Genomic DNA, 72,089 nt, shown 5'->3' on the forward strand with positions numbered 1-72,089 from the left:
TTACAGAAAAACCTTCAGTCTGATAGGCCGAACTGAAACGCTACACTCAGTGAATGTGGTATTTAACCCCTTCAGCACCTACATGGACTTCAGTGCAAACTATTCTTATGTTATACAAGTGTGTAATAAAACTTTAAAGGGGTTAAAGAAAAGAAGCAAAACCACATGAAATGGTTGGCTAGCATGTAGTTTGGAAAGCTGTGCTACCTAGCACAATGGCTGAAATAAGCATTTGCAAGAGATTAATATGAGCTTTGCTGTAATGCTAATGCTGTAAAACAAAACAATAAAATAAAATAAAAAGCCTGGAGTTAAAACAAGGTATATGGGGTCAATGCAACTTAAAATAATTGCAATGGATTATGGTACAATAATGTTCCCTAATTAAAGGTTCTGAAGACAATACCTTGAGGGTACCATTTAGTGACAAAAGGGGTACGACCCCTGCCAAATAATATGCATAAAATGACCATGAAGACAACTGAATTGTTAAAGTGTAGTTGTGATGGTTCAAGGTGCCTCTCAAGCAGGTGGGGAATGGCGATTAGGCTTGGCTTGCAGTTATTCATCATAAAGCTGTCTGTTCAGGGTTGAGGCCAGGGCCCCAGGCAGGCCAGCTCTTCAGTAAGACCATTTATATGGAGATTGCATGACTGACTGTTGATCAGTATAAATAACCAAACTCGCTGATTAGAAAGCATGTCCGCATTCTTTTGGCCATGTAGTGTACTTCATGTTTATGCAGATCATATAATTGCTTTGCTGATTTTTCATATATAAGACACCTACTGAATAACAGTGGACCTCCACTGTACACTTTAATATTTCAATATTGAATATAAATATTGATTTATGAACTTTGTCAGTGAGTGTTTACATACAGTTCATTCAAGTCTTTTTTTAAAACCAGGGCCAATATGTTATTGTTTTCATTGCATGTTGGTATAATTTTTTTCTCTCTCTTTGCCTCTTACTTTCTGGATTCACCAAAAACGTACTTGTTTTCTATTTTATTCTCCCTCTTGATTCAGCACAAAGTGTACTTCTTTTCATTGTATTAAATCTCTGTGGATGTGGTCTGGTTTCGCTGTGGGTTTGAAGACGTTCTGATTGTGTGTGTACCATGTCTAAAGGCTAAAAACAGTCAATCCCGCTTCGTCACATCTCTCTGCTTCTTTGATTCACTACAAACAAATGACTTGTTTGAAATCGACTTCCTCTATCGAGAGCTGGGCTGATTTGAGCTGTGGCTTTTGTTTTTTCACACAGAAGAATTGCAGTGCAGCAGTCAAAGCTACTTTGTACCTGATTGAATAAAAGAGGCAACAGGTCAAGCAAGCCTCCTGTCTACATGGGTAAGGCCAGAAAGATCACTGCAGAGACAGAACTGGTCATTAATATACCGTTTACACCGGATGTGTCATTAGAGTCTCTAATGTCAATCATTCATTCATGTCCACTGCTCTCATGGTCATGTGCTATGATGGTAGCAGGTTTGACTGAATGATCTTCTGCTATTTCAACCCCACAGTCTCACTAAATCACACAACTCAATTCTCTCCCCAATAAGCACCGTTAGAGAAAGTGTGCTACAATCTTAGTAACAGAATACTTCCCCCATTCACAAAGATCTAGCATGTTCCCCAGTCACACTGCTCTAGAACATGTTCCCCCATTCACACTTTTTAGTGTGTTCACCCCAGTCACACCGCTCTACAATGTCCCCCACTCACACTGCTCTACAATATGTCCCCCAGTCACACTGCTCTACAATGTCCCCCAGTCACACTGCTCTACAATGTCCCCCACTCACACTGCTCTACAATATGTCCCCCAGTCACACTGCTCTACAATGTCCCCCAGTCACACTGCTCTACAATGTCCCCCACTCACACTGCTCTACAATATGTCCCCCAGTCACACTGCTCTACAATGTCCCCCACTCACACTGCTCTACAATGTCCCCCACTCACACTGCTCTACAATATGTCCCCCAGTCACACTGCTCTACAATGTCCCCCAGTCACACTGCTCTACAATATGTCCCCCAGCCACACCACTCTACAATATGTCCCCCAGTCACACCACTCTACAATATGTCCCCCAGTCACACCGCTCTACAATATGTCCCCCAGTCACACCACTCTAGAATATGTCCCCCATTCACACTTTTTAGTGTGTTCACCCCAATCACACCGCTATACAATATGTCCCCCAGTCACACCGCTCTACAATATGTCCCCCAGTCACACAGCTCTACAATATGTCCCCCAGTCACACAGCTCTACAATATGTCCCCCCAGTCACACCGCTCTACAATGTCCCCCACTCACACTGCTCTACAATATGTCCCCCAGTCACACTGCTCTACAATGTCCCCCAGTCACACTGCTCTACAATATGTCCCCCAGCCACACCACTCTACAATATGTCCCCCAGTCACACCACTCTACAATATGTCCCCCAGTCACACCGCTCTACAATATGTCCCCCAGTCACACCACTCTAGAATATGTCCCCCATTCACACTTTTTAGTGTGTTCACCCCAATCACACCGCTCTACAATATGTCCCCCAGTCACACCGCTCTACAATATGTCCCCCAGTCACACAGCTCTACAATATGTCCCCCAGTCACACAGCTCTACAATATGTCCCCCCAGTCACACCGCTCTACAATGTCCCCCAGTCACACAGCTCTACAATATGTCCCCCAGTCACACAGCTCTACAATATGTCCCCCAGTCATACCGCTCTACAATATGTCCCCCAGTCACACAGCTCTACAATATGTCCCCCCAGTCACATCGCTCTACAATGTCCCCCAGTCACACAGCTCTACAATATGTCCCCCAGTCACACAGCTCTACAATATGTCCCCCAGTCATACCGCTCTACAATATGTCCCCCAGTCACACAGCTCTACAATATGTCCCCCCAGTCACACCGCTCTACAATGTCCCCCAGTCACACAGCTCTAGAATATGTCCCCCAGTCACATCGCTCTACAATATGTCCCCCCAGTCACACCGCTCTACAATGTCCCCCAGTCACACCGCTCTACAACATGTCCCCCAGTCACACCACTCTACAATATGTCCCCCAGTCCCACCGCTCTACAATATGTCCCCAGTCACACCGCTCTACAATATGTCCCCCAGTCACACCGCTCTACAATGTCCCCCGGTCACACTGCTCTACAATATGTCCCCCAGTCACACCACTCTACAATATGTCCCCCAGTCACACCGCTCTACAATGTCCTCAGTCACACCAATCTACAATATGTCCCCCAGTCACACCGCTCTACAATATGTCCCGTCACACCGCTCTACAATATGTCCCCCAGTCACACCGCTCTGCAATATGTCCCCCAGTCACACCGCTCTACAATATGTCCCCCAGTCACACCGCTCTACAATATGTCCCCCAGCCACACCGCTCTACAATATGTCCCCCAGTCACACCGCTCTACAATGTCCCCCAGTCACACCACTCTAGAATGTCCCCCCAGTCACACCGCTCTACAATATGTCCCCCAGTCACACCGATCTACAATATGTCCCCCAGTCACACCGCTCTACAATATGTCCCCAGTCACACCGCTCTACAATATGTCCCCCAGTCACACCGCTCTACAATATGTCCCCCAGTCACACTGCTCTACAATATGTCCCCCAGCCACACCGCTCTACAATATGTCCCCCACTCACACCGCTCTACAATATGTCCCCCAGTCACACCGCTCTACAATGTCCCCCAGTCACACCGCTCTAGAATGTCCCCCCAGTCACACCACTCTAAAATATGTCCCCCAGTCACACAGCTCTACAATGTGCCCCAGTCACACCGCTCTACAATATGTCCCCCAGTCACACCGCTCTACAATGTGCCCCAGTCACACCGCTCTACAATATGTCCCCCCAGTCACTGCTCTACAATATGTCCCCCAGTCACACCGCTCTAGAATATGTCTCCCCAGTCACACTGCTCTAGAATATGTTCCCCCAGTCACACAGTTCTATAATGTCCCCCCTTCATGCATTTTAGTGTGTTCTCCCCAGTCACACTGTTCTAGAACATGTTCTCCCAGTCACACTGCTCTAGAATATGTTCCCTCAGTCACACTGCTCTAGAATATGTTCCCCCAGTCACACTGTTCTAAAATACATTTCCACCAGTCACACTGTTCTAACATATGTTCCCCAGTCACCCAGTCAGATTGTTCTAAAATGTTTCCACCAGTCACACTGTTCTAGAATATGTTCTCCAGTCACACTGTTATAAAATACATTTCCAGCAGTCACACTGCTCTAGAATATGTCCTTCCAGTCACACGGATCTAGAATATGTCCCCCCAGTCACACTGTTCTAAAATACATTTCCACCACTCACACTGTTCTAGAATATGTTCCCCAGTCACCCAGTCACACTGTTCTAAAATACATTTCCACCACTCCCAATGCTCTAGAATATGTTCCCCAGTCACACTGTTCTAAAATGTTCCCCAGTCACTCTGTTCTAAAATACATTTCCACCAGTGACTCTGCTCTACAATATGTTCCCCAGTCACACTGTTCTAAAATATATTTCGACCAGTCACACTGCTCTAGAATATATTCCCCTATTCACACTGTTCTAGTATCTTCCCCACAGTCACATGGTTCTAGAATGTGTTCCTCATTCACACTGTTCTGTTATCTTCCCCACAGTCACATGGTTCTAGAATGTGTTCATCATTCACACTGTTCTGTTATCTTCCCCACAGTCACATGGTTCTAGAATGTGTTCCCCATTCACACTATTCTAAAATGTTTTCTCCAGTCTTGTTGTTCTAAAATGTTCTTTCCCCCATCATGCTCTTCTACAGTGTTCTGCCCAGTCACATCATTCTAGAATGTTCTTTCCCATCTTCTGTTATAGAATATTTTCCTTTAGAATGTTCTTCTCTTCATACTGTTCTAGAATGTTCCCTCCTCAGTCACATTATTCTAGAATGTTCTCAGCCATTGTTTTGTTCTAGAATATTTTCCTCTAGAATGTTCTTTCTATGCTGCTCTTCAGAATCTAATCACATTATTCTAAAACATTCTTTACAAGCATACAGTTCTAGGTTGTTCTCTCCTGTCAGACCTTTCTAGAATGTGCTACCATGTTCAAACTGTTCTAGAATGTTCCCCCAGTCACAATGTTCTAAAATTAGAAGTTCACACTAGTTCATTCGATTTTTTATAAACAACAACAACAACAACAACAATAATAATAATAAAGCAGTATTAATATGGTGTTTGTTGGGTGGGTGCACTCTCGCCTGAAGCCCTGTAAAACTTTCTTGTTTCTCAAGGCTACAGTATCTGCTTATTTCAAGCACATCTGAACCACATATTTGTATTTTGTGGGATAGAATTCACAGTAATGGTTTCATTACATTGTTTTATTCATACAACAGCGAGTCCGTCTTGATATTGCATGAATAAAACATCGCTCATGTCGCATGAATAAACAATGAAAGGAAATGATTATTTTGAATACGATCCCACTTGTCCCAAAAAAATGTAATTCATCTATGGGTAATGCACCTGCACATCAAAAGTGCAGCAACATGGTTATTTGGATCACAAATTCAATGGCTTTGCAGAACATATAGTATTGTCTACTAAATATTTTGATCTGAGGTTAAAAAAAAGGGAAATAAATAGCGATTCAAAACCAAAAGTACAACAGGGGCCTCTTAAATAGAATTTATTCAGTTCAAAACTATGGGATGAGGGAGGGGTGCTACACAGAGATGGTGGATGTGAATGCATGCACACATGGTGACATGTGTGTTTGTGGGCGTGAACATAGTTTGAAGTAACCGGCTAAAGCAGCAGAGAAACATTAATCCCAGCTAGAGTCTGGTGTTCTGTGAAATGGACACTTAGGGGTGTAACGATGCACAAATTCCCCTTTTGCACCTGGTTGTTTCATGCATCTTGAGCACCAGGATTCTACTTTTTGTGCTACACCAGTGCGGATGCCTAAAAAATCAAGCCTACAGCTCATATATACTAAATGTTGGCCGAGTCTGTTTTATTACACACTCATGGATACTTGAATATCAAAGTTTGCACACCTCTAATTTGCATGTTACTGTGCTATACTATACAGCAACCAGCTTTCATTCTGACTAACCTGAACTGCATCTGACCATCACTTGCATGTGGTTAAACTCTTATCAGGTCACAATCCAGATGCAAGTCACATGAAACGATCAAGTGTAAAGCGGGTCAAATTTCAATGTGATATATATTGTGGTTTATGCACTGCAATACAATATATTTCCAAAACAAAAGTGAAACTGAACTTTCATTATGCTTTTGTTGTTTATATGTCCAGTTGCTAAGACTGCTGAAACTGGTGAAAGGATAATTAAGACAAGTCAAATAAATAAATTCGCAGCACAGTGGAGTTTTTATGGCTCTCTGAAATTTCAGTTATTTTAGAATTATGCAGTGTTTTGTCAGAATAATAGAAAAGGGGAAGTGAGGACTGGCCTGAATGGTCTGAATACTTGAGTATTTATTTGCTTAGTGGTATTCATTACTGTATTTAGTTTGTAGAGGATTTGTCTTTTTTTAACCACAGAAATTGTAGCTTTAACTACAAGCTGTGTTGCCTTCCATGTAGGCCCTGAAGCTAAAAGTACATTACATTATCAGACGTCAAGAAAAATTATCAACACAAAATATGAGATAATAGGTTGGCAAACCACACAGATGCAACAAGTTTGGTGAATCACTTGCAATATTTAAGTGTAACAGAAGCAACTTGCTTGTGCCCCCTCCTGGAGAAACCCCAGACTGCCACAATTGCTCATGTAAGTAAGTTTCCAAAGCAATGATCGCATGCTTTACATATTAAAGACATTCTGTTCTTATAGTGAAATTGCGCTGGAATTCAACTATATGATTGTGGACAGCCATGAAGTATTCATCGGAACTATCAGGACATTAAAGCTCAGATGGTATGTCACAGTCTGGGAAACCTCCTAGCATTTTTTTATTGCTTTATGATTTATCCTTCATTAAATATTTCTCTTAATATTACTGGATTAACATGTAAGCTGGTTAGCATCTCCTATAGTGGATGTTAAACAAAGCCATGCTCTTATGTCGACTATGTTTACTATGGTTTTAGGCCTTTTACTTCATATTCATAAAATTTGCGACCATTTTCTGACCTCTGCCATGTGCATATTAGTGAGATCCTGCATTTTCTGTCCTGCTCCAATCCAGGCTGTGCCAAAGTCTCCTACTTTATAAAGTCTGTGAGTGTTTAGTAGGGTAAATGCAGAACCTATATATAGACAGCATTTATAAATTAATTCAAAGTCTTTCCCAAAAAAAAATATTTCTCAGTATCAATTATGTTTCCCACACTTGGTGTTAACACACTGTTGCTGCCTACTAGATACTGTTAGTTGCTGTAACAAACATACATAACCACGTGAACCTGACAGGCAACAATACCAGATACTGAAGGAAAAGCTACTCATTTCAATTTGCTGCCAGAGGAGTTCAGTCGCATCAGTAAGTTCAGAATGCAGAATCAGAGCTTTCTGTGTGCTACAGTGCTACTTGTCTTTTTTTATACAGTAAGAGCATAAAATGTACATGAGGTTTCCTTTATTGTTAGACGTACCATCGAGCATGTGAGCTCATTCAGAACAGAATTCAGACTGACTGATGTGTGACTTATATTCCTTTTCATGTGTTTTCGTGTTCAAAATGGTAACTTGTGAAAAAATAAAAATCTGAATTTTTGGTTCATGTTCTTTACATATCAGATAAAAGCTACATCAACACTGAGAAATAACTAGAGAAGATTATAGAAGACAGCAGAAATCAGTATAGAAGAAATCAGAAATTTTGCATCTAGGGTTAAAAATCTGGTGAATTATAAGACGTAAATATTTTTTTTTAAGCGTGGTTTTGCAAACGAGTATTCAGGTACTCATTCAGAAATACCAACAAGTAACTAGAGCCAGCCCCTCTGGAAACGATGACTAATTCTGTCATTATGTCTGATAATGCAAATAAAATTGAATTGTATTTGATTCACAGTGCAATCCTTGTATCAGGGGGAAAAAATGATATGTGAATCGTGACACCCCTAACGACCACATATTCAAACTAAATAACCCTCTCCCATCATGCATGGATCAGTCTTTGCTCTTCTCAGCTTCCCTGCAGTCCCCTCTTGTTTCTGTCCTTCGCATTCACCACATGCACCATCTTGATGCTATTCAAAGTCTATCCATGATTTCTGGACATCCATTTCATATATTTGCTAATTCTGGTTAGAAGTTGTTCTTTCTATGCTGATCCAGGACCAGCCTGTCCCACCAAATCTGACCTATGACTGCTGCACAAATCTGATCTCAGATCAGCAGCAAAGAACAACTTCCACCAGACCAAGTGTCCGGCTGACCTCAACGATCAGCGTTCATCCTCCGCAGCTTGGCAGGCAAGTTGTCCTCAGGTCGCCCCCCTGCTGTTGAGGGCAGAGGTGAATGTAGAGGTGCGTGAGGGTGTGTAGGAATAGGCGCTGGAGTAGGGGGCAAGCTCCTTTGGTGGAGGTCTCCTGTGGACATGGTCATGGGTTCAAAGCCCACTTTCAGAGCCTTGAGGTGGAAGCGGCTCTCGCCGTCTCCCTGCGCTGGGCCAGAGCCCAACCGCTGCAGCTTCAGGGGCAGGTCTCCAGTGCTGGATGCTTTCTCTGAAGGCTGCAAACTTAGACGTAGGACCTTCCTCTGAAGATCCTCTTTGCCGGATGAGCTCATACGCTGAAGTTTGCTGGGGAGCCTGCAGGAGGAGCTGCCACTGCCCTGGCCAGCACGCTCCTCACCAAGGTCTAAGCAGTTGACAGAGAAGACCCGATCACGGTGGGGCGTGACCAGAGGAGAGGGGAGTGAGCTCCTCTCTTCGTGCTCTTTGACGCTATAGGGTGGCGTGGGCACCTCAAAGGTACTGTGAAACTGTGAGTAGTCCACTCGGAAAAAGCCCTCCTCCAGAGACATGACTGGCAGGAACCGGTGACCCCACAGCACCTCGTCTTCAGTGTAGGAGGTGCGCGCCTGGCATGTCATACCTGAAAGAGACGAAAAAACAGAAAGACAGGGATGATAAATGATCTGTATCATGGAAAACCATGTTTTCATTGCATTTTTAAAGCTGCTCTATGTTAGGAGAAAAACATGATGTCTGTATGCTGCTGCAAGTCACTCTGTAAAGCCTGAAATAATAATTTAACAGTCAGGTTGTGTGTAATTACAAATTTCCACCTGAATCTTACATAGTGTAGTTTTAAATAAAATGATGTACAATGTATATAACAGGTCACTTTCCAGTCCATATACTCCAAACTAAGCTGCAAAACCAGTCTGTTGTAAATTCATGGTTGTGATGTTACAACATGAGAACCTTTACATATGACCGCTGATTCATCCTACAGCAGTTTAGCCACCCACTCATGTTGAAGTAATAAGAAGTGTTGTTACTGCATGCAGTCTTTAGTGAGTCAGCTAAAGACTGCATGCATTCCCTTTAGAGTGAAAGATGTGGGCAAAACAGTTAAATGTTGAGATGTTCCTGGCTTTCAGGAAGCAAAAAGAGCTTTGCCACCTTCCACAAGTCCAATTATGCCCAGTATTTTTCAAATATGTGATGTCACGCATGAAATATATACATATTATTGACATTCACATATATTTCACATGTGAAGTGTGCAAAAATTCCCACTACCAATACATACATGATCAAAAACATTCACATTATACATTAATGACCATAACACCCATAAAATGTGACAAGAAATGGCAAATGTGCACGCACATTCGAAGAAGTGTGCTATAACCATGTATGTTTTTTTCTGTAAAGCCTTGGGTACATTACACAACTTCAAGTCTTAATTAAGCAAGAGAACACAAGAGGTCATGATGTTATAGCGATAACACACGATCTCGAGGGTTCTACTGCTTTTATACAACTGTTAAATTTAAAAATAAATAAATCAATTGGGCTGTGAAGGTGGCATTTCATGTTTTAATGTCAGGAATTCCTTCTGCCAAATTATAGTTCCTTACCAAGCAGCTTTTTGCTACGTCAGAGTAACCGACTCCACTCACTCACTGTGCAGCCAGCAGTTTGTTATCCAGCTCCACACAGACCAACTACCAGTTTGGGAATTTAGTGTAGTCTCATCTTCAGAATCTGGCCAAATTGGCTGTCAGTTCAAATGTGATCTTAAAGTATCCATTTTTTTCTTTGTGACAAAGTAAGAAGTAAAAACACTCAAATGGCTTGAGCGTCTCCTACAGTGGTCAAAATCGTTGCTTAGAAATGCCGTCTCATCGGAGTGATGGTGTTTGTGAAAAACCTGTGATGTTATGGTGAAATAACGACATGGTTAGAACGCTTCTCAAGCAATCAGCTTGCATGACTGGAACTAACTGTTGTATAACAGATTATGAAGGACAGGGCATCTTACGCTGTCTGAATGGTTTTTGCAGACTTTTTTGGGCAAGTGAAATATTTGGGGTCAAACACTAAACGATCTGCTGCTGAACTGAGTGGAACTCATGCGAATTCACATGTTCTTCTGTTACAGGGGCTCTGCTTACACAGCAGGTAAAAGTGGCCCAAATCTGATCTTTTTCTTCATATGTGATGCATCTGTGTACAAGTGTGAACAGCAACCGATTTCAGGCACTTTCTTATGTGGTACTGTAACTCAGTCTGATCAGCCAGGTTGGAATTCATAAGGCTTTTTATGTCTGCGTCCCTCACACACTACTCAATTCTCTCTCCAACTGCCGACTCTGACCTACCCAAAAATTTGCAGACTAGATTTAACCAGCACCGACCCGGCCAGGCTGAGAATCGGGCTAAAATCGAGTAAATTTCGTGTAGTGCAGATTCACACATCTAAAAAGTGTGTCTGTAGTTATTTTTTCCCCAGTGTTTCTATGGTTATTGGTGAGACCTTAATGGTTTAGCTCATACATTTCAGCCCAGACTGCTTTTTGAACATGTGTACTTAATTTTACTTGTGAAGCTGGTAAAACCAAATTTCCCTGGCCTTTTTAAACTAAAGCAGTTTCAAGTAACGTGTAAATATTGAAGTTTCAATACAAGCTATATACTACCCAGTCCATACAATGCATACATGTAAACTATGCTGCAAAAACAGTTTTCAGTTCCCTGTTTCTGTGCCACAAGAACCAACTCATTTGCACCTATTCGCCCTGCAGCAGTTTAGCTCCACCCATTCACACAAGTTCTAACGAATGTTTGGACTCAGGCTGTTTTTTGAATGAGGCACAATATGGAATAGCCAATCAGAACATCTTATACCAGTCTTAAAGGCACAGTAAAAATGATTTAATTCTAAAGGATAAAGGGAGGTTGTAAGTGAACCTTAAGGGGGGACAAAATGTTGCATACATGCTCTGATGTTTTATACAGCCAAAATAATGAACATTCTCTCTCTCGTTCTCTGTTTCAGTCATCTCTCCCTCCATCAGTGAGGGCTCATTTACAGTCCCTCAGTGTCGTGTGTCTCTGTGTTGGGCAGCTATGCGTTAGGCAGTAGCTTAGAAAGCCTTTCAGCAATCAGCAGCTCGTAAAACCACACGGCCCTGCGTTACTTGGCTCTGGCAGATTTCTTGTGGACTATGTTGAGCATGACTGAAGAGGGAGAGAGAGAAAGAGAGAGAGGCGCAAAACCCAATTCCTCTGATTTCAGGCTTCCTTTCCATACAACTTAAAACAGTCAATAAACCAATCAGTCCACAGTTACTTGTCCCTGGGTAGCAAAAAGGAGTCATTCACGCTTTACAAAATAAATTATTTACTTGTCTTTGTAAAGAAAAATGTGAATGAGCAAAGAAGAAGTAAATAGAGAGAAAGAGAGACAGATCCTGGGTGTTCAAATCATCTTTGGCTGCATTCTGGATAAGCAACAAACAGCCTTTAAACAATAGAAACGTTAAGATATTAGTCTGTGCGAAGGTCTACAGAGCCACACTGCTGAATAATATGACCTTATAAGCATATGATCACGTTCATATCAAAACGGTGTAAATCCAAAATTGCATGGAGTCAAATCTTTTTATAATAACATACCGTTAAGTTTAATTTTCCTCTTGTGTTTTTTTTTTTTTATTCTCTTCTCCTAAAATTTCCTTTGATGAGATACAAGGTTTTGGTATCTCAGTGATTATAAACAATACTGTGCAAAAATGGACAAAAAAAGGCCACACAATTTAATTCATTTTTAGCACCAGGAAAAAAAAGAGCAATTTACAACTCAAAAGTTGAGTCTTTCTGCTTCTCAGGATACAAACTCGTTCAGTGATGTTGAAGTCTGGACTGAAAACACCAGCAGTGTCTCTGTATGATTCCCAAATGTTCTTCTTTTTTATCCATTTCCTTTTCACAGTAAGAGCTTTTTGACGGATCCTTTGACTAGTGCTGTATATCTGAAGGCGACAGTTCTGTAGGTATTCCAGGTCTGATTCCTTGTATGATTTGTTGTGGTCCCATTTTCTCTGTATCTTTTAGTAAAGTTTTGAATGCACTACTGTTTTACTTGTTTTCCTTTGGTTGACTTTTTCTTTATGCAAGTGGATTATGTTATATTTAATCTCCTCAGAAAACTTTCCTGAAAAATTAATAACTTTTTTTTAACTAGTTTTTAGTTTTGACTGGCAGTAAAATAAATAAAGGGTGGTCTTGCAGACTTGCACAGAACTGTACACAAAAGACCTACATCACACATTAAGGCTTTAGGTAGGAATGAATCTGAATAGTAATGCAGAGGCCTGGTTTTCTATTGGCGAAACCTTTGCAGACACTACATGACCTAGAAACATTTCATGTTCCTCAAAATAATTTCTCCTTTGATCAGCTCACCTACTTTAATTGGGTCCTCTCCGATTGCTTCATTTTGATCTATAATGTGATATTGATCTAGACAGCAGGGGCCCACTTGCCTCGATAATTAAAACACTAAACAGCTCCTTTTTTGAACACACACATAAATTTTGCACACATTTCCTAATTATGCAGGTAATTGGATGTTCAAATCAGCTGAATCTGTAATGTGCAATAGTGTTATATTGAAGGAAATAGCTAGTGCTAGAATACTGGGGTAATGAGATGAAGATGGTAAAATGGTGAAATATAGCTTTGTTACATTGTTAAAGCTTCATTGTTTTTTGTTTGTTTTCCATTTCCACTATTACTCTAGGGTCCTGCAAAGGTGAGTAGTCGGAACTTTATCGTTCATTATTTTTGGGTCTTTGAAAAGTGTGGTGTAAATGTTGTGCATTTTTGTATTATTATTATTATTATTATTATTATTATTAGTAGTAGTAGTAGTAGTAGTAGTATATCGTTATATGCAGAAGTTTAAACACCCCTGGTCAAGTTATGTTTTGTTGATTTTCTAAGTGAAAATAACTCCATGTCTACGAAGACCACAATCAATATGGCATTTCCTCAGCAAAATTTACTGCACAATTTCTACTTATTTGCAGAGCTTACGATATTGGGGGGAAAAACAATGTAGAGTATAAAACATAAAAACTCTAGACATGTAAACATAAATGTTAAAAATAAAAATATAAAATGTACCACAACTTTTACTTAGTCATATTTTGTTTTTCCACCAATATGTTGGAATTCAGCAAATTTATTTAAAAATATTCAGAAGTGTTTTCTTCAGATGATGTGTTAACTTATAAACGCATTTATAAGACATTATATAGTATCTTGTATAATTGCTTTTAAGTATGCATCTATACTTAGATGTATAACACTTCATAAAACACATTATATTACTATTTATGACTTCATAAAGTCAGGTTCCATAATGCATTATGATATCTGTTCAGTTACCAGTTAGCAGAAAATACTCAAATTCACACTACATACAATAGTTATGTTTTTTGTGAATATTTCAAAAATGCTGTTTCAATGGGTCTGCATGCTATACAGAAAGACTGGGGCAGTCCCTTTCTTGGCACTGGGGTGGTACCCTCAAAGGTACATCTTAGTACCTTTAGTCAGTTAATAAATCCCTACCATAATGTACCATAATCCACTAAAATGACATTTTCTTAGTTGTACTGACACCTCGTCTCGTCTCCAGGCATTCGGTTATGAAAAGGTGCAAATATGTACTTTTCACCTGGGAAAAGAACTTAGAACAAAGTAAACAACTGGGCCTTAACACCACTCTTGTACATTTGAGGTAACATTTATATTATTTGTATCTTGGTGAACAAGAAATGTACCTGTCTAGGGCCTTCATTTCTAACAGCGTCGCTAGCTTTTGTTACAGTGCATTACAACATTCATCTTTAGTGTTTATATGAGCAGATATTACAGGGCGTTATGAAACATGACATTATAAAGTCATTCTCTTGCTGTATAACGTGTTTTGCTTATAATTATACTTATAAGCCTTTATATATGCTTATGTCATTGCGCATGCCATTTAACACTTTATAATTGCATATATTTTTTTAAATATGCAAGATTCATAAGTGTTATTTTCACTCAGGAATTCAACAAAACGTCATTTGACCAGGGGTGCAATGATGCATTTTTAGATGTTTAACCTCTCTAACACTCACTGCACTTCACTTATATTGTACAGCCTAAACCTTTAAAATGCTAAAAGTTATAAAATACTTAAAATCAAATGATCAGTTATAGGTAACAGTATTGTCAATGACAAGGTTCATTTTAATTATATATTGGGAGACATTCACCTGTCCATTAACCTCTTAATGCTAAATGGCTCGAAGCACTTTGGGCCTTAACAAGTCCTTAAATGGATAGTGTATAATTTAAAGGGATGATTCAGCCGTCTGCGTGTCTCTTAATAGCCGAGGGGAATGCGAATGCCTGACCCGAGGTTGTGTACAATGATCAGCTTGACATTTCCATCCGGGTCCAGGGCCCCTGTCGATCAATAAGCACTTATGAGTGCACAACAGCATGCTGCTCCGGCTCAGCAGGCCCACAGCAGGGAGATCCACCATGAGAAAGCAGCACTGAGTGACAGAGGGACAGAGAGAGAGAGAGAAATCTTCACAGTATGAATGTGTAGCTATTGGTTTGGAATTAGTGCTGCTGGCTGTAGTAGAACTATTTGCTTTTTTGTGTACAGTAAGGGCCAATAAGGTCTTCTGTATGCATACGCACAATTGTGTCTACCAGTCTGTAGCATTAATGAGGCTACTTTTACAAGACTTGCTCTTGTGTGAGGTCTAGCTGAATGAAGGGAAAATGCTGAATGAAAGGAAAAGCATTTACTGTATATTAACTCTATCTTATCTAATGTCTTATTGGGGTTATATTCAGAGACTCTGGCTTTCTCCTCTCGATTAAAGGCATTTTCAGACTGCATAATCAAGTCCACACCTTGGACCAATTCTTCCATACACGCCATGGACCACACTCGGGTTTACTAGAAGCTGTTTTTAGGAGGTTCAGTTCTCTGTACCTGCACAGTACCTTTACTTCTAACAGCGCAGACCCTTCTTGCAATGCATTACATTTATGTTTAGTGTTTTTACACGCAGATAATATAATGCATTATGAAACCTGACATTATAAAGAAAGTGAATATGATTTTATAAAAAGTGTTACACATGTAATACAGTTATAGGCAATTATACACGCTTATGCCAGGCATTTAAAAAGTATTACACATGCCATATAACACATTAAAATTGCATTTATTTTATTTTAAATGATTGATTTTCCCTAATTTTCTCCCTAATTTAGTCGTCTCCAATTCCACCCACTAGTTAGGACTCCCCCAAACATATGATACCACCAGCGGTAGGAGAGCAAACGCTAAAACAGGCTTCCTCCGAGACCTGTGAAGCAGCACTACATCTTTTTGAACTGCTGCTAACGTCATTGGACAGCCGAACTTGGAGGCTGCCAGATCTGTTATGTCAGCTAACAGACGCCTGCGCTATCATCACACTGAGTGATGGGGAGAGGTGGAGCCATCCTTTCTACCCAGAGATCAAGTCAAATTGTGCTCTTTTGGACTCCCGAGCATGGATGACTGTAGCATCATTAGGGATGGAACTTACGATCTCCTAGGCTCAAAAACAATCAAACCTACTGAACTCTCATGAAACATGAAGGGAAATTTTAATTATTTTTATGTTGTGATTATATCAGTAATTGAAAACAAGAAAGACAATAGCTGTTAGGTCAGGGGTGTCCAGTCTTATCCACAAAAGGTTGATGTGGCTGCAGGTTTTCATTCCAAACAAGCTGAAGTACATCTGACTTGCTTAGTCAATTGGTTTCAATCTTGAAACAACTGAATAGGTGTGCTTCTGCTTTGCTGGAATGAAAACCTGCAGCCGCACCAGCCCTTTGTGGATAAGACTGGACACCCCTTCTTTAAGTGAGGCTTTAGCTGTTTTATTATTTAAACAAGAAGTGATTTTATAGGATGTAAGTAAATATGTGATTTATTAAATTAATTAGAACAATTCAATTAACTAGCAAGAACTACCATTTTGTACATTTGGATATGGTCTGGTAGTTCTCGCTAGTTAACTGAATGAATCTAATTATTTGAATAAACCACATGTTTACTCTTTACTCCGCACTCGGATGGCCTGCTGGTGCCACAGGAAAGCGCCGCTTATTTTTGATCTTTTTTGTGGGTTTTTTTGGTAGAAATATACTCTGAGAAGTCCACTCTGTTTTGCAGGATTTCTGTGATATTAGACTAATGGCAACAAACGGAAAGCTCAGATGTGTCTGAGACAGTGAGAGATGTGTGAAGTGTACAGCCACACGCAGACGAGAAAAGACAGAGTAGGAGTTTTAATTATATGTTCTCTTAGTGTGTGCAGTCTGGGAAAAAATGTATTATGAAACATGAAAGGAAGAGGAAGTGCCTGAGGCTAGCTGACAAACCCTGCTGAAAAGATACTCCATTCTCCCGTTCACACTGTCATTCCCTCGCTCTCTGCATGTGCAGAAGACAAAAGGATTGGGTCTGGAACTCGTACATCAAAGTAGCATGCGTGAGGCCCAAAGCAGTTATTATGCATAGAATACAGCTGGAAGCACACGCATGGTTATAACATGGCACTCATAATTCAATCTGAAACCTATTCCACCTTATTCTACTGCTGCTGTATGTATGTGTGTGTGTGTGTGTGTGTGTGTGTGTGTGTGTGTGTGTGTGTGTGTGTGTGTGTGTGTGTGTGTGTGTGTGTGTGTGTGTGTTTTCATAAATTTCCAAGATGAAAATGTCCTGACTTTGAAAGAAAAAAAAGAAGGAACAAACAAGACTAACTTGCAGAACACAGGACCAACAAACAGATGTCCTGACTTTGTAAAGTGCCTTTTAACAAAAGCTCTATGTTTATTTTTTATAGTGAAACTTCAGTTCTTTTTAGCTGCTGAAATTATGCTTAGGGCTAGGCTGTAGGTTTAACATTAGTTTAGGATTAGACTTAGAAAACTGTCATTACAATAATGAAATCTATAAAACATACTTTGACCAGGGGCATCCAAACCTTTGCACATGGCTGTACATGCAGTACTGGGTACAATTCAGAGATCAGAGATTTATTTTTCAGCATCAGGAAAAATCAGGAACCATATTTAACAGAAAATGACACAAAAGCCTACAACACTAATATCCCATCTGGCAGTATTAAATGTGTCTGCTCTTTACTTTTGTGCACCTGCTGCCATTTTCACTCTTCCATCCCTCTAATCTTAAAACTGACCAGTTACAGCTGCAGCCAACAAAAGCTGCTCCCAAAGGATCCACAGGCATTAACATTCACACAATCAATTACCCAAATCCACCTTAACTGCCTTCATAATTCTTACTCATCTGCATGTAAAGCAGATGAAAAAGATGAGTCTAAGATAATCCACTTGCATATCGGACAAGAAAGTGCAAGAGCTGGTAGACCACCAAAACTGCCCCCGTCAGATTAACAGCACTTAAAGCTTTCATCTTTGAGAGAGAGGAGAAAATCAAGTTCCACTCTTGATTTAGATTTGCAAAATCCACAGGTGTTTCTGTTCATCCCTCCACTGTGAGAAGACGACTCGATGCTATGAGTCTGGAAGGATGTGCAGCTGTTCAAGAAGCCATTACTGAGAAAAGGAAACAGACACTGAAACTGGACATCTGCGATGTGGCGTGAGGTTCTATGCACTGATGACTCTTAATTTGTAACTGGTGATCACTCGGATTGTGAGAAACAGAAAAGGCTAAACCTCTGAGGTGTGCAAAAATATCCATGCAGATTTCTTTCAAAAGGAAGTGTCTTAAAATACCTTTAAAATCTTTCTACAATATTTTGGAGTGTCTGTGGGAATTTTAGCCCATTCATCCTGAAGAGCATTTATGAAGTCAGATACTCATGTTGGATGAGAGGGTCTGGCTCACAGTCTCTATTCTACTTCATCCTAAAGGTGTTTGACGAGCTTGAGGTCAAGATCATTCAAGTTCTTCCACACCAAACTCACCCAGCCACGCTTTCATAGACCTTGCTTTGTGCACTGGGGCTTATTCATGCTGGAACAGAAAAGGTTCTTATCTAAACTGTTCACACAAAGTTGGAAGCATGCAATTGTACAAAACGTCTTGGTCTGCCAAAGCATTAAGATTTCCCTTCACTGGAACTAAGGGGCTGAGCCCAATTCCTGAAAACAAACCCATATTATTATCCCTCCTCCACCAAATTTTACAGCTGGCACAATGCAGTCAGGCAGGTAATATTCTCCTGGCATTCACCAAACCCAGACTCATCCATCAGGCTGACAGATAGAGAAGTGTGATTAGTCACTCAACAGAATATGTTTCCACTGCTGCAGAGTCCAGTATTTACACCACCTGTCCAACGCTTGGGATTGTGCTTGGTGATGTAAGGCTTGCATTCAGCTGCTTGGCCATGGAAGCCCATTCCATTAAGCTTCTGGAGCACAGTTTTTGTGCTGATGTTAAAGCCAGAGGAGGTTTGAAACTCTTCAGTTATTCAGTCAGCAGAGAATCGGTGACCTTTATGCCTGAGCACTTGGTGAGCCCCTCTGTAACTATATGTGGTCTGACACTTTGTGGCCAGGTTGCTGTTGATCCTAAACGCTTCTACTTTTCAATAATGCCACTCACAGTTGATTATCTAGGAGGGAGGAAATTTAATGAACTGACTTTTTGCCACTGTGGCATCATATTACAGCACCACGCTAGAATTCAGTGACCTCTTTATAACAACCCATTCTTTCACAAATGTGTGTAAAGGCAGACTGCATGGCTAAATGCTTGATTTTATACATATGTTGCAATGAGACTGAATGAAACACCTGAATTCAATGATTAAGAGGTGTGTCCCAATACTTTTGTTCATATAGTGTGTATGTGTGTGTATATATATATACCGTGATAACCTTCAATATATCTGAAATTTCTCTTAATAAGGTTATTCTAAAAATATAAAAGGGTTCAAGCCAATTCTAGACCTTTTTACTCATTTTAAATGATCTTATCAAATGAAAATATCTCACTGCACTGGCGTTTACTGCATTAATGCATTTTGCTTTCTTTGCAAAATACGTCTTGAAGGAAGTAAAATTATCTGCCAGGGCAGTAAAGATAATTTCACTTGATAAGGTCACTTTAGAAATAAGACATGTCTAGAAATAGGCTGCATAATCCTGTAAAATTCTTGAGACAATCTCATAATGAGAAATATTAGATGTGTTGCCGACATTTGTTTTTTTCCCTACTTGCTGAAGTATTTCTGCTGCATGTGAGAGAGAGTGCTGGAGAAGGATGAGAAGAGAGAGAATGGAGAAAGCTGAAACTGATGACTACTGAAACGGAGGTAGCTCCAGAATGAGGACTAGTTTGAAAGAGGACATGAAAACAGAAGTGTTCTAATTTGAACTTATTAGTGAGGAAGAGTGAGGTAAGCAGATGAGGAGCTCCCCACAGACCTCCAAACAGAGTTGAAAACAGTGGGAGGAATTTCAGAGAAAAAGCTTCATTAACACTGAGCTCGTGGAACAATAATCACGTATCGACTCTGCGTGTCATCAGTGTGTGGCACGGCCTTAATCACTCCAAGCTCACTTTCAGAGAGAGAGAGAAGCTGAAAGTAGAGGTGCGCTATATGGAAGACATGTAATGATATTACAATACCTGAAAGAAGAAAAAGAAGAAAGAAAGGAAATGATTACCGGTGGTCTCCACTATGCCCTCTAAGATCACGACGATCTCGAACTGTTCGTTCATGAGTGAGCGCTGGGACAGATCAAAGAAGGGGCTTTTGGGATTGATCTCGTGGCAGATGGTCAGAGGAGAGACGAGGAAGAGCTGGTCAGCTCCCGTCCCAAAACCAACGTCCAGCTCACACTGATCCAGTGGTAAGAACTCACCCTCGGGGGTCTGACGAGACTGAGAAAAGAGAGAAAAGAAAAAGGTTGTCGTTGTCATCATCATCATCATCATCATCAGAAGAGTAACGTATTACAAAAATAAGTCCAAAAAAAAAGGTCAGTTTTAGAAAAGGCAACTATTTATAACTGCTACTGTTTAATCTGAGAGAGAGAATGAATGAGAGTGCATGAGAGACATAAAGAAAAGAATTCAGAAAAGAAATGAAAAAGAAAAGACAGAAATGAGAGTGAGAGAGAAAAAAGAAAGAGAAAGAGTGAAAGCGAATGAGAGAGATCACCAGACTAATGCAACACAAAGCAAAAAACAAAAAATGGAGAGAGAATGAAAGAGTGCAGGAGAGACATAAAGAGAAGAAATGAGAGAAAGAGCAAGAGAGAAAAAAGATAAAGAGAAGAAAAGAGAGAGAAACCACTATCATCATCATCATCATCATCATCATCAGATTAATTGAACAGAAAACTAAAAGCTCAAAAAAGAGAAAGAATGAAAGAGTGCATGATAGACATAAAGAGAATAAATGAGAGAAAGAGCGTAAGAATAAGAGAAGAAAAGAGAGATAATTGTCATCAGATTAATGGAACATAAACCTAAAAGCTCAGAAAGGACAGAGGGAGAATGAAAAAGAGTCCATAAGAGAAAGAAAATGAGAGAAAGAGTGAGAGAAAAGGGAACGAGAGAGATAATCACCATCATCAGATTAATGGGACATTAACAAAAACAGAGACAGAGAGGGATTTCTCAGTTCCCCTGAGTGAGTAAATGTCTTTCCCACAGCAAAGAGAGAGAGAGAGAGAGAGAGAGAGAGAGAGAGAGCCTGGCATAAAGTGCACAAAGCAGAGATCCAGTCGTGCGCTCAGTGTGGTTAACAACACTGAACAGAAGAGGCAGAAAGGATGACTGAAAGATAAACTGATCTACAGATGTCACTATTTACAGTGCATGGCTCTGTCAACAGACACGTCACAATACAGTGATCACAGTACACAAGCATTTAGAAGCTTTGGTGAGCCCCTCACAGCCAGTACAATATAACTCTCCAGTACAATATGCCAAAAGAAAGAGCTCAAAGAAACTGACCCTTCAATACATGGTTTAGTTTAACTTTAAAGTTTATAAACAACAGACAACAAAAAACAATCAACCAAAGTCAATAAAACACAAGTTTATTAATACACATGAATATATTATTTGTGTATTGTTACGCATGTGAGTCCGCATTTGGACTCGGACTCCAACTCCCAGAATATGCTGGGAGATCAGGTGACCTCAGATGTCAACATGCGCTCCTATCAGCGCTTATCTTCACCTGTGATTCGTAATAGCTGAGAGTACTAAAGCCCGGCCTTTAGACTCAGTCTTTGTGAGGTATTGTTTATCTGACATTACTAAGCGGTCTCTCGTGTATGTTTATTGGATTGACCACGTTTACGATGTATCTGTTTCTGTATTTGACTACTTGCCTTTCGTTTTTTGTACTGTTGCTGTTTTTTGGATGTTGGTTTTGACCCCCTTGCTAGGCCCTGTTTACTCTTGGTGTTTTGCCCGTTTGGATTTGGTTGACCGGTTTATCATTAAACCTCGTTATCTTCCATCCGCAAGCTGGAATTCTGTCATCACTAAACGCTACATGTATTTAAAATTTGATGAATAAAAATTGCTGAGTCAACAAAAAATATATTTCAGTGCACTGCTCTATTAATATTTTGAGCATATTCTTAATCTACGTTTCCTTTCGACGTTTAGCAGATGTTCATTCTCTGTCATGACTTCACATTCTCTGCGGCCTTTCTTCAAGCTGAGCGCTTCTCTCAAGGCCACTACAGCAGGGGCTGACCCCTGGTCTCTGGAAAAGCACTCATCCATCTCTGTATCCATCCATCCATTCTTAGAGGAAAAAAGCAAGAATAAACCAAATAAGGTCAGCAGAGAAGCTGAACTTTGACCTCTGTTCTTGGTCTACAGTTAGCCACAGTCTAGGATTGTGGTTGGTGATTTAGTTTCTATTGTAATTTAGAACACGTGAAGCTTCAAAGCGACATTTTTGGAAAAAAAAAAAGTCACAGTTTTGTCCATTTTTCATCCATTTATCCCAAGTGTGGTCAGTCAGTAAAGACATATATGGTGTCTGAAGTTTACTTCTTAATTTAAATATGACATGCATGATTACTTAAAAAAAATCACATAAATTGTTAAAAAATATAATTAATCTCATGCCCTTCTAAAACAATCGCAATGTACCTTTTTTCCACCGCTAACAAATAAAAGCGGCAGCCTCTTTTTTTTTTTTTTTATAAACGCCGTTGTAAATGATTGGTTAGGACTTCAGGAGCTGAACTGAAGGCCTTAATTGTCAGATTAACCATTAGCAAAATTACAAAGTGACAAAGGAATAAACCAATATAATGGTCCTAGATATACGTCTGTGACTGTGAGTGACTACTGGTAGTGGCGAACAGTGAGCTGTTAGCTATACAGAACAGCAGATAACAACACTGATACAAGGTAGAATATGGGTTAATATGTCTGTTAGAAAATTTAAATTAAATGTGAAATGTATTTTACAAGCTTTGACAGCCACGATTACAGAATTAATTACAAATCCCATTAGGGTGTGCTAATGCACCAGTGGGTCTTTGACACAGTTTGACTAAATTATAGCTCTGTCTTTTAAAAATTAATTACAAATCCAATTGAGCTGCCATTAGCTTAGTGCACTTACATACTACTAGTATCGCACAGTGCCATTCGCAGAAATTAGCATTATCACATATATGTTTAATTTATGGCCTGAACTGAAGGTCTAGCACTAAAAGTCATAGTTTACCACTAGATTTCGAATAAAGTAAAAATTGTGTGAAGGCCCGAATGTCATTTATTGTGCCATTTACTCAGATAAATGAATTTGAATCAATTAACAATACATTAATTTAAACATGTCAACTCACTGACTAATCTCAGGTGTTGGCATGGCGACAACCAAGATGACTGGTCAGCTGTGTATTAGCAACTAGAATGTCTGACAAACATCAAAAAGATTATAGAAGGATTAGTTTGTCAAACGGTGTTACAGTTAGCTATAAGCAAAAGCTCTCTTAAAGAATATATGCGTCAACTGAAGACAATCAACCAATATGTTCATTTATTTAAATAGAAATTTGAAATTACAAAAAAGTTGCATTGTATCCAGTGTGTATAATTTTGATGCTGACAAAAATCACATCCTAATATTTCGCATTTTCATGCCATTCTCATCGACTCACATTCAGTATTTTATAATAATCTGTTGTTAATCTTAATACTGTTCATGTATTACTCTGAGGATTACGTTCCTCTCCTCTAATATGCATATTCAACATCAGCCATGAATATTAACAGGGTCATTTATAATGTGTAGCTTCCTATAGAGTTCGATGTGAGGTGTTCTTGCTGTGCATGTCCCCATGGTGTGTGTGTGTGTGGGGGGCAGTAGAGGCTGGGAAGTGTGTGTACACTGTTTGGACAGGCCGTGTCCCCTTTACAGCCGTACACTCAGGCAGAAACATTTAATAGCCCTCACACAGACACGCCGTGACACCGACACACACTCTCTCCCTCTCTCTCTGCTCCGACATCTTCCTGTTTATTTACTTCAGCATCTCTCTTTACTGCCTTTCTCTCTGTAACAAAGACACACTGTTGTAAAAGAAAAAGAAGCGGCAATGACAGACAGCAGAATTTGAGATAATGCCAAAGCCATGAGGAAATGCCAGCACAACCCCCCACCTCGCGCTCTCACTCGAGCGAGCTTTCTGTGTCTATGGATTAATAGGATAAGACAGCGTGATGCCACTGTGTATGTGTGCATGAGCAACACTTTCTCTCTGATGGGATCAAATTACATTAGATTATCACAATGCTCTATATAATCTAGATTACTACTTCTACACATTAATCTGGGAATACACACACACACACACACACACACACACACACACACACATACACACACACACGGACCTGTTATCACTCCTCTGAGTCCACATACATCAAGCTCCTCTGCTGCTTTGAGCGCACCCTTTTTGATGTACATAGACCTTTATAATGAATTTCAAATGTATCTGTGCTTTGGGATTAAATTTGCCTCTATGTAATAGAAACGTAATAGATAAGAATAACTGGTGCTCTCTGTTTCCTCAGACTATGGATGGGTTTCTGAGAGGATAATGACACAAATATTACACATATTTTATGTCTAAAAATGTCTTGAAACACAATGAAAATCTGGTTTCTAAGAATTGGGATTATATTTGAAGTTCATATATGAAGTTCACAAATAGAACTTTATCAATGTCTGTCCCACGACCAGGGCACCAATATGTAAATGCTGAGGTCCTGAAACACTGAGTAGTGCTGGATCCAGCATTTAGATGGGGCAGTTTAAAGTCCTGTAACCGTAAATAAGTAAGCAGCATTTTAAAAAGTCAGAAAAAATCAGATGCACAGCTCAGTGTGACTTTTCTCCATAAAGTTAGCAGAATAACAAATGTGTTCACAAGACCTTTAGCCACTGAACATTCTTTCATGTGTGGGTTCCCCAAAACTAAACGGCTTCTAATTAGTTAATAAATCAATGTCAGAAACCATTTTTTAATGTCAGCGTAACTGAGCTCTCGAGGGATGAACAGTCTATCTATGAAAACATGTAACTGAATGAATATAACTAGCAGTGGAGAGCCAGAACAGTTCTGAGCACAGATAGTAACTGATTCAGTGGCATTTTGACATGGAACACTTAGAATCCAGGTGTGGTTTTCTTGATATGGTTAGCTAACCATGTTCAGGGTTACAGAACTTTCTGTGGGTAACATAACAGCTTAGCTATTCCTAAATGGTTCTATGTTAATATCGATATTGTGCTGCAGCATTCTGCATTATTTGCAGCCCAGAAACAATCAAAGCCACAGCCTCCTAGTTTAGCTAAGGCTAGCCAGCTCCTGTCGCCTAGCTAGGTTAGCTAGTCAGAGCTAAACACCAGGACAGGTTCGATTTGGCCAACTGGTGTTCTGCTATCACAAGTATAGAGGATAAAAACTTATACCAGTGACAGCAAAGTCTACTGATTGTTGTTGGAGTTACAGAGAGCCAAAATCAAACCTGTTCTGTAGTGTTTTAAGCAGTAGCCCACTGGGCTAAGCTAATATGAGTGTATGGTGCCTCCCACCGGCTTGGTTTTAGTAACTGATCTAACATCTGCCTGAAATTTACAATGCCACTATAGTGATGGAGCTAGGACCTCCACAACATGAACCCCACCTATTATAAATCAAAATGTAATTGGTTGAGTCATTTCTCTGTCCCTAATTATATTAGTGGTTAAAGTAACATGTTAGGCCTTCAGTTCAGAGCTCGCTGGTCTGTATCTACCCAGATACCACAGAGAAGAAATAATCCTGATTAGAAACTTTTCAGTTGTTTGTTTCATTACTATAATACTGAAAGAGTAAATCCAGCAAGAATAAAGATTATACTGATGATCCCACTGGTGGCTAGTTACTCACCCCACTGCTATTCGCATTGTAACTATGTGCACATGCATGGTCCCAGTGTGTATTCTGCAGGGAGACTGTAGCAGCAGACTGTTCACTTCCTCTGTGACTTTTTAAAAACATGGTAATAGTGAACAGTTATCAGAATAAATACACTCGGAACTGTTATGAACCTAACTGAGTTTTTTCAAGTGGTGTCTTAGTAAAACTGGTAACCATCACATCCTTATTTCAGACACAGTGTAGGATTAGATTGGGGTCTGTGGTACTGTTTATACAACTGACAGAGAAAAATTGGAGCTGCACACACATACACACATTGCAGAAATACTGCTCAGCCCACGTGAAATCACACACACCCCCCATCCCCACACATACACACAGTCCTCTCTCTCTCTCTCTCTCTCTCTCTCTCTCTCTCTCACACACACACACACACACAACTCTCACCCACACAGAGGTTTTTGGGGCCGCTTTCAGAGAGTACTTGTGTGTCCTCCAGCGCGCTGAGAGTGTTTCCACTGTGGAGCATCTCTACGCTGACGGCCTACATGCAGTCTATCCCAGCCACCCATCCTCTGCCTACACACCCCATATCTACCCTCTATATTTAACCAGCCCATCTGCTTTTCCTCCTCCAACAGAGTTTACTCCTCAATAATGGTGTCCCCAGCACTCGTATCACCTTTACAGGATGACAGAGATGAGCTTTTTAACCATTTTTACTAAGTATTTGAATATCCCAATTAGAAGATATTTTATGTTATTATGTATCATGTGCAGCTGCCATAAGAGATGATCTATACTTGATTGTTTGGTTGAGTGGTTTATCTTTGTTTGTCTGTTATAATACCACTGACAGTTGACTGTGGAATATTTAGTAAGAAATTTCACAACTGGACTTGCTGCACACGTGGCATTCTATCATGGAATATCGCTGGAATTCATTGAGCTCCTAAGTGACCCATTCTTTCACTGCTTTGTAGAAGCAGTCTGCATGCCTAGGTGCTTGGTTTTTTACACCTGTGGCCATGGAAGTGATTAGATGGGTGAGTGAATACTTATATAGATATGTGTGTGTGTGTGTGTGTGTGTGTGTATATATATATATATATATATATATATATATATATATATATATATATTTATATATATTTATATATTTATATATGATATATATGTGTGTGTGTGTGTGTGTGTGTGTGTGTGTGTATAATCTTTTTTTTTCTGACACTAGGTTGTATCGTGGCCTGGGTTCATTTCCCGTGTGGAGTTTGCAAGTGTGACAACAACCCAATGCGTCATGTCAACTTGACACCACAGTTGACAAAAGCACCCTTTTTGGCAGTCTATGCTCATTAGAATAAGCCTAAATGAATGTTTAAGTAGGTTTATAGCACATCAAAATATCAATAAAGCATACACTTCCAGTTCTGAAATGTGATTGGCTGGCCCATGTTTGAACCTGCTTAAAATGCTTGATATACATACTCTTATAAGTACACACATTATAATTGAATTCTCAATTAATACACTGAGATATTAAAAAGTGTTCAGAGGAATGCTCTCTCAAAAACCAGAAAGCAAGCCGGATAGTTTAGATTTGAAAATTGCCTCCACAGATACACCAGATATCGGTCATAAATATAATTTTTATGCATATCAATTTTCAGGTTTAGTCAGCAGAAATTAGAAAAAGGGTTATCCTGCTTGTGTTTTGTATTCTTTCTTTTTTGTTTTGTTTTGTTTTGAACAGTGTAATAAATAATCGACAAGAGGACAAGTGTTACTGTAATTTTATCATGCAGAAATGTGTTTATTAGGCACTCCCTCCCCCATAATGAAATCAAAGTAACGCATGTCCTTGAGTGGCTTATTGCTTTCACAAAATGGTGGCCAGTGTAAATTATGACTGAAATACACAATTCAGTAAATAATTTGTTATATTAGTAATAATTGACATAAACAAGTATTCTGACTAGACATGTAGTTACTTTAGCGTATGGTATTGTTGCCAAGCAACCATGGACCGTTGAATGCAGGAAAGAATGCTTTGTTGCTCAGCACTGTGTGTTGCGGTCATTTCATGAACTTCTGAAATTTTCTATTATGTTAATAATAAATTTCATGCAAAAACCTTCATTTTGTAAGTACTTTTTGGTCACCAAAATATCCACTGCAAGTCTTATTTAGCACCAATCCATTGATAGCTCCCAACATAGTGCACTACGGAGGAACCAAATACTGGATCCTGCAGCCCAATAATGCGTAATATGAATGTCATTAAAAACAGTCATTTGGGATTCAGCAACATCCATACTCGACAAAAACCACTTGGCTGTATAAGCTAGAATTTCAAAACTTCCACAGCTAGCACACAATTTAGGGTGTGCATGAAGCATTTGGGATTCAGCCTGGGTTTGATGCCACTTGTGAATGAAACATGAATGTCTGAAGCATGTAATTAATTCAAGTAACATTTTTTAGACTTTAATATTGCAGTTTTACATTGAATCATATAGTAAGTGCTTTCATTGAAGCCTGTGATTTCAATGATGGAGTTACTATGTTTGTTATCTTTTAGCCTGTTAGCTAGCTGACGGTTGTTAGCCCCTCAGTTTAAATAAAAATGGGTTCTTACTTCATCAGTATACTCGGTAGTCCATATGAGCAGCATTACAGTCAAAGATTATTCCATTAACAGCACAAGGATGTTTTGCGACGTAGCACAGTAATACAAAGTACAGTTGTGAGGTGGTCATAAGTGGGTGTATATCATGTATTTTACCACACTTTCAAACGCGGCTCAACCAGTCAGATTTTAGGACTGGAACTCTCCGTTTTATAAAGCAGATTCTAACCTTTAGATCTGATGATCCTTATAAAAAGATAAAGAAAGTAATATTTCCAGAAGTGTCTCACTTTAGCAAAATTTACTCCAACTCTCAAACTCAGCTGCTTGTGTTCTACATTCTCAGCAGTCCTACATCACATTCTAAGCCAAAAACCTACTTAAAAATGAGAAGATAATACAGGATAATGTTTTAATTTTAAGCAGTACATGCCTTATTCAAATACTTGATAAAGCAAACAAATACTAAGAAGAGTCGCTATATTCAAATAACCACAACCATCCCCACAATGTAAGATGCCTTAAGGAGTTTCTGAGCTATTTCAGTCTGCGTATGCTGAGAGCTGCTGTAGCAGAAATTAGTAGGCTCTTATGAAGTTTGTTCATGTGTTTTTCTCGATGACTTTTATCTCTCCTGGATAAACAGATGCGGCTTTCAGCTGCTGCAAGTGTTCTGGATTTGGGTTCGGGTCTAATGGGCTTTGAATTAAAACCCAACTTCTTCAAGTATTTTTATCACAAGTGCCAGAGGCAGACACAGACACACAAAAACACTTGCTCACACAGTGAGAGCAGAAAGGATAAGTCAGTCCTACAGACACAGTTACTCTTTTTTCCTGTTCACTCATTCGGCGTCTGTTCATCAGTCCCAGTAGTCTTGCAGGGCCAAATATGCTCTTGTAATGAGAACATCTGTGGACTGTGGACATGAGAACTTTTGGAATAAATGTGAGTGAATATAGACTCATTATAATGGAAGGTGAAATTTCTAAACCAACACTTCATGAAGGTGGAGTTGAAATTAGGGGCATTGGTGCACTCATTAACATGGCCTGAGGGACAACATGTTAACCTATGGATATGACATAAGTGCATGACTGAACAGCCCCCCAAAAAACAGTTCCCCCACATGTCTGTGTCTGGTAAGAAACAGAACTTAAACTGCAATAGAAGATTTGGAATTTGCCAGCTGTATTGTTAACGTTACCAGCACAGAGGTGGGCAATATTGGCAAAAAATTAATATCACAATATTTTTAAAAATTTACTGGATACACAGTATGTCACAATATTTATTATTTCAGATGTCTAGTCAGGTGGAACAGAGAAAAAAGAACCAGTAGTGCTACATTAAAAAAAAATCCATGAAAAACTGAACATAGTCGTTTTTATTCAATACTGTGTTGCACTAAATCCAGTTGAATGGGACTAACTGTGCTCTCTTTTTAATACATCATGCAGTTGGTCAGTGTTCTAGAAGTAATAGTGTATTGTGAGAATTTATCATGATAATGATATATATTGGTGACATATATGATAAAGCTATATGTAACGGTTGGTGTGGTGTAGTGGGTAACACCTCTGCCTTCTATGCTGTAGACTAGGGTTCAATCCCCTGCCTGGGTAAGCACCCTACACTATACCTATAAGAGTCCTTGGGCAAGACTCCTAACACTGCCTTCGCCTACTTGTGTAAAATTATCAAATTGCAAGTCACTCTGGATAAGAGCGTCAGCCAAATGCCATGAATGTAAATATTGCCCAGCCTACCATCATATTAGCAATATGGCTGCCTCTTTTCTAGAACTCCTAGGATTTCTTCATACCCTGCTGTGATGACTGGGTTATTAAAATATAGCTTCACTCCCAGTGCCAGTGCTGACAACAGAAAAGAGTCAGATAACAATAATGACTATGAAAGTCATTATGTGGCTGCAGAATGATTTTGAGAAGAATGTGGAGTTTTGTCAAGCATGTCATCATTTTTCTTGAAAAGCAAGTTCATTCATTACCAGGAGTAACTTGTTTACAAAACACAGTATTTAAAGCAAAGCCTGAGCTTCCAACACGAGCACTGCTGTTGTTCGGTAATCTCAAAAAATAACTTGTGTGGCTGACTGAGGGCTGATGAAGATGCAGGTGATGCAGGATTGAAAGATAAAAATCTTCACCTTGGATGACGTCATGAAAAACATGGATTTCTTCATGTCACTCACTGGTTTAACTGGTGCAATGAAAAAAGTGAGTGGGAAAAAAACAGTTTTTTGGGACTGAAGCAAATTTTTTAGCACATTGCTGTCCACAGAAAACCATGTATCTCCATTTCTGTCAATTTTTATTTTTCTACATCATTTCAACACACCAGTACTCTTTTACACACTCTGAAAATTTCATGACGAATGGACCAATAGAAATGCTCTAAAATCACTTGTAATAAAAACTCTTTACATTAACTTACATTGAAAGGTAAGAGTGTTTTTGCATTCTCCTGTAAAGTTACTATTTTGGAGATGCTTGTTTTTATTTGGACAGTGATAAGTTTCTGTAAATCTAGCCATAAGTTTTAGTATTCGTTGGCTTGGTGGCCAGATTAAGGACTAAGCACCCCAGGTTTAAGGGAATTGTGGGATGATTTAGGCTGCAGTTAGCACAATGTTAATTGACATTTACAAGCCCCTTACTTACCTCCATTAGTTGTTAGCCTCACATCTCAGGTGCACAGCTTAAAAAGCATGTCTTGGCCGATGTGACCACATTTGGGCTATACCTATTTAGCAAAATATCAGATGCAAAATGAGCACCTCAGTCCCAGCAGCTTGGAGGGATTTGGCTAAAGCTGTATGGTCTTGTGGGCTACGCTGTTGTTTGCATCCTAAGTTGAGTAAGAGGTGTTCCGTGGAACGCTGCATTCTTCCATCTGGTTTAATCTGCCAGTGGCCCACAGTCGTCTGACTATTTCACTCCTGTCTGTTCATCTTAAGCTTACAAAGACAGATGACTGTATCTGAGACTTAGACACCCAAAAGCCTCTTGCACAGAGCCCTGCGGCATCACGCTATGGTGCACACTGTACTGAATAGACAATAGAGACACAAACTGAAACACACATCCTTTATGTAGCAACAAGGCTAAGCATGAGCAGTCTTGCTAATCTCGTCCTGATGAATGAAAGCAATGTATGTGAGCAGGCAAACAGCAGGTCCTACACACGGTCATGCAAGCCTTTAGCTGCAGGACTTTAGAACAGCTTTAGCAGTCGCTTCAATCTCTGAACCATTCACTGCAGCATACACTGTGTGATAAAAATATGTACAGTGACTAAACGTGGGATGCCTCTGGTCACTAGAATAACCAGAAACTGTTGCTTTTTTCTTTTTGGTGTTAAGGAATAGGTGGACTTACACTACAAATGAAACTATTAATTTAAACCATTTTTTTTAATTCCAGAAAATTTTGGCAGATTCCACAAGTCTAAGGGACATTATTGAACAGATAAATAGCGATAGATAGACCTGTTTCATAACTAACCTATTGACTAATGAACTCTTAGCTACTCACATTTAGAAAGCTTAGAGATTTCCACAAGGGGGAGCTTTTAGCACTCAAATAGTGTTGGGTGTAACTGAACCCACACCAGCCGGATCCCATGATTTCATATGTACTTGTAATCACAAATCACTTGTGTATGAAGTAAAAGGCACAACATTTACTATAGTACACAAACACAGGTTACATCAATGTCCAAGCTGGTACAAGAAGGCCTGAAGGCGGCACAGTGAGGCAAGTAACAGTGCTGTGCTCACATGCACTGGGAGAGGCACATCACACAGCTAGAAGGTGGCCAGAATCCATGACACCCTGTTTTTATATCTGCCGAAGCTGCAATATATTACCTGCATAGCACAAAGGATATGACTATAATAGGCACGGAGGGCCAGATGTACATGTGTTCTCAACTCCAACATCACCTCTAAATTGTTAAACACACAGAAACAACCCAGTCATCAGCCATATTTGACATAGTACTGCAAGCTCAGCTACAGTATAACGATGAAAAGAGAGTCAAAAATTTCAACCCTGGAAAGCATTTCCTAATACTTCCGTTTTCATCCATCCATCCATTTTCTAAGCCGCTTCTCCCTCAGGGTCGCGGCCTCCATTTTCAGTGAATGAAAATGATTTTTTATGTGGACAGGAGACAAAAATGCAGAGGTGGAAAACATTTTCAAAAATATCCAGTTAGATGTGGTCCAGACCTGGGACTGCAGCTTTGCCCACTAACTACTTGTTTGCGAATCGACAAATAGATGTAGTGTTAATGAATGAAGTTGCCGCCAAAACATTTTACAGGGGTATTATTTCTGAAACAACAACATAGTGTGTGCATATTACTACCACATCACAGCATATTTTATGTTGTTTTCTTGCACACATACATCTGGTCCCAGACATTTGAATAGTGTTACACTGATCGTAAACAGTCTATTAAGGCTCATGTCACCATCTAACTGCTGCGATTACTGTTAAAGGAAGTTTCTGAACAACATGTTTTGAAACTCTAATTCAAAATGTACACCTGTTTTTGAAGGTTGAGGAAAATCAATGCAAAACTGGCCACCGTAAATTGAATGGAGTGTATAATCAGATGCAGTTATAACATCTTCACTAACGTGACCCTCCCTCGATTGCTCATGCATGAGGAAGAAAATACTCAATGCACAGAAACTGTTCAGGCTCATCGTATAGCACACAGACAGTATGCATCTTATTTGCACATGAAACTGGCACATAGGCATAGTACCTCAGGCTCTCTGTCTTAATAAATGGAACTAATAAAAGTGGTTATTCTATGGCACTGCTCCAAAACACACTTTCTGGTCTTTTATTCAATGTTCAATGTTATATCTTATATACCAGATAAAAAGTTAGGGGCACACTAAACATTTTTGCTTAGAGGCTTATAATTTGATAATCAAAGTCTGACGCCTACAATAGTTCATTAATATGGGAAGTGTTTGTTTAATCTAAGAAATGGTACTTGAGCTAGCTTGTGACAGCCATCAGAAAAAAAAACAGCGCTTCATGTCAGTGACTGTGTCCTTGTTTTCAGGGCAAGGGTCTCAAAGTGTTTTTGTGCCAATGACCCCTTAGCCAGTACATCTACAAACAGTGGTTTCTTTTCTTAGCCCCCCTCAGCCCTTCAGAATATATGAATCTTAAAAACTTTGGCTTCTGGTGAAACAGTTTTGCGTAACAGAACATGAGCTTGAATATATTAGGATGACACACTGACATTCAAAAATACATAAAAACCACATCTGTTAATATAATAGCAGCATTATTAGGACACGGGCCCCCAAATTAATTTCTCTCGACTATTTATGTGTTGTGTAAATTTTTTTAATTGGCATTAAAAATTCCTGCACTGCCTCTGGCTCACAGCCTCACTGCTTTAGTGCTCACTGACAACAAGCATCGCATTGGCAAGATTATTTGCATAGCCAGATGCCATCCAGCTTGTGCCCTCCAGTGTCTAGGTTCCTTTTCCTTTGAGCTGCGACTGCTGTGTACTCCAATCCCATCACGCTTTATGGAAATGTGCAAACCACTGCACTTTTGTTGGATCCATGCTTTTCAAAACAGCTCGCAAAAATAATTAAACCCTGTACGTATGTCATGATACACATACCCTCTGTGAAAACATGAGTCTGCGTTTTTTCTGAAAACCAACTATTACAAGGTCTTTGAACAAGCGAAGGTATTTCCTGGCTTGGCTAACAATGTCATATGTATGTTTCCTGTCAAAAGTATGGGGATGCATAGCTTTTCAAAATGTATTTAATTTGCTTTGTTGCTTTGCAATAACAACATATTAATTTATACAGAATAAGACACTTTGATGAACAGCTAAATATATGCAAATTATAATAACATGGCTGGTTTATTTGAACAAGTTTGAAGGGATTTCTGAAAAAGTGTCCTGCCAGAGATGTGAGAAAAGCAACTACAGCTGAGCTAAAGCTTAAAGCAGAACAAAGTAAGTCTGTTTTCATTTACATTATATTTGCTAGCCTGTACTAAGACAACAGCACACACTGAGGCAGATTTACAGACAAGATGGCAAAAAGGACAAAAGTGTTGTGACTCTGAAGGTCGTTTTATTTAGTACAAAATGGCTCTTCTTAACATTTAGGTTGCCGACCTCTGTGTTACACTTTATAAAGTTCAGCATAACAGTAGAAGAGGAAGCTCTTTTCTCAGACCTCACAGGGTGCACAGTGTAAATTTTATTCATGAACGCACACTTCTGTTTCTACTGTCTGTATTTTAACAGGGGGTGCAGGGACATATCTAGAGGAGGGCCTGAGGGGGCCTAGGCCCTCACATGGAAGCCAGCCTGCACCCCATCCATATTTCTGACTCCTCTAAAGAAAAAAAAAAAGTGTCCTCAGATTCCAAAAAACTTTTATTATAATGCCGGATGAACCTCAATTCGCTAAACTGAGCTACTGAATACTCATGCCTTTATTTCCACCCTAAATTTTAAAAACCAACCCTCAAAGCTCCTCTTTCATCTTCACAGAATTTGTGGCAAAGTTTCATGCTGCATTCATGGCCTGGCCCTAAAATTCAGCCTTCACCACTTGGGATGAGGTGAGGGTGGGGGGTAAAAACACTGAGAATTCCCAAGTGGAAATGATGCTTATTTGTGAGCTCGCTCAGAAAAGGCAGCGCAGAATCTATCCAAAATAGAAACCACCCTGGGAAAGGCGAGAACACATTCAAAAAGATTGCTATTCCCCTGGAGGGTGTGTTCCTGAGAGTACCTGAGAGTTTGTTTCTTTCTGCGTGGCTGCATGTGTGTCTGTAAGACTGCACTGTCACGGCTCATGACATCCACCGAGCGGCACCCTAAAGAGACCAGTCATCTAACTCATTCCCTGTGCCGTTAGAGACAGAGAGAAAAAAGAAGAGAGGGGAAGAGACAGAAGAAAAGAAAGGGAGGGAGGGATACTTCAGAGAGAGAAGAAGAGATGAGGGAAGAGTAAAGAAAGAAAAAGTGATGGAAGGACAGAAGCCATTACGTTAGAAAGGTGCGCAGAGAAAGAGCAGCTTCAGTAGTGGCAGCAACCATCAGTTCCACTTAGTCTCATGCATGGTTCAATTAGGGCCGGGATTTTCTGTTTTACTTGAAGGCGATCCACAGCGGCTCTGACAGCATGGCTGCACACTCACCAGGAAAGGTGTGGACAGATAAATAGGACTCAATTTTCCCCGTGGCTTTATCAATGTGCTGGTGCAGTCCGCAAATTCAGCTTCAACATAAACACACCTTCCCTTCATTTTCTGGATGACTGGCTTCTGACTGGGTCGTGTTCTGGTACAAGGAAATCAGATTTCAGTGAGGAGATGAGCTCTCACAGGAAGCAAGGTGTGTTTGAGTTCCTCTGTAGTAATGCGTGTAGTGTGCATACAGTATAACCTGGAAGAATTTCGGTGGAATATATTACTGAAGAACTAATTGTCTTTACTTCAAGTAGATTCATATACTATCTAAATACTAGTAGTTAGTAGTTTCATTTTCCAGATCATACAGCCCATATAAGGATATTAAGCTGGAAAAAACAGCCCATTTTGAATTTACTGTGGTTGTGAGGTCACAACTATGGTCACATATACACATGATCAACACAGATCAGCCAGTCAATACAGTGTCTTTAAAGCACAGTCTGTGTAATCCTAAAAGAGAGGTTTGAAAATGGTCATGTAAAGTGAATTATAACTGTTCTTTTAAATACATAAAATCACATAAGGGTAATAAATATGCATAAAAATGCAAAATATGGGCCTTTTTTGAAATAAGATTGTTTGGTGTAACATATAAATACTGTTACTAAACACCAGTCACCCCCCAGACCAAAGTCCATATATGAAATAATTTTTGAATCTATTATGGTTGTAATGAATTATGAACACATTTACACACAACCACCCATTTAGCTTACATCACTTTACCCATCCATTCATGTTGATGTGATGTGGAGTGCTGTTACTACAGACAGTCTATGGGGTTGTAGGGAAAAGGATTGAATGTTGTGCTGTTCCTGGCTGCCGGGAAGAAAAAAGTAAACTTGCAGCCTTTCAGGGGATCTATGCCTCTAATAGGATCAGCTGAGTTCCCTGAAGATCTCAGTCTGGGCTGAACAGTTTGTTCCATACACTTCAGATTGGACTGTTTTTTAAATGAAACACAATATAGAGCAACCAATCAGAACAGAGGTCCTTTACATGTCAATCTTAAAGTCACAGTGACCTAAACAGCATGTTTGATTCTAAGGGATAAAGAGAACTTGGAAAATTGACATGTAAAACTGAAATATGTCTGATTTGATACCTGAACTATTTACAAATGGGTTTGAGTAACAGCCGCAAGGCTGGAACTCCATACGCATCTACAAACACTGACTCTAACTACACGGGCAGCTACACGTGAGACTCCTCTGAACAGCTGGCCTGGAGCACTTGTATTCTAAGCTCCGTCCCAGCCTACACCAAATCCAACCCCAGGGTACATAACTGATACACACACACACACACACACACACACACACACACACACACACACACACACACACACACACACACACAACACATACTGTACAGTTACATACACCTGGTTGCAACCCATGATATTACCGGTAAGTACATACAAATATTAAATACAAAGGTTATGATCCCTCTAACATTTAATTTCCCTTACAGGACCAGCAAGACAATGGAGCCCCAGACCCCCCCCCACCACCACGTTGGTGGATCCAGCCGACTAGGATAAGAGGAGCAGCAGCTCTCACCAGCATCCCCTAAAGGACTCACATCAAAGGAATTCAGGTAAGTAACTCTTTACATGACTTAAATGTTCATACCTCTAATGGTTACACTGCCAGTCTCTAGCATGCATCAGGGCTTATATATAATATATAACATATATACATCCATCTTAAAGGTCCAGTAACAAAAATGGCCTGTTTAATTTTAAGGCATAGGCAGAGGTTGGAAAATTATGTAATTTAAAAGTGGATTATGACTTTTTTGGTACATAAACCACACAAACATTGTATGTCCAAAGGAAAAAAAGATAGAATACAATAAAATGTAGGATATGGGCCCATTAAAGTCCTTTGTAGCACATAGCACACTATACACACACACGCTTGTGATGGCTGATGAATGAGCGAGGAAGAACACGGTCACTTGATATTAAATAAAGGCAGTTCTACTAACACACAATCGCGCACATCCACTAAATGACAAACGGCAATATTCCAGAGATTTTTTAATATGCATGTCACATGGCTTTAATGACAAGACAAATAACATGCAATCTCCCTCACACCTCATGCTTCAGTTCCCCTGAGCCCAGACACAGAGAGAGAGAGAGAGAGAGAGAGAGAGAGAGAGAGAGAGAGAGAGAGAGAGAGAGAGAACACGTGTGAGGAAAAGTGGCCTGCAGAGGTAATTTTCCCTGAAAAATAAATTATATAAAGCATACATACAATATACAAATAGTTTCTCTCCCTTTCTCTGCTCTTTCTCTCTCTCTCTCTCTCTCTCTCTCTTTCTCTCTCTCTCTCTCTCACACACACACACACCACGCAGGGTTGGCTGAGCCCTGAGTCATACCTCCTATGTCTCCTGCAATCTAATTATCATTAATTAACTCAATTTATCACTTCACCCTAGTGTCTGTCTCAACCACAAACAACTCAGCACGCTACAAGATCAACAATAAAGACAACAAACAGCTCTGTCATTTCCCTCTGGTGTTGTCTTAGCAGTTATTGATGCATTTGTGTGTGTGCATGTGTAGTTGTGTAGGGGTGTTGGTGTGTTTTTAGTGGGTCATGAATCTGGGGAAACATTAGCTGTGAGCTTTGATAATTGCCCTAAATATGTTGATACATCAGAATCTGTCATTTTACCGAATTACCAACCATTTCACAACCTGACAGGTTCAAAACAATAAAAAATTGCTTTCAATTTTCAAATTTGCCATGGAGGTTCCATGTGCTGTATAAGCAGATTCACCATGAATCAGAGACGGATTTCTGGGAACCAAAAAAATACATCTGTGATTACTCCTTATCTATTTAATACAGTCATCATGCTTGTTGGATGTCACCTCTGAAAGTACTGTAGTAATACTTTGATTTTACTTATATGTTCTGGTTAGAAATAAAATAGTTAAAACCTTTAAAGTACCCAACAGAAAATTGGGATATTTTTCTCTATGGTATGCAGGAGGATAATAAACCCTCTGAAACCCTCTGAAACCTTCTTCAAGAACTGAACTGAAGGCCTTACACATTACACTAACTACCAAAATAATAACAGTGACAGTGGAATCAGACAATCACGTCCCAAAAAAATCTAATTTTGTAAAAAGAATCTCAGCCACCTGTAACTTATTTATGCGTTACTGACTGTGAAGGCGAGCCGTGGGTTAACCAGGTTTCAGTTTGTTATTAGAAATGGAAAACGGCAGCATCTCCATGGCAGGACTCTTTACTAAGTCTCTATAAAATATAACATACAAGGTAAAATATAATGTTGCTGTTGCAAAAAAAAAAAAAACACATGGAAATTAGAAGTGGGTGGTCTGGCAAAATGTAATATCAAAATACTTCAGAAAGATTATTGCAATACAGGACATGCATACATACATAATATCGTTGTTGTCGGAAGGCAAACTCATATGTCCATTTTCAACATATTTAAATTTTTGACATAATTTAAAAGTATCAGAAGAGCATACTGTGACATTTTGCGATGTAACTTAATATGATATTATTGACATTGTTGTAATATTACATTAATATTATTACAGCTACTATGCAATACTATTAGTCTATACTGTTCTATTAGAGCTACTATACAATACTATTAGTCTATACTGTTCTATTACAGCTACTATACAATACTATTAGTCTATACTATTCTATTACAGCTACTATACAATACTATTAGTCTATACTGTTCTATTACAGCTACTATACAATACTATTAGTCTATACTGTTCTATTAGAGCTACTATACAATGCTATTAGTCTATACTATTCTATTACAGTTACTATACAATACTATTAGTCTATACTATTCTATTACAGCTACTATACAATACTATTAGTCTATACTATTCTATTACAGTTACTATACAATACTATTAGTCTATACTATTCTATTACAGTTACTATACAATACTATTAGTCTATACTATTCTATTACAGTTACTATACAATACTATTAGTCTATACTGTTCTATTACAGTTACTATACAATACTATTAGTCTATACTATTCTATTACAGTTACTATACAATACTATTAGTCTATACTGTTCTATTAGAGCTACTATACAATACTATTAGTCTATACTGTTCTATTACAGCTACTATACAATACTATTAGTCTATACTGTTCTATTACAGCTACTATACAATACTATTAGTCTATACTATTCTATTACAGCTACTATACAATACTATTAGTCTACTATTCTATTACAGCTACTATACAATACTATTAGTCTATACTGTTCTATTACAGTTACTATACAATACTATTAGTCTACTATTCTATTACAGCTACTATACAATACTATTAGTCTATACTATTCTATTACAGTTACTATACAATACTATTAGTCTATACTATTCTATTACAGCTACTATACAATACTATTAGTCTATACTATTCTATTACAGTTACTATACAATACTATTAGTCTATACTATTCTATTACAGTTACTATACAATACTATTAGTCTATACTGTTCTATTAGAGCTACTATACAATACTATTAGTCTATACTGTTCTATTACAGCTACTATACAATACTATTAGTCTATACTGTTCTATTACAGCTACTATACAATACTATTAGTCTATACTATTCTATTACAGCTACTATACAATACTATTAGTCTACTATTCTATTACAGCTACTATACAATACTATTAGTCTATACTGTTCTATTACAGCTACTATACAATACTATTAGTCTATACTGTTCTATTATAGCTACAATACAATACTATTAGTCTATACTGTTCTATTAGAGCTACTATACAATACTATTAGTCTATACTGTTCTATTACAGCTACTATACAATACTATTAGTCTATACTGTTCTATTACAGCTACTATACAATACTATTAGTCTATACTATTCTATTAGAGCTACTATACAATACTATTAGTCTATACTGTTCTATTAGAGCTACTATACAATACTATTAGTCTATACTGTTCTATTACAGCTACTATACAATACTATTAGTCTATACTGTTCTATTACAGCTACTATACAATACTATTAGTCTATACTATTCTATTACAGCTACTATACAGTACTATTAGTCTACTATTCTATTACAGCTACTATACAATACTATTAGTCTATACTGTTCTATTAGAGCTACTATACAATACTATTAGTCTATACTGTTCTATTACAGCTACTATACAATACTATTAGTCTATACTATTCTATTACAGCTACTATACAATACTATTAGTCTATACTGTTCTATTAGAGCTACTATACAATACTATTAGTCTATACTATTCTATTACAGCTACTATACAATACTATTAATTTATACTGTTCTATTATAGCTACTATACAATACTATTAGTCTATACTATTCTATTAGAGCTACTATACAATACTATTAGTCTATACTATTCTATTACAGCTACTATACAATACTATTAGTCTATACTGTTCTATTAGAGCTACTATACAATACTATTAGTCTATACTGTTCTATTACAGCTACTATACAATACTATTAGTCTACTATACTGTTCTATTACAGCTACTATACAATACTATTAGTCTATACTGTTCTATTATAGCTACTATACAATACTATTAGTCTATACTATTCTATTAGAGCTACTATACAATACTATTAGTCTATACTGTTCTATTACAGCTACTATACAATACTATTAGTCTATACTATTCTATTACAGCTACTATACAATACTATTAGTCTATACTGTTCTATTAGAGCTACTATACAATACTATTAGTCTATACTGTTCTATTACAGCTACTATACAATACTATTAGTCTACTATACTGTTCTATTAGAGCTACTATACAATACTATTAGTCTATACTATTCTATTACAGCTACTATACAATACTATTAGTCTATACTGTTCTATTAGAGCTACTATACTATTAGTCTATACTATTCTATTACAGCTACTATACAATACTATTAGTCTATACTGTTCTATTAGAGCTACTATACAATACTATTAGTCTATACTATTCTATTAGAGCTACTATACTATTAGTCTATACTATTCTATTACAGCTACTATACAGTACTATTAGTCTACTGTTCTATTAGAGCTACTATACAATACTATTAGTCTATACTGTTCTATTACAGCTACTATACAATACTATTAGTCTACTATACTGTTCTATTAGAGCTACTATACAATACTATTAGTCTATACTATTCTATTACAGCTACTATACAATACTATTAGTCTATACTGTTCTATTAGAGCTACTATACTATTAGTCTATACTATTCTATTACAGCTACTATACAATACTATTAGTCTATACTGTTCTATTAGAGCTACTATACAATACTATTAGTCTATACTGTTCTATTAGAGCTACTATACTATTAGTCTATACTATTCTATTACAGCTACTATACAGTACTATTAGTCTACTGTTCTATTACAGCTACTATACAATACTATTAGTCTATACTGTTCTATTAGAGCTACTATACAATACTATTAGTCTATACTGTTCTATTACAGCTACTATACAATACTATTAGTCTATACTATTCTATTACAGCTACTATACAATACTATTAGTCTACTATTCTATTACAGCTACTATACAATACTATTAGTCTATACTCTTCTATTAGAGCTACTATACAATACTATTAGTCTATACTGTTCTATTACAGCTACTATACAATACTATTAGTCTATACTGTTCTATTACAGCTACTATACAATACTATTAGTCTATACTATTCTATTAGAGCTACTATACAATACTATTAGTCTATACTGTTCTATTACAGCTACTATACAATACTATTAGTCTATACTGTTCTATTAGAGCTACTATACAATACTATTAGTCTATACTGTTCTATTACAGCTACTATACAATACTATTAGTCTACTATACTGTTCTATTAGAGCTACTATACAATGCTATTAGTCTATACTATTCTATTACAGCTACTATACAATACTATTAGTCTACTATTCTATTACAGCTACTATACAATACTATTAGTCTATACTATTCTATTACAGCTACTATACAATACTATTAGTCTATACTATTCTATTACAGCTACTATACAATGCTATTAGTCTATACTATTCTATTACAGCTACTATACAATACTATTAGTCTACTATTCTATTACAGCTACTATACAATACTATTAGTCTATACTGTTCTATTACAGCTACTATACATTTCTATTAGTCTATACTGTTCTATTACAGCTACTATACAATACTATTAGTCTATACTGTTCTATTAGAGCTACTATACAATACTATTAGTCTATACTATTCTATTAGAGCTACTATACAATACTATTAGTCTATACTGTTCTATTAGAGCTACTATACAATACTATTAGTCTATACTGTTCTATTACAGCTACTATACAATACTATTAGTCTATACTGTTCTATTACAGCTACTATACAATACTATTAGTCTATACTGTTCTATTACAGCTACTATACAATGCTATTAGTCTATACTGTTCTATTACAGCTACTATACAATACTATTAGAAATTCCGTAAGGGTGGGGGCTAGCAAAAACACGCAGGTTTTACTCTCATGTTATTCAAAATTTGCCTTATTCCACATCTGCATGACTTCCTGAATTCCTATACACTCCTTTCTCCCCACTTACCTAACTTTAGAAGGTTTATGGAGCAGTATAATATGATACACCTTCCAGAGACTTTCTCATAAATACTGTGTCCTTCTCGTGTCCTGATTATATATGCATAGATGAGTCTACTAAATGTATACTAAATGTAACATTGTTGTATCTGTGTACAAGCATGTAAAGAAATATGCATACCATACTGTACAGGCCTTAGTAAGTATGCAAGATAGCGCACTGCCAGCCTTCATATGCAGCCGGTAAGGATCAAAGGCATTAGCACCTCAGACGCCACCCACTGTATTCGAGAGCGTCTCTGAGTTATGCTTTGTTTATAAATACGGAGTTCAGTTTGTAAAGTAGTGGCAACTAAACCACATACACACACATACCCTCACACTCCTCGTTAAAAGTGTGAGGATGGCCAGCTTCTCAAAATGTTTAATACAAAGGAGCACAGGAATGTTGATGGTGAAGGGCCTGCATCACTCCCAGATTTCAGGATTGTTTAACATCTGGTGCTATAAGTTTAAGAAAAACATTAAGACCAGCATGCAAGCAGATTTAGGCATCTAGAGTCAAAATGTGTGACTAATTCTGTGCCCCAAGGCAGTAAAGAGCAGGCAGGGTGTGCATCAGGGATTGCTGTATGGGTTATGTGTGTAGAGCTGTACAGTTGTCTCCCACATTATTATAACACGTTCTGTTTGATGTAAATTATCCAAAGAGTTAAAATGGGGAAAAGTATTGTATTCATGACGTCATTGTATATATCATAAATATTGCTGCTGTCGTAAGAAAAACCTTGTATCTCTAAAATAGTAACTTTACTAGAGAAGGAAAAGACATACTGTATTTTTAATGTAAGTCAATGGAACCAGACTTTTTTCCAAATAATTTTAGGTCATTTGTTTTATTCAATTCATGCATTACCCACAATGAGAAAAGTAGCAAGCATTTTCAAATTATGTCAAAAACAGAAAAATGGAGATACAAGGTTTTGTTCCAACTGCAGTGATATGCTTTTTCTAATTTTAGCAACCACAAATTTAAAATGTATCCCAGGTTCCTGAATGAGCACATTTCCTTTATTGGGTTGCAATAACACAATGAATGTAACAAAGCCTTGTATCTCCAAAAGCAGTAACTTTAATAGACAAGAAAAATATCTTAACGTTAATGAGATACTATAAAAAGCTGCCATGCCTTATAATTTTGGACTATTTCTTTTGACTCAGTAGGGTGGCAAGAAGGGCCTGGGTTCAACTCCCCATCCAGGTGACTAGGGTCCTTTCTGGGGTTCTCCCTGTGTCTGCAGTCCAAAGACATGCAGTTGGGCTGACTGGAGATACTAAAATTGCCCCTTGTTGTTAGTGTGTGTGAATGCAAATGGCTGTGTGTCTGCCCTGTGATGGACCGATACTGTCCACAGTGTTTCCTGCCTTCTGCCCAATGAGTGCTAAGAGAGGCTCCAGCAATAGCTAACAGACCTATTAAACAAATATTCTTATTTATTAAAAAGGAACACCAACAAATCTCAAATTTCAAAAGAATGCAAGACGTCTCCAAAGGTGTGCATTGTCTCCCGTCTGGTGAAAATCACCAGCATTTCTGTTCTTGCTAAGACACAGAGCCTCTTATGACAAAGCTTGCTGCCTCCTTTCATGTATCTGCCCTTTTCATCAGAGCTGTAGTGTGTGTTCTTCCCCTGCATACACTGGCCTCGAGTCACCCTACCATCTCTCTGTCATACATGCCCTCATTCACTGGAAAACACACAGGACAACTGAAAAAGCAGAGAGAGACACAGGAGGTATTGAGTGGTGAGACAGAGAGAAAGAGAGGGACAGGATGAAAGACAAAGGGAAGGAAGAGTCTGATTGATAACATATGAGGAAGTGAAGAAGAAAAGGAGAGGAGACCAGGAGAGTGCTGCTGAACAAAGCACTGCAGCTGGGCTTCTGGGAATTTACTGAGCTGTGATATATTTTCATCTCGACCTGAGGTTCTTAGGATTAAGAACCAGATATATTTGATATAATCAGACAAACAGTATCATTGAGTTCTTGACAGTGGGTGTGTTTTTGCCTGTAAAAAACATTATATAACATTAGAATAAATAAAAATAAAAAAGCTAAGTGTCATCAGATCAGATGACTACATTGATAAATAGATAGATGTATAGATAGACCTGCTACACTGCTGAAAAAAATAAAGGGGACACTTAAACAACACAATATAACTCCAAGTAAATCAAACTTCTGTGAAATCAAACTGTCCACTTAGGAAGCAACACTGATTGACAATCAATTTCACAGCTGTTGTGCAAGTGGAATAGACAACAGGTGGAAATTATTGGCAATTAGCAAGACACACTCAATAAAGGAGTGGTTCTGCAGGTGGGGACCACAGACCACTTCTCAGTACCTTTCTGCTTTCTGGCTGATGTTTTGGTCACTTTTGAATGTTGGTGGTGCTTTCACACTCGTGGTAGCATGAGACGGACTCTACAACCCACACAAGTGGCTCAGGTAGTGCAGCTCATCCGGGATGGCACATTAATGCGAGCTGTGGCAAGAAGGTTTGCTGTGTCTGTCAGCGTAGTGTCCAGAGGCTTGAGGCGCCTCCAGGAGACAGGCCAGTACACCAGGAGACGTGGAGGAGGCCGTAGGAGGGCAACAACCCAGCAGCAGGACCGCTACCTCTGCCTTTGTGCAAGGAGGAACAGGAGGAGCACTGCCAGAGCCCTGCAAAATGACCTCCAGCAGGCCACAAATGTGCATGTGTCTGCACAAACGAATGAGCACATCTGGGACATCATGTCTCGCTCCATCCACCAACGTCACGTTGCACCACAGACTTTCCAGGAATTGATGGATGTCCAGGTCTGGGAGGAGATCCCGCAGGAGACCATCCGCCATCAGGAGCATGCCCCTCCATTGTAGGGAGGTCATACAGGAACGTGGAGGCCACACACAACACTGCGCCTCATTTTGACTTGTTTTAAGGACATTACATCAAAGTTGGATCAGCCTGTAGTGTGTTTTGACTCCAAATCCAGGCCTCCACTGGTTAATAAATTTGATTTCCATTGATGATTTTTGTGTCATTTTGTTGTCAGCACATTCAAATTTGTACAGAACAAAGTATTCAATTAGAATATATCGTTCATTCAGATCTAGGATGTGTTATTTGAGTGTTCCCTTTATTTTTTTGAGCAGTGTATATTCATATTGCTGCTGTCAGAACAAAACATTGTATCTCCAAAATGGTAATGTTACAGGAGAAGGCAAAAAGCTTTATTTTTAATGTAAGTCAATGGAACCAGATGTTTGTGCAAGTAATTTTGAGCTGCTTCTTTTGGTTTGTTAATTTGGTTTGTGTTCATTTTACACACAGTGTAAAAGGCTATGGGTGTTTTCAAAATATGTCAAAAACTGAAAACGGCAGAAGTTGAAATACAAGGTTTTGTCCAGAAAACAGCAATATATCACATACATTCCAAAACCTAAACCTAACCCTCAGAACCTGCTGGCTGAAAGCTGCTGGTGTTCTCAGCACAACGGACCGTCCACTCCAGAGCTCAAAGCTCAACATCACTGAATGAATTTGGAAGTATTTGGAATTTGAGAAGAAAATGCAACCAACTTTTAATACTGAACTTTGTAGAGTGTAGAAAAACTGAAAGCAGGTCTCCTGAAAAGCTGTAATGACGGAGGGAATTAGACGCTCTAAACACTGAAAACTTAGATTTAGTTGTTCAGACTTTGTGTAATATTCTGTTAAATACATGATTTCTGCTTTTTACTTGATGTTAAACCTGTACATAATGACCATTTTGACTGAAAATGAAATGAATGAAGGCTGATCTGTGACTTATAAACAGTACAGTGTATTTGACGTATATGATAGCATGAGATTTTTCCATCTTAGAATCTTAGAAGCATCTTAAGTCAAGGTTCTTGGGAAGTAGAGGATCAGGAATCAGGCAGGAAAACTAGCACACTAGTCAGAGCAGTGCTCGGATCTGAGGGAGAAGGCTTTATTACACACACACACACACACACACACACACACACACACACACACACACACACACACACACACACACACACAGAGCTGAGCTGCTCTGAACCTGTACTGGCCTTTGTATCTCTCCTTGGAGCTTGTGTGGTTGATTTAATAGTTTGAATAGGACTCCTTTGTTGTGTTGCGATAACCATCTGGTGTGTCTATTCAGAGTCTAGAAACAAGAGACACATACACCCATACACACGCTTGGACATATACGGTTATGAACCTGTGCCCCAGCAGTGCTCTCTAATTGTGCATGTATTTGCTCCCAGGCATGATTTTAAATTCAAAATTCAAATTGCGTTCACTTCTCAGTGGCATTACAGGATTAGCATAGTTATGTGACCACAACTCACACAAGGGGGGTAGTGTGTATGTGTGATTTTGTGTGTGTGTGTGTGTGTGTGTGTGTGTGTGTGTATGTGTGAATGTGTGCATGTGGGTGTTGACTCGTTTGCTTGTGGTTTTTGCTGTAATATACAACAACGTGTAAAAGAGAGACCCTTACTTTTTGAATTCACGGTCAAAATAGCCATTAAGTAAGAAGTAATTAACTTCTTAACATTCCAGGCTTATTACATACTAAGGCTTGTTATTTGTTAACTACAGCAACTTCAGTGCAAACTGGCTGAGGTATTCTTAGATTATAGAAGTGTATAATAAAACTTTGTCTCCTCTCTCTCTAAAATGTTTTAAGTGCTGTTTATCTGATGGGGACAGTTTTGCTGGTCTATGAGGTCTTGCTCCATTGTTAATGGTGTTTTAACAATCTTAATAAGAATTTTTTAATGTATCTTGTGGAAACTCCTCTTATTTTCCTTTGAATTTCCTCTTCCTTATCGCTGTTGGGCAGAAGAAAACCTTGTATCTCCAGAATGGTAACTCTCCAGGAGAAGGTAAAAACATACTTTACTTTTAATGTAAGTCAATGGAACCAGAATTTTTCCAAGACATTTTGAGCTGTTTCTTTTGGTCCATTCCTCATGAAATTTACAAACAATGTAAATTTTCAAATTATGTCAAAAACTGAAACGACAAAATGGCAGAATTATGCCAGTGGATTATATTATAAATGACTGAAAATGACATGAATTGGACTTTTTTACAGTAGTTCCACAGTGTTCCCTCAAGTAGCTTTACAATTTGAAAACTAAGTTTCATAATGTACTTCATGGTGTATTCATACATACATGGAAAATCACCCAAACACCAAGATATATGAAAACAAGGCAACTTGGCAGCACCTCCAAGTCTGAATGGAGAAACACACATATTGTTCCTACTGTAACAAAACCTTAGAACTGAAATAGTACCTTTATATGAGAAAAAAAAATTAAACTAGATTTTAATACAAGGAAATCTGGTCCATTTCTATCGGTCCACTCCATATATATTGGGCACAAAATATAAAGGGAATATGGTGTTTAAAAAAAAAAAACAGGAAAAAAATGGATTTACATTGTTTTGATGTGACATTGATGATATACACACAGTATATGCGGAATATAGTTCTCATATATACTCGCTTATGGTGAGAGTATTCTTCTCTCCTCTGCATCAAACACTGGTGCCTGGTGTAAGGAAAACAGATTCATGCTCCACAGACCAGCTGACATGAGTAATGATGATTAATTGGGAGGTGTAACAGAGCCTCTAGTGGACATCTGGTGCAACTACAGACTAAACAAAGCTGTACAATGTCTCTACTTTCATGTCTGTTTGGAACTGTAACAATTTTCAGCCCATATATATTCACTGAGCCACATTTCATGATTCAACTTTAGTATTATGTTTTATGCCTGTGTTCCTCTCTATGGCTTTTGGTTGAGTTCTGTTATTGTACCATATTTCAAATAACTTTTACGCTCCTAGAAAAACATTTTATTCCTCCATTACATAACCCACATAATGTGAGTCACATATTTTTTGTCCAATTGTTCCCGAAGCTCTCAGGCTTATTTTAGTATAGCTGATCGCTTGAAACATTCGGCATGCGGGTCTTTGAAGATAAAAACTCTTGGCCTGTTTTAAAAGCCCTAAAGCAGAGTAAAAATACTGCGGAGATTAGAGTGTAGGCTGGGACGGAGAAAGAGGGAGAGAAATAGAGAGTGTCTTACCTTTCTCACTACCAAACAAAAGACCTCTTCAATTCCATTTCACTTTCAAGCTTGGTTCTTCTCTCTCTCTCTCTCTCTCTCTCTCTCTTTCTCTCTCTCTTTCTCTCTCTCTCTCTCTTTCTCTTTGTCACACCATTGTTGCCCTCACCCAGTTATCTTTGTATTTTTTCTCAGTCTCTTTCTTAGAAGTTAACATAGATAGAGATCGACTTCTTTTGTGCATTTAACCTCATCAATCTCTCTTGTGCTCTCTTCTTCGCTCTCTCTCTCTCGCCGTCTTTCTGTCTTTCAAATGAGAAGAACCTCTGTTCACTTCTAACTGACAGGCCGTGCTTCATTAATTCCGGTGCCATTGACCCGAAGTGCGGCGTCAATTAATTCGTTCTCTGCTGGATAATAAGGCCCATTGTCTGCAGCTCCTTGTGGACCCACTGCGGAGGCTGCCGAAGCCATCCTGCTGGCCGTTCACTCCTCTGACAGGTATATAGAACATGTCAGCTCAGTGATATTCATCTGTGATTCATGCAGGTATCTGTTCTCTTCTTAATACACTGATGCTTCTTTCAGTACTGCACACAGGTCTGATCACAGGTCACCTGAGAAACTATTTATATGGCAATTTTGCTTGTAAAATATTATATAGATATGTTGTGTGCTGGTAAGAGGAACACTGTTTTGGTTCCACTTCCTCAATGCACCTGCAGCCACTACAAAGCTAATTACTATATTTATTATGTTTAACTTAATAGAGTATTTATTACCCCATACTGCATTGGTGTACATCTGTATTTATTTATTCATCATTTCCAAGAAAATAATTGCTTAGTTCCAATGTAAAGAGCCTTAAATGAGTTAATGAGAGGATACATTATAAATTATTAACAATACTTTCTTTTTATGTTGTGGCCTCTCAGCCAAATACAGCTTTAAAAGTTCCACTGATTGCCTTCTTGATAAAAGTAATAACAACTGCAATGGTGAATTTGTTTCAGGTCTGAAGTCACATGTAAAACATTGCTTATGCCAGCAATATCAATAATGCCAGTGCTTTCAGGAAATGTATTAATCAACAAGCAGCAAACTAACAAAAGCAACAAGAATCCATGAGTTGTATGAATGACAGCGAGAGGCTACAACTGTAGAGGAGATGAAACCATAGACTGTATGTGTGATATACATGATATACACACTCAATGGCTGGAATTAAGGGTGGGCAATACAAACTCAAACTTATATCACAGTACTTTCTACTATTCAGACGACAATGGTATGATGCCATGATATCAAAAAAAGTGAAAACAATTATAATAGCAACAGCAATAATAACAAAACACTGTAAAGATAATAATTATCATTATTACTAGTACTAATATTGCTACTGTTAAGTTGGGTGAGTTTATAAGAGTTATTTAAGCTGTTAATGCTTATGTTTAGTTTGTCCTAGGGGCTGTTTTTGGTTGACATGTTTAGTTTGTCTTGGGGGCTGTTGTGGGGGCTGTTTGGGCTTGTCATGGTATTCATGGTATGGCAAAATTTATATAATGGCAGAATGTCATATTCACTTTTACACCGGTTTTTACACCAGTGCTTGGATAATGTGGCCACTGTTGGTCTCATGCTGGTACACTGGAAACTGCATTCACCCTATGGAAATCACATGGTTTCCATTTTCAGTGAAACTTTTTATGTAAACCCAGCATTCAGATAAAGAAAAATAATGCACTTTTGAGAGTGATAATGTTATTCTAATGAAGCTTATTTTGTGCTGTTATGTAGCGTTACTGAAATGCACTGCTTTACAAATGGAAAAAAGAATTGTTTAGGGTCAAATTAGAGCAAACAAGACAAATGTGATTGTGATTAATAATTATTTTAATTACTTGACAGCCCCTGATGTGGTATAAGACTTTTACATTTTATCATACATGTGAACGAACCACAGAGATTCTGATGCTGAATAAATATGCTAGGTTCATAACTGGCTCCTCATTGTACTCAGTAAATGGTTCATCGAGTTGGCCACCTCCTTAGCCTTATCAGTGGTTAATGACTGGTACAGTCCTGTTGAGCCTAGGCGCACACTGACTGTTACAGACTGTGTACACACTTTCACTGTGAGCCTGTGTGTGCGTCCATTCACAGTGTACCTGTCCCTGTGGAATACTCCATGCGTCATTAAGCTATATCTCCGTTTGCTCAGTGTACTGTGATGATGTGGATGAACTGAGCAGAACACGGACGCTCACGTGCATACTAGGCCTACAGGGCTACGCAATATACCATTTGTTAGTCATTACTGCAAAAATGCAATATATGTTTAGATATAATGCCCTATCAGTATTGTGGATATGTATTATGTAACATAGTTGCAATACCGATATCAAAAAAGGTTGCAGTCTTCAAATGAGCTGTCTGAACAACCAAGTGTGATATAAGCATCCTGACCAACCCCCCCAAAAAACTAAAAATGGTCAAAATAATGCAGTTGAGTCCTTAACCACATCACATCAATGGTTTACGAAACTGGTATGAATATATTGCCAGACATATCTCAGTGACAACATAACTGCATTATGGTATTTTGTCCACATAATGCAGCCCTAATGCACAGGAAAAAGACTTGCACAGTGTTTTCAGCCTCTGCAGCATCTGCCCATTGGCTTCTATTATGAGTTGTATTGCACTGAAACTACTGTCAACAGTAACTGCCCATATGATACAGGGGTGGCAGACAGTGATTTTGTTGGGAAAGGCTGGGGTATACTTTTAAAAAACAAAATCCTAGCATTACTGTTAGCAAACATTTTTTTATCACTGCTTTAAGCCGCATTTGCAGAGACATGAGGTGCAGACTATAGGCCTACTCACTCTCTCCAGGAAAGCAACAATACATATTCCTCAAGAGTTGTGACCTACAAAAAAACGTTTGGGTTTTTGCAGCGCTTCAGAAGCACAGATTTTCTGGCATGGTTGTGAATGTAACCTTGGTACTGGTGGGAGGCTTAAAGCTTCCACCAGTCTCCGTTCTGCCTCTATCTACTTGGCACCAACTCGGACTAGGAGCTTCTATACTGAAAAAACTGATGCACTGAATTAATCTGATTCAACTGTGTATATAATTTCCGCATGAGTGAAATATAAGCTTACATAGTCTTTTCCCATACTTGGATTTCTTTTCCCATACTTGGATACATGTCCACTTGCCTTACCAGCAGCTTTCACGTAAAGGTAAAGATTACATAAGTCTCTTGTTCATTTTTAGTCCACTCTTCCACAAATCGAGTGCACATTTCAGCCAGACGTGCCTATTACAACATTCACTGCTGTTCCAATTTGAGAACTTGGACTAATGTCGGGTGATTTTGCTGGTTAGTCAAAATGTCCCCGTGCTCTGTTAAAGCAGTCCCATACAGACACCCCACAACTGTCATCCTGGAATTTGGGAGTGTCAACGTTGTGTTCTGCTCAGTGCTAAAATGGACAGGAAACTGATATAATGCTTACCTGACAAGGTTTGTGCTGTCATTAAGGCAACTGGATGCTTAATGAAGTATTAAAGCAGAAATCATGCATGCAACTATGTTTTCTGGGAAACTGAGGAGCTTAGAACAATGTACTAGATTATATTCATGTGGAACTGTGTTTTTTTAATCAAGTAAACTCAACTCTGCACCACTTTTTACATGGCAGAGCACCAGAATCTTCACTTCCAAACACATGGAATAGTTCCATAAATGTCACTGACTGAAGAGTGACAGCGTTTGGCCACAGGTCACATTTTGACATGGAACAGAGTGTGAAGTTGTGTGTGATTAGCATGCTCAGCTACTGATGCAGCCCTACTGTCACTCCACTCTTTCACAGACTCTCTGTATGAGTTATGCTAATGCTCTCCTAAGTCTTTTATGAGACAAGACGCTCAGTAGAAAGGAGGGGAATTATAGGCAGATCTTGAGAAGAACTGATCACCCAAGTGTTGCATTTTCCCACGTAACATTAATGCTGTTTACACCTGGTCATTTCATGCAACTTGTATCCTTAAGATTTTAACTTGTTTCCACACACAAATGTGCCACCAATTAGTGAGTAGATAGATGGTATTCTCACTCATTAGACTTTTGCCATCAGAGCGTTGGTTTTGTTGCTTAACCTGGCGAATGGTTTTGCATGACCTATAGGCGACTGTCAAAGCTAAACAAAATCATATCAGTATAAAACAAACAAAAAAAAAGTGGTATATCTCATTTACTAACTTCTAAATAGTTTAAAAAAAAACTCTTTGCTAACTTTCAAGCACATGATTATGATTCCATTCACTTTTTTCTCATTTTTCTAATTGACTATCTTTCTCTGAAAGGCTCATTGTTGTCATGACAAAGTTTGTTTTCCATCAGACTGATAAAAACCATGCATCATGTGTATTCCATGCATCCACACAATCGAGGCTGAGTTTAGTCTATTCAAAATGTCATTGCTATATGGTGCATAATATGCAAGTCATTTTTCCTGTGTTATACAATTGTCAGCATATCCATTAAAAGTGTTCTGGCAATCAAGTCTTTCCTTATTGAAACTTTATACTGGCAGAAAGAAATGGTCCACATTCACAAACTCAGTCTAACATCTCTAGTTTCAATGGGAAAGACTGTATCTGCTTCATTCAAAGAAATAAGAAGCAGCAATAATCTAAAAAAAATTGAATTCCTTTCTGCTGGTGTTAATGAAGGACTGAACTGTTCCGGTGAATGGGGGCAGGGGGAGGGGCGATCTTTCAATTGCTATAACCTAACCGTAGCTATACTACTGCGATCACTGATAAAAACACAGACACATTGAAACCTTATCTACAACACCTGTGCTATAGCACTATTTGTGAAAATAAATGCCTGAGCAATGCTCAGCTTCCTCTGCTTTCTGCTGATTGTGACAGGCAAAACTGATGATTAGATCAGATGAATCAGATTTGTTGAATGCACTGTGTATTGTAGTTTATTGTATTGTATTGCATGGCGCTGCATGGCACAGAGTTCTGTGCTCAACTCTGTTCCTTTTTCTGGGTATCTACACTGACTTTTGCATCAGTACCTGAGCTCAGGACTGTCTTTTTCTCTAACCTATTGGTATCTAGCAAAGATACTTTCTCTAGATAGACAGAGCACTTCTTGTAAGTCACTCTGGATAAGAGCGTCTGCCAAATACTGTAAATGTAAAATGAATAATACTTTGTCAATTTTCACAGATATTTGTCTTCCAAGACAGCGCCTTTTGGTTTAATAATAATAATATTGAATAAGGAGTAAAAGTGATCTTACACTTATTCCTCCTGCTGCTTGTAACCCTTCCCTGAGGGATGCAACTGAAACTGCTCATACAAATCACGAGAAGAATCCCAGGCAATTTTATCAGCCAGTCTAAGTGTATTATTTGTGAAAGAAGCTTTGAAAGAATGAGTGATCCCTGGATTCACCCACCACTTTTAGAGCAAATGCCCAAGAGCTGTATGATTCTGGCCTTAAGCTGGTAAGGCCATGGGACCAGACCTTTCATACAGCAAGACGCTTTGAATGGTGGAGAAAAAGATCAGGTTAGGGATTTCCCTAAAGGCTTCAAAAAGTCCTAGCTGCCTTGGAAATAGATCTGCTGTACTTTACTATGAACATAGTCAATGTGATAGCTCCAATTAAATGCACTATCCACATACACACCCAGGTTTTGAAAGGATGCTGTTTATGATGTTTAACAGGTTGATCATGTATCACATATTTGTGATGGTGTTCAATAAATAATCACCTCTGTTTTAACAGTGTTTGTAATGTCAGTTATAATAAGAAGAAATAAGAAGAAAAAGAACAATGAACGTTTGAAATGCTTTCAACAAGATCCTTCTCATTAATTTACACTTGTACCTAAGGTTACTGCCGCATGCTGTACGGTGCCAGTCAGTAAGTCGAGAATCAATAAAACTATAAAATGTGATGTATTGTAATCGCACATTAAAGTCGCAGTCATGAACTGCTGTATCAGCACTGTGTTCGCCCCCTGACTGAGCCTTAAAAAGAACACAGCTGATGTATATATTGTATGTTTCAGTGGGGGCGTTTGTTATTATTTGTGAAGTTCTTTACGTAGTAAAAGTGGTTCCAGGGCTTTGGGCTTTCTGACTGAAGCAACAGCGAGCAATGCTCCAGTTTCTGCCTCCCTGCCTGTATTTCCTGACGTTTGTTGTCAGTGCGGTTTAAAAGCCTGCAGGATGATTTAATATCAGCATGACCAAGAACATGAGATCGGTCACTCTTGCCTCAGCACTGGTGGACAAGTGTTCTGTATTTCTATTTCATGTTCCTGAGTGACCACTTTATTAGATCTGCCATTAAATTGCTTTGAAAAGAAAATGGTATTTAACAAAAAATGACAAGCAATATCTGGGCAAGTGCCCGTCCTTTTTTGAGTGGAACATTTCTTTCAAGTCCCTGTGAATGCACACAGTTCACATTCGTTATTATGAACAGCTGGCTGAAGTGTGTTTTACTCCTGTGTTTGCAGCTTTCACTGGTAAAGGCTAAAAGAGTGCAAAGCTGATGTTTTGGTTGCCTAAGTTGTGAACAAAGTCATTGAGAGTGGTTGGATGTGAAATGCACCATTCTAGAGAAACTAACCACAACTGAATGGTTCACTTTGGTGGGGACAGGCACCAGATGTCTAAGGTGTTTAATACCTCTAAAAGCTACCACATGGAAAGTTATTACATGAAACGGTCGCAAGTGCACTGCCTGAAGTCTGAGACCTTCTTTTACAATAGTTCTGAAATAAAGTTTTGGCCTAAAATGTATTTCCTAAAATGTAAGAAGCAGAGCGGTACATGCAGGATGTTGTAAGGTAAACAGTCCCCAAAGAAAATGTACTTTTTCAGATCCACCATCATCTTTCACCATCATCTGCATTCCATATAAAACCTCAGGAGACACATAGTGGGTTTGGATAGTAAGTACAATGGCTGTGTTTTCAAAATTTGGGGGAAAAAAAATACTGTTACATAGAGAAGGTACTAAAATACCCCAATAAGTCAGAAATACAAGCATGTATGTGTGAGGGAGTTTGAGTGTATTGAAAAGCAGTGTATTTTTGAGCCTGTAAGTGCATAAACACATGTTGCTGAAAAGGGTGAAACCCTCTGAACAGCAGTGTAAAATCAGTTTTGGTGCAGTCACATGTATAAAATCATTGTGTTATGATGATAATATTCCATAGTTTTTAAACAATTTGTAGGAAGCTATCAAATTTAAGAGATTTAGAATGATGAGTAGAGCTGTAGACAATTCCATGATAACTGAGAAAGCTGCATGGCATCGAAAAATATGTCCAGAATGCCTCAACTTTGAAAGCAGCGATCAAGTCTTGCTGATCAAATAGTCATTCAAAGTACTAGTATGTACTAATATGTTTACCCACTGAAGCAGCAACATTAATGCAACAACTATTCTGAATTTGCCTTACTATCTGATAACTTGGACTCAAGCTCATTGCACAAAGCTTAAATCTATATGTATAATCAGGCTCACCACTACTATATACAGAATCTCAACCTCTTAAGGTGGGAGAACTTACACTTGTAGATGTGTGTCTTGTATATAAGACCCTGTGTGGTTTGGCTCCTCGTCCTCTAACTCTCTTCATTAAGCAATAACAACTGAAAGCAAGTCCACTAGATTAGTGGCAAAAGCAGATACCGTGATGAGAAAGTTGTCTTTTGGATGTTCTGCTTTTCAGCAAGAGGAGCTCAGACCTTGAATAAGCTGCCTGTACACATATGGGACATATAAGTGAAAGCACTGCATTTGGCTCTTTTTCTCAGCTAATTTAAAATCACTGCTAAAAAACACATCAGGAATGCCATCATACACTATACGCCCGAAAGTATCCAGGCATCCCGCCCTTCTGGAGAACACAACAGAATGGGATGATCTGGAGCAGATACACATGGACCTAAGGCTACCACTCCCAAGCTAAAGCTGCATAATGCCCCCCCAGTACTGGGATGTAAAGCATTGATGGTGTGTTCTCTGGAGTGATAAAGCCCAAGTGAATACCTTTGGGATGAGCTGAAGTGGCATTTAAGATCCAGAAATGATCATCTGACATCAGTACCTCACCTCACTAATGCTCTTGCGGCTGAATGCAGTCAAATTCTCACAGCAATGTTCTAACATCTAGTGTGAAGCCTTCTCAGAAGACTAGAGTCCGTCATTGCAGCTAAAGGAGTACAAGCTCTCTGATAAAACCTTGGATTTCGGAAGAAACGTTGGATGAGCAGGTGTCTAGAAACTTTTGGCACATGTAGTGTAGTATGTAAATCAATGTGGCCACACGTTAGAATCTCGTTCCCACACAGTCCAGCAGCCTTCCTATGTGTTATGACAATGAGCCCTGCATAATTTTTATTTATACAAGGTGACATTTCTGTATAAATAAAAATAATGTGTGGCCACAACTTAATTATCTTGTTCCCCTGCCTTACTAAATCATGGCCATGCCTTAGTAAGGCATGGCAATGAGATAATTAAGCCTTGACCATGGTGCACCGTTTAATAAGGCATGATCTCATTCTCATGCCTTACTAAGTCATGGTCATGGCCATGACTTGGTAAGGCATGGGAACAAGAAGACTAAGTTGTGGCCACGCATTATTTTTATTTATGTCACCCTGTTTTCACAAAAATAATGCATGGCCACACCACGCATGGTGGTCACGTGTGGTCAAGACTTAATTATCTTGTTCCCATATCTCACTAACTCGTGGCCACGCATTCTTTTTATTTATATAGGATGTGTAAATAAAAGCAGCAGCTCTCTGTACTTTTGTGTTTTTTGGACTATGGTTAAAAATTAGCCCCACTGACAGAAATGCTTATCAGCGCGTGCTGTCCTGTAAAAGTGGACCGAACCATGTCCTGTTGTTACCCAAATTCTCTAAGTCGTGAATAAACCAGCGGTTCTGTCCAGCTTTGCGAGTGCGTGTGCGCATTTGAGCATGTGTTTATGTGCGTGCTCGTATATGGGTTTGTGTGCCTGTGCGCGCGTGCATTCACGTGTGCACGCGTGTTTGAATGTGCATTGAAGTGCCCGCGCCAGCGCGCGCGCTCCCTCCCTCCCCACTCCCCCTCACCTTGATGAGTTTGCACCTGATCTGCGCGGACACCATGTGGCTGTTCCTCAGGTTGCCCACGCGGAACATGAGGCACAGCTTCCCGTCGCGCTGCGAGATCACGGCGTCCTGGCTGAACATGAGCGTCTCCGCGCGCTTCTTGGGCTGCGACATCTTGATGAACATGCAGCCGATGAGGAAGGCGTCCACGATGGAGCCCAGCAGCGACTGGAAGAGGAAGAGGATGATGCCCTCGGGGCACTTCTCCGTGATGTAGCGGTAGCCGTAGCCGATGGTGGCCTCGGTCTCGATGAAGAAGAGGAAGGCGGAGGGGAAGTTGTAGACGTTAGCCACGCACGGCGTGTACGAGGCGTCGTGGCCGTGGTTGAGGTCTCCTCTGATGTAGGCGATCACCCACCACATGGAGGCCATCACCAGCCACGCCACCGTGTACGTGAGGATAAAGATGAGCAGGTTCCAGCGCCACTTGAGGTCCACCAGCGTGGTGAAGAGGTCGGAGAGGTAACGGCTCGTCTCTCCGCCGAGGTTCCCGTGCTGCACGTTGCAGCGCCCGTTCTTCTCCACGAAGCGCTGCCGCTTCTTCCTCGCAGGCGCCGAGAACGGAGCGCCTCGGTTGGTGTTCACCACCTGGTAGTCCTCGCCGAATTTGCGCCGCAGAGCAGCCATGACTTACTTTTCTCTTTTAGCGAGATGGTTTTTTGGGGTTTTCTGTGGGATGAAGGAGCCGTCACCGCGCGCTCAGCATCACAGCAGCGCTCCGCTGGTTTCACTCAGTTTGAGAAGTGCTTATCGCGGGTCCTCAGGGTGAGGCATGCTGACAGCGCGAGTCAGCGCTCCGAGTCCTGCTTGTCAGGAACTTCTCCCTCAGCTCGGAGGCGCTCGGGTCTCCTCACTGACTTTAAACCTGTTCGCTCGCAGCACTCCGGGCTGTGACTGTCTCTCGCACGCGCGCTCTGAAACACTCGCTCTTGCGCGCGAGGCTAGGAGAGGCAGAAGAGCACGAGGAGGGCGGGGCGGAGGAGGAGAGCAGGCAATCAGCAGCAGCGCTATAGAGGAGAGAGATGGAGGAGGAATCGAACTGTTCATCACCTCTCTCTCTCTCTCTCTCTCTCTCTCTCTCCACCTGTCTCTCTCTCTCTCTCTCTCTCTCTCTCTCTCTCTCTCTACCGGTCTCTCTCTCTCTCTCTCTCTCTCTCTCTCTCTCTCTCTCTCTCTCTCTCTACCTGTCTCTCTACCTCTCTCTCTCTCTCTCTCTCTCTCTCTCTCTACCTGTCTCTCTCTCTCTCCTTGTCTCTCTCTCTCTCTACCTGTCTCTTTCTACCTGTCTGTCTCTCTCTCTCTCTCTCTCTACCTGTCTCTCTCTCTCTCTCTCTCTCTCTCTCTCTCTCTACCTGTCTCTCTCTCTCTCCTTGTCTCTCTCTCTCTCTACCTGTCTCTTTGTACCTGTCTGTCTCTCTCTCTCTCTCTCTCTCTCTACCTGTCTCTCTCTCTCTCTCTCTCTCTCTACCGGTCTCTCTCTCTCTCTCTCTCTCTCTCTCTCTCTCTCTCTCTCTCTATACTTGTCTCTCTCTCTCTACCTGTCTCTCTCCACCCCTCTCTCTCTCTCTCTCTACCCCTCTCTCTCTCTCTCTCTCTCTCTCTCTCTACCTGTCTCTCTCTCTCTCCTTGTCTCTCTCTCTCTCTACCTGTCTCTTTCTACCTGTCTGTCTCTCTCTCTCTCTCTCTACCTGTCTCTCTCTCTCACTCTCTCTCTCTCCCTCTGTACCTCTCTCTCTCTTCATCTCTTTCTCGCTCTCTCCCTATACATACATACACACACACACACACACACCATATTGCTAAAAGTATTTGGTCGTCTGACTTCATACGCATATGAACTTGAGTGACATCCCATTCTTAATCCATAGGGTTTAATATGATGTCGGTCCACCCTTTGCAGCTATAAAAGCTTCAACTCTTCTGGGAAGGCTTTCCACAAGGTTTAGGAGTGTGTTTATGGGAATTTTTGACCATTCTTTCAGAAGCGCATTTGTGAGGTCAGACACTGATGTTGGATGAGAAGGCCTGGCTCACAGTCTCTGCTCTAATTCATTCCAAAAGTGTTCTATCGGGTTGAGGTCAGGACTTTGTGCAGGCCAGTCAAGTTCTTCCACACCAAACTCGCTCATCCATGTCTTTATGAACCTTGCTTTGTCATGTTGGAACAGGAAGGGGCCGTCCCCAAACTGTTCCCACAAAGTTGGGAGTATGAAATTGTCGAAAATCTCTTGGTCTGCTGAAGCATTGAGTTCCTTTCACTGGAACTAAGGGGCCGAGCCCAACTCCTGAAAAACAATCCCACACCATAATCCCCCCTCCACCAAACTTTACACTTGGCACAATGCAGTCAGACAAGTACCGTTCTCCTGGCAACCGCCAAACCCAGACTCGTCCATTGGATTGCCAAATGGAGAAGTGTCATTCGTCACTCCAAAGAACACGTCTCCACTGCTCTAGAGTCCAGTGGTGGCGCTTTACACCACTGCATTCAACGCTTTGCATTGCGCCTACCACTCTGTGGCTGAGTTGCTATCATTCCCAATCACTTCCACTTTGTGATAATACCACTGACACTTGACTGTGGAATATTTAGTAGTGAGGAAATTTCACGACTGGACTTGTTGCACAGGTGACGTCCTATCACGGTACCACGCTGAAATTCACTGAGCTCCTGAGAGTGACCCATTCTTTCACAAATGCTTGTAGAAGCAGTCTGCAGGCCTAGGTGCTTGGTTTTATACACCTGTGGCCATGGAAGTGATTGGAACACCTGAATTCAATGATTTGGATGGGTGAGTGAATATTTTTGGCAATATAGTGTATATACATACAAATATAAATGTTTCTCTCTGTGTATACTCCTCCCTAGTTCTCTCAGTCTCTATTTTTTCTGTGCTTCTTTCTTTCTTTCTTTCTTTCTTTCTTTCTTTCTTTCTTTCTTTCTTTCTTTCTTTCTTCTCTCTCTCTCTCCCTCTCTTTAACACACAGTAGTCTAGACTCTTTCACTCTCTCTATTTCTTCCTCTTTCTCTTTATTTCATTGAGGTACCCCTTACTATAGGGTGGGTCGAGGTTCCTCTACTCACCTAAGTGTTCAGGTAAGAGTGGTGTCTACAGGTGGATGTACAGTGTATTCTGTATCTTGGGCATTTTTAACAATGTAGCTTAGAACAAAGTGGGATATATTTATTTATGTGAAAACAAATGAAACCGTCCAGCTCCCAAACACTGCAGAGGGAGGTGTTGGAAAAAAGTAACATTTTTCAATATTCTGTCTCCTTCTCTCTCTCTCTCTCTCTCTCTCTCTCTCTCTCTCTCTCTCTCTCTCTCTCTCTCTCTCTCTCTCTCTCTCTAAAACGTAGTGCACTCGTTCTCCATCAATCAGCAGATGAACTAGCGCCATCTGGTGGTGAAGAATGGTGGACACAGTGCCCAGCCTGCCTCAGTGAGTATGACTTTTTTCCCTTTTTTGAGCCCTAATTACAAACACATAATAAAAGACCAGGTGCTTTGCCCTGGAGTGGTAGCCGAGCTAATTAGATTTTATTGACTTTATGAACTTTTATTGAAGCCCTCCTCTACGGGGAGTGTTCTTGCTATAAAGTGCTCGCTTAGTCTTGAGGGCTCTTTATTGATTCCAGCCCTTTCTGTATCTTTCAGCTAAGTTTAAAATGACTCTGAATATTGGTGTTTTAGACCTTGAAGATTCATCTGACCTGAACCCGGGAGAGGAGCATGAACAGCGCTGCCTGCATTGGACATGTCTGTAAAGTTGTTGGTTATTAAACTCTTTAGACCTGTTCATCACATTCATTACTTATCATCCTTATCATCATTATTACACTGATAATGAACAGCCTACTGTCTCTGTGGGTTTGTCATAAAAGGCCGACATCTGGCCATGTACAAACACACTTAACTGTGTCCCCTGGATTTCAGAGTTATCCTGTTAATAAACTCAGATGAAAATAATTCATTATTTATTTGAAATATACTTTAGCCTGCTAGACAGCTTCTTTATCCTTTTGCAACTACAGACCTTAATATATACTACCAGGGGTTTGAATCACTGAAAGTTGAATTTGAGATTCATGGTTTCGAATCTGTTCAGTTTCACTGGCTTTTGAATTGAATCAGTTCAATGGTGTCAACCAGAATCTGTTGAACCCAAACCAATTCAAGACCTGTGAAATAGAATCAATTTGATCTCACTGGTTTTCATTTGTTCAGTTTGACTGGTTTCAAATCAACATGATTCCCTGGTTCCAAACCGATTCCATTAGCCTGGTTTGATTCAGAAGCGATTGTTGTGAACTAAGAGCATTCTAATTTGATTCTGTGATTAAATTAATTAAAAGTATTGGTATAGTATGAAGAACTAAACTGCTTCTCCCATTTTTGGGGTATTTTTGAATCAATTAAATTATTCAGTAATGTCTAGTGCTTCAAACGTGATTCCAAAGGAACACACTTGAAATAGGCTAAACTGCCTGACACAGGCTATCCTTACAATATAAAGAGAGTGTGTGTGTGTGTGTGTGTGTGTGTGTGTGTGTGTGTGTGTGTGTGTGTGTGTGTGTGGACTCAAGTTGGAGGAGAATCTCTCATATTTTTGTTTAAATATCACAAGTATTTTTTTAAACAAGTTTCATTTGTGAATAAATAAAGATTCATTAGATTCATAGCATGTAAAGAGTCTGATGAAACCGTTGGCTGATGAAAACGATTCAGTATCATTTTCTTTGCTTTTGCTTTCAAGGCAGATTAGTAAACAAGTGAATTGACACACCACTATAGCTCAGGATGTCCATCAAAGTCAGGATGGGACAGATTTCAAAATCAAGGTAATTGCTTTTATGTGGAAACTGCATATTGTTGTTTTATGCTGTTTGTAAAGCATGTGCATAAACCAATGCACCTCATTCCAGCCTACAGCCTGTTCAGCTAGTGTACAGTTGTGGCGCAGCAGGGTCTGGTGAAAGTAACTGCACAATCAATAATAAACGTGATTGTTCACTTTGTAGTTACCTCCAACTTCAGTGATATCATTTTGAATCACATACATAATAAGCAGTGGTGGATGAAGTACATAAATCATGTACTTGAGTTAAAGCAGAGATGCCCAAGGTAAAATATTACTCCAGTAAATGTAGAAGTTCCTCCCTTTAGACCTCCACTTGAGTACAATATGAATTATGGCTCTAATGTCCTTTTATCATTTTTATAACAAGACTCTTAATTTAGGTGAAAATCCTCCAGTGTCACTCTTAGTAAGCCAGTCTTTTAATAGAATGTCATTAATTAGTGACGCTAACATCTATTAAAATGATCATAAGCACAAAACACTGAAGGCAAACAATTTCCATCGGGGAGAACCGAGTGGCTCTAAAATCACTTTTTACAAACAAGCAAAGTTTCAGTTTAAAATGTTTAGTAAAAACTTGCTTTAAACACAGATTCACAATTGAGTTTCTTTATCTCTCTAGGTTCATAAACATAAACTAGCAAAAACAAATTTACTATAAAATGAAACTGTTTGTATAAATTCAGAAAAAATACACGTCAGTCACAACTGCATATGTGTGCATATTTCTATACTGTGGTATATTTACACAAAGTTAGGTTAGTTCATCATTTATGTTGAATAGACTCTCCCAAAATTTTATGCTGCTGCACTGATGTTGAACCGTGTGCTTGCACTGGGTTGGTATGACCAACAGGTCAAAACAAGCTTTAAACAAAGTTCACGCTGTGCCCTGATGGTTGTTCTTGCTTTGCGCTTCTTTCATTTTGACAAGGTACATTTTTATACACAAAGAGAACCGAAAGGAATGACAGATTTTTCAAAATGTAGTGGAGTAAAAAGTAAAAAGCTGCCTAAAATGGAAAAACTTCAGCAAAGTACAGATGCATGAAAAAACTACTTAAGTACAGTAACCAATTACATTTACTTAGTTAATGTCCACCACTGATAATAAGGCATGACTGCGTTCTCAAGTGATTGTTAAATCTACTTATGTATGTGATTATTTTTTACAATGATAATAATAATAATAATAATATATATATATATATTTATTTATATGACACTTTTCATGCTCAAAGTGCTTTACAGACAGGAGATAAAACATAGTTATATAAGAAATTAAAAGTAGTTATTTAGAATCAGAAGAAAATGACACATTAAATTATAAGATAAATACCATGAGACATTGTTTTAATTAAATGCTAAATTAAAGTGATATGTTTTTAGATGCTTCTTAAAAGTGAATAGTTCCACAGTTTAGAAGCAGAATAACTGAACTCGCAATGCTTTCTGTATTTTACAGAGGGTATTTGTAGAAGGCCACTATGTGCAGATAAGATCATGTGCAGGAACATAAACAGACACACTGTGATGTAAGATGTGCTTTAAGATCATCAGACACAGCCTCAGTTGTTAAGTCTAGACTAAAAACTTACTTGTATAGTCAAGCCCTTGGTGATTAGTCTTCCCTATCAGATCAAGTTAAGTTAAACTTTTTTAATCCCACAACCGGGGAAATTCCACCTCCGCATTTAACCCATCCATGAAATGAAACACCACACACACACACTAGGGGGCAGTGAGCACACCTGCCCGGAGCGGTGGGCAGCCCTATCCACGGCGCCCGGGGAGCAATTGGGGGTTAGGTGTCTTGCTCAAGGACACCTCAGTCATGGACCGTCGATGCTGGGGATCGAAATGGCAACCTTCCGGACACAGGGCCAGTTCCCTAACCTCCAGCCCACGACTGACAGAGTATCTGCTGCTCTCTTAACACTGTAATCTGTGGTCAGCCACTCTTTACAGAACTGACTGCGTTTTTCTTTCCTTTCTTTGCCGAGCTGAATAGCTGCCCATCCTGTGTCTGATGCTGTTGCCTCTTCTGCCTTGATCGGGTGCCACTGCTCACCAGCCTTCTGGACTGGCTTGACCACCACTGAGCTTCTTGCTTTACAGGGCTGTGCAATCCTCTCCCTCAGATGCTGCTCCTGCTGCATAATCATAAATTAATCAAGTTAATCACTGCTTTTCTTTTCCCCACTTTGTGCTATAATCCTTTTACTAATACTGTTTGCTATCCGGTTTTGACCGTAGGAGGATGGGTTCCCCTTCTGAGTCTTGGTTCCTCTCAAGGTTTCTTCCTCTTTAGGGAGTTTTTCCTTGCCACCGTCGCCGCTGGCTTGCTCATGGGGGCTTGGACCTGGATTTTCTTTTCTTTTTTTTCTGTAATACTGATTGTTCTGTAAAGCTGATTTGTGACAACATTTGTTGTAAAAAGCGCTATATATATAAATTTTGCTTTGCTTTTTGCTTTTTGCATTTTGAGCTTTAAAAACTAATAGCAGAAACTTAAAATCTATCCTGAATAATACAGCTAGTCAGTGCAGTTCTTTTAAGGCAGGAGTGATCTGATCTCTCTGTGTTGTTTTGTTAAGATGCTGCCGTATTTTGTACAAGTTGTAAGGGATGTAGTTTTTTCTTAATAAGTCCAGTAAGAAAATCATTACAGTGATCAACTCTGCTTTAACAAATGCATGAACAAGTTTCTCTGCATCGCTCTGAGAGAGAAAAGGCCAAACGTTATCAATATTTCTCAAATGATAAAAAAGCTGTGTTTACATGTGGGATGAAACAGAACTCAGAGTCTACGATCACCTCCAGGTTTCCTACTTCAGGTTTGGTATATGAAGCTAAAGAACCAAGTTTCTCATAAATCATTTTTCTCTGAGTTTCTGTACTAACAATCAATAATTAAGTTTTTTCATAATTTAATTGTAGAAAATTTTGTGACACCGACATATCTGAAATATCTGCCACATAGCTGGTTACTCTGTCTACAGAGTCTTGATCATCAGAAGGAAATAGAAATGTATAACTGAATGTCAACTGCATAGAAATGAAAATTTACATTATGCTTCCTAATGACCTAATCACCTAGAGGTAGCATGTACAAAAAGAACAGCAAAGGCCCTAAGACTGAACCTTGAGGGATTCCACAAGAAATGTCAAATCTTTTTGATGTATAATTTCCAAGTGAAACCATGAACTGCCTATTACTTAAATATGATTTAACCCATTCTAAAACTGTGCCTGAGAGGCCGACCCAGCATTCAAGACGCTGGATTAAAATCTTGTGGTCAACGGTATCAAAAGCTGCGCTAAGAGTAAGACACTCATTTGGTCTTCTTGATTTATCCACTATAATAAAGTATTTTGGAATATTTTAAAGGCTCTAAGGGATTTAGTTTTGTTCAGTTCATTCAATTTTTGGCCTTGTTTGGCCTTTGGATGCTCATTATTGTTTAAAGGGTTAAGAGAAAAACTCCAGGTGCACTTTGTATTCCAGTAAAAGGCTTTGGGACGACTTTAGCAGCCTATAAGACAGGATAGCAGGGTGTTGTGGTGGTCAGCAGCTGTTTTCAAGGCCAGAGGAATTTCAGTAAAGCTGTAATAGGAACTGCTGCTGATAAAGTGCATGATGATGTCATTCCAATACCACCCCTCCCCCTCTCTCTCTCTCTCTTTCTCTCTCTATCTCTCTCTCTCTCTCTCTCTCTCTCTCTCTCTCTCTCTCTCTCTCTCTCTCTCTCTCTCTCTCTCTCTCTTTCTCTGTCACAATCCTTACAGTTAATCAAGGACTGGGTGACTTTGAATGAGAGACTCTGTCTGATTCTCTGTTTGACTGTTTTTCTCTCTCACCAGGTTGTTTTTCTTCTGCTAACATTGCTTCACACATCATTGCTATTATAAGGTTTATATTTTATATTAAATCTTAAATAATTATTTTATCCATCCATCCATCCATCCATCCGTTTTCTAAGCCACTTCTCCCTCAGGGTCATCGCAGGGCATAATTATTTTATGTTGTATTTAATTTTATTTACTCTATACTTTAGTGTTGAAACATTAGGGGATGGGGAGTTTGATATGCATACATGTCCATATTTATCTGGCTGTTAATTATTAATTTTAAATCATTAATTAGTGTATATTTAACAAATATTTACACAGAAGCCACAACAGCTTAATATAATATCAGATTTTTCCGTATTTAGCTTTATTACAGCATCCCATCTTTTCAGGAGACCTCAAAAGTTATTTTCCCATAGTTTGGTCTTACAAGTTGGTTGTGTTTAATGCTTCTCACAAACCAAGTAATCCCAAACACATTCAGTGATGTTGTGCTCTGGGCTCTGAGGGGGTCAGTCCATTGTTTTGAGAACACCAGCAGCTTCTTTATTTGAGTGACAATTTTTCTTTTTTTCTATTTATTTTTCAGTAAAGGCTTCTTAACAGCTACACATCCTTTCAGACTTATAGGGTTGAGTTGTTTTCTCACAGTGGAAGGATGGACAGAAACATCACCAAAAACACCCTAAATCAAACAGTGTGCTAAGGTGACTAAGACTTTTGCGCAGTACTGCATGTGGTAGGTGCCCGTTACAATGTGTGAACATTTCATTATGGATGGATCAATAGAACCGGTCAAAATTACAAGGAACACAACATTGTATATATAAGGAAAGAAGGTTTTGTTACAATAGACACAATATATCAGCAGTTTTATCCTAATTGTCTATCTGTGCCCCATACATCAAACACAAGGCACAATCTTATCCAGCCTGCAAAATTACTGTCATTTTCTAATAATATTAGCCTGTTTTACAATGTGCTGCACTACAATTCCTAGCATGAACTGCTATACTATGACTTTTTGTGACATTTATTGGTATGATTTATGTCAGTTTTATGACATTTATTTCTCATCTTAGGACAAATCATATTTTTCTTATTTAAACGTGCATTGCAGATTAAGTTTGGGGCTAAATATTTTGTCCAGTGCAGAGGTCAATTTTAGATAGGCACAAGAAGTTTTAATTGAGTTTGACAGCAAGCAGCTACTGTAATTAACTGGTGCAGCAAGTCAGTGTACCAGGTCAGTGTAAAGGCAGTATAAGGTTTTGTTTTATATCAGAAATATGACTCTAATAAGCCAAAATGTCTTGTTTTGGGAGAAAGAAGAAAAAGAAAAGATGGATGAACAAATGGAATTTTATGTTGTAAATAAGACTCCATCAATTCAAATGTATACTATTTAATTACATTTAAGTCTTAATGTTTATAAAATTAAAGCAATGTGACTTTTTAAAGAACTGCAAGATGACAGGCAGAGTTTCAGCAACATGTTTTTATTCTTTATACATTTTTCCTGCAGTTACTGCGAAGAGCAGCGACATGACAAAGAAGCAAATTGATCCTCTTGGGTGTATGTGACGTGCTGATTGGCTCGCACATAGATATGTATAGAACTAAGTTAGAGTTTGACTTTGGAGATAAAACCTTATTTTCTAAATAAAGAGTCCAAAAATGCATATAACTTTAAAAACACCCCACATACTGTTAAGAGGTTGTCACAGAATAAGAATATGTGACTGCATACATACATACATACATACATGCATACATAACCGTGTGTGTGTTTGTTTGAGAATTTTTAATATGGCCCTTTAAGTGGTTGAGTTCATCACTCCTGATCAATACCATAGGAAATGAACACTGGATCTCCACAAATAGACACATTACATTATTACACAGTGCACATATTGACAGATGCACACACAGTGAAAGACTCTCTACAGGCTGATGTATAATGTAGAGAAGTTCTTCTCCTCTCCTACTGCCGCTTCACATATCCCATCAAGTATTAGATGAAGTCTATGTGGAGATAGACTGCTCAGTGACAGCTCTACTCCATCTCTGTGGGCTTTTTATTAAACTATATTTATAATTGCCAACTGCTAAAGACATCTCACTGCTTTCATTTCCTTTATCTCAGAGCCTCTGCTGAATAATGGAGGGATCGCATAAAGAAATGAAGCATCTCATTGGTAGATGGGACTTCTTTATATTCTGCACAAAAGAGAATTAAATGCATCCATCAGCATGACGGGGCGTGAGTGATTACTGAAATGATAAAATACTGGAAATGCTGAAATGTTGAGCAGCGGGTGATTCTTGTCTTTTATTTGTAATTATGTGTGTGGTTTGGGGGTGTAGTAGTAATAAAACTTAGAAAAAAAACATTAAATACAACTCAGAGAGTTAAAGAAATTAAAGGCTTATATGACATCTGTTTATCATCCCTCTCATTGTGTGTTTGAACTATGTGCTCTTGCAGATGACTGGGGAAATATTGAGTAAGAGGACGGGCGGAACAGTCTCAGCCAGGACTCTGCCTGCATATGTAAGGGTGTAAGGGTGGGTAAGATGGCAGAATATTTCCCCTTATCAGATCAACTAGAAGAGTCTTTGTGAGTGAAATGTGACTGTGTTGAGCTGTTAGTGAGCAATGAGGGGTGAAAGGGGAGACTCCCCTGAGAACCCCCTGCTGTTAAAACAACTGACACAATAAACAATAGCATTTAAAAACTATGAAACTATGAAACATTGCCTACTCACTTATGAAACCCAGCTCATTTCTGATTTTGTAAATTGTACACATAACTATCAAAATATATTTCATCAACATTATTAAAGAAAACAATGCATGGTTCAGCCAAAGGACCTCCAAATAGTATTTAACAGCTGTGAAAAGGGGTTAAAAAGCCATGAGAAACCAGAAATTCTCTAAATGTTTTTTGTGAAATAAAAAGGCCAATAGTACTTGTTGTATGAAAACTCTGCAAGTATTGTAATAATACTGTTACTTCATTGTTAATTTTTTGGAAACAAAAGATTTAAATTGTCACCAACAGATATTATCCAACTATGATTTCTTCCTCTGTGGTATCTAGGTGGATAGAGCCAAGCAATATTTCTTATTAGCCTGGACTTCAGGAGCTGCACTGAAGCCCTGATGTGCCACAATAACTACCAGTATGATTCGGAAGCCACAGTGGAATCACAGAATCATGTTTTGGTTAAAAAAAAGGTGGGACCAATTTTGTGAGACAAAATGTCACTCTAGGCCGTCTGGAAGTCATAGACACATTACTGACTTTGTTTAGAGGCAGAACCTTACAAGAACGTTTCAGTGAGAAAAACAACGAAACACTAGGTATAATAGATCACTGTTGCACAAAAACCTTGTGTCAATATTTTTTTAATGTTTTGCATAATCTGCATAAACTTTCATGATTTTGGAGATACAAGGTTTTGTTTCGACAGTGATGGCATGCTAAAGGAAAAGTATGTCATTCTGACAGACAGCATTTAAAACTGCAGCCTAAATTCAAAATATTGGAGAGAGTTGTCCGCCCCCAGTGCCTCCTCCCCGGACTTGAAGCTCATGCGGGTTGGCAGGTTTAGGACACTGAACCTGTATACAGAAGCACAAGACAAGTGTAGCATTAACCTTTGACAGTGGCAAGCGACAATGCATCATAATGCATGTAAGCTAATCAGCTAATGTGTACATTTGCAACATTTCTGTTATTAGAAGTGGACTGATCGCATGCTGTTGGACATAACTGGTTTTATCTGATGTTCTAATTGACAAAACTATGCAGCTAACATAAAATCAGTTCTCAGCCGTGCTCAAATACAGAGAGCATTAGATTTTGCTTGTATTTAATTTTTTTCACTGAGGTCAACTTTTTACACTTGTGTAGGTTTATGTACCAAAAACAGTGGAAATTCATGTTGACATGGCCATTTCTTTATCCCATTTCTTTATCTTTGTTTTTATTACTGCCATTTAGTAGCTATAATAAACTAGTTAATGTTAGGTAGCCTTAACAGAAGCTCCATGCCTACCTGTTCAGGAGAAAATTAGTCAACTTATCATCCATCTTAAAGTCAGTATTTGCACACATTTTAGTACATCAGTGGTCATGGAGCTCTAATGTTATCTCTATTGATCCATTGCTTTCATGGTTGCAGCATGCTGCATTGACCGGCAAATTTGCTTCATATCTGGCAACCCTGGGTGTCAAAATTGTGGGAAGTGGGAAGTGAGTGGGATCACAAGCCAAAACACAAACAGACTTTCCACTGAACTGAATATTCCGAGTGGAAAATTGG

The 72,089-nt window shown here is 39.1% G+C and overlaps 1 protein-coding gene and 1 long non-coding RNA gene across 2 annotated transcripts; one reads left to right on the plus strand and one right to left on the minus strand.

Annotated features, from left to right (window-relative positions):
• Positions 1 to 5,716: 5,716 nt before the first annotated feature.
• kcnj19a (potassium inwardly rectifying channel subfamily J member 19a) lies at positions 5,717 to 59,971 on the minus strand. Its single transcript, XM_017705624.2, has 3 exons — positions 59,004 to 59,971; positions 20,295 to 20,511; positions 5,717 to 9,132 (listed from the first exon to the last, which is right to left on the minus strand). Exons 1-3 carry the CDS (start codon positions 59,667 to 59,669, stop codon positions 8,474 to 8,476), a joined length of 1,542 nt encoding a protein of 513 aa, XP_017561113.1. The 5' UTR covers positions 59,670 to 59,971; the 3' UTR covers positions 5,717 to 8,473.
• A 2,052-nt stretch (positions 59,972 to 62,023) lies between these two features.
• LOC119265108 lies at positions 62,024 to 62,961 on the plus strand. Its single transcript, XR_005131408.1, has 3 exons — positions 62,024 to 62,139; positions 62,404 to 62,486; positions 62,738 to 62,961. It is a non-coding gene; the product is annotated as an uncharacterized LOC119265108 (long non-coding RNA).
• Positions 62,962 to 72,089: the final 9,128 nt, after the last annotated feature.

This window comes from Pygocentrus nattereri, chromosome 14, assembly GCF_015220715.1.
Source record: "Pygocentrus nattereri isolate fPygNat1 chromosome 14, fPygNat1.pri, whole genome shotgun sequence".
Lineage (NCBI taxonomy): Eukaryota > Metazoa > Chordata > Actinopteri > Characiformes > Serrasalmidae > Pygocentrus > Pygocentrus nattereri.

What these genes read in the sequence shown, in the direction of transcription:
- kcnj19a (XM_017705624.2), bottom strand. Translation starts at nt 59,669, where the DNA reads ATGGCTGCTCTGCGGCGCAAATTCGGCGAGGACTACCAGGTGGTGAAC. An exon ending in TCAGGTGCAAACTCATCAAG is followed by an intron (nt 20,512 to 59,003) that starts GTGAGGGGGAGT and finishes CTCTTTTCTCAG; the next exon opens with TCTCGTCAGACCCCCGAGGG. An exon ending in GGGCATAGTGGAGACCACCG is followed by an intron (nt 9,133 to 20,294) that starts GTAATCATTTCC and finishes CGTCTCTTTCAG; the next exon opens with GTATGACATGCCAGGCGCGC.